Source organism: Strongyloides ratti, assembly GCF_001040885.1.
Source record: "Strongyloides ratti genome assembly S_ratti_ED321, chromosome : X".
Classification (NCBI taxonomy): domain Eukaryota; kingdom Metazoa; phylum Nematoda; class Chromadorea; order Rhabditida; family Strongyloididae; genus Strongyloides; species Strongyloides ratti.
In genome coordinates, this window is record NC_037309.1 from 2,730,035 (window position 1) to 2,789,746 (window position 59,712).

General features: G+C 18.4%; 6 protein-coding genes across 6 annotated transcripts; 1 reads left to right on the forward strand and 5 right to left on the reverse strand.

The window, feature by feature from the left end:
• Nucleotides 1–17,041: 17,041 nt before the first annotated feature.
• Nucleotides 17,042–33,292, reverse strand: SRAE_X000058500 (Glutamate receptor-interacting protein 1; the record flags this gene model as incomplete). The annotated part of the gene is made up of 9 exons (XM_024644947.1): nucleotides 17,042–19,389; nucleotides 19,527–19,550; nucleotides 21,184–21,668; nucleotides 21,779–21,946; nucleotides 22,692–22,986; nucleotides 23,066–23,587; nucleotides 27,154–27,405; nucleotides 27,649–27,939; nucleotides 32,467–33,292. The coding sequence occupies 9 exons, from the start codon at nucleotides 33,290–33,292 to the stop codon at nucleotides 17,042–17,044; spliced, it is 5,211 nt and encodes a 1,736-aa protein (XP_024510454.1).
• A 2,857-nt stretch (nucleotides 33,293–36,149) lies between these two features.
• On the reverse strand, nucleotides 36,150–37,653 carry SRAE_X000058600 (Hypothetical protein; the record flags this gene model as incomplete). Its single annotated transcript, XM_024644948.1, has 2 exons — nucleotides 36,150–36,289; nucleotides 37,554–37,653. 2 exons carry the CDS (start codon nucleotides 37,651–37,653, stop codon nucleotides 36,150–36,152), a joined length of 240 nt encoding a protein of 79 aa, XP_024510455.1.
• A 4,605-nt stretch (nucleotides 37,654–42,258) lies between these two features.
• On the forward strand, nucleotides 42,259–44,810 carry SRAE_X000058700 (Leucine-rich repeat and Leucine-rich repeat, typical subtype-containing protein; the record flags this gene model as incomplete). The annotated part of the gene is made up of 5 exons (XM_024644949.1): nucleotides 42,259–42,432; nucleotides 42,482–43,206; nucleotides 43,251–43,389; nucleotides 43,510–44,654; nucleotides 44,708–44,810. 5 exons carry the CDS (start codon nucleotides 42,259–42,261, stop codon nucleotides 44,808–44,810), a joined length of 2,286 nt encoding a protein of 761 aa, XP_024510456.1.
• Nucleotides 44,811–45,986: 1,176 nt separating this feature from the next.
• On the reverse strand, nucleotides 45,987–46,298 carry SRAE_X000058800 (Hypothetical protein; the record flags this gene model as incomplete). Its single annotated transcript, XM_024644950.1, has 1 exon — nucleotides 45,987–46,298. The coding sequence occupies one exon, from the start codon at nucleotides 46,296–46,298 to the stop codon at nucleotides 45,987–45,989; it is 312 nt and encodes a 103-aa protein (XP_024510457.1).
• A 3,774-nt stretch (nucleotides 46,299–50,072) lies between these two features.
• SRAE_X000058900 (Protein of unknown function DUF858, methyltransferase-like family-containing protein) lies at nucleotides 50,073–52,586 on the reverse strand (the record flags this gene model as incomplete). The annotated part of the gene is made up of 3 exons (XM_024644951.1): nucleotides 50,073–51,294; nucleotides 51,342–51,530; nucleotides 52,558–52,586. The coding sequence occupies 3 exons, from the start codon at nucleotides 52,584–52,586 to the stop codon at nucleotides 50,073–50,075; spliced, it is 1,440 nt and encodes a 479-aa protein (XP_024510458.1).
• A 1,439-nt stretch (nucleotides 52,587–54,025) lies between these two features.
• SRAE_X000059000 (Chloride channel protein 2) lies at nucleotides 54,026–59,239 on the reverse strand (the record flags this gene model as incomplete). Its single annotated transcript, XM_024644953.1, has 6 exons — nucleotides 54,026–54,140; nucleotides 54,181–56,201; nucleotides 56,269–56,599; nucleotides 56,642–57,392; nucleotides 57,447–57,699; nucleotides 58,937–59,239. 6 exons carry the CDS (start codon nucleotides 59,237–59,239, stop codon nucleotides 54,026–54,028), a joined length of 3,774 nt encoding a protein of 1,257 aa, XP_024510459.1.
• Between the last annotated feature and the right edge of the window lie 473 nt (nucleotides 59,240–59,712).

Consider the following 59,712-nt stretch of genomic DNA (forward strand, 5'->3'; position numbering starts at 1 on the left):
TTCTTTATAAGAAAGAAAAAGGAAGTTTCAAGGAAATGAAATGCATGAATTTAAAGACTTATTTTGAAAATATGACAAAAAAAAAATACATCATAACATACAACACTATATATATATGTTTGTGGCAGTTGGTTGCCAATAAAAGGGTAAGAAAGTGTGTTAGAAGATTTAGTAAATATCTTTCTTAATTTTAAAAAGTAAAGTTTACACTAAAATAAGTACTACTTTAATAAATAAATGTTTGGTAAAAATGTTTCATTCATTTTAATCAAATACTAATACTATGTTTGTGTACAATTATTATTAAGAATATCACAACTTCACCATATATATGTTGCGTAAATAACTATAAAAAAAATTTTTTTTTTTTAAATTGTATAATATATTCTTATAACTATTCATTTTGACTAGAAAAATTTATTATTATTATTATTATTATTAAATATTTTAAAAATAGTAAATATTAATAATTTTTATTGGTAACTTAGTTAATAACACTTTATTCTTTGCAAAAATATATTTTTGAAAGGGTAAAAGATAAAGTTTAATGTATTGTGAAATAAAGAATAGAGAGTAACACTCTTTGAATCTCTATTTTTGGTTATGTTAAAAAATGTGTTAAAATTATTTTTCTTCTTTAAATAGATAATATTTTAACTGTATTCAATAATTTTTGTTATCCTATCTATAGTATTTAAAATTTTCAAATTTAAAGAAAAAGTACAATAATTTATTATTATAAAATTATATAATAAAAGAAGAAATATGAAAAAAAAAAATTGAAAATAAATAATAAAAAAGAAATATTAAAATATAAATATAAAATTAAGTTGAGTAATAGGTAATTTTAAAATATGATGTAAAAAAAATTACAAACATTATATAATTGTTTTTATAATAACTAGTGAATATAAATAAAAATGTTATTAAATTTAAAATGATTGAAGATAAAATATTATATTAAAAAGATATAATTTATTTAAGATACTAAGAAAAATTAAATGTATGCAAAAGTTTTTGTTAATTTCAAAAAGAAATATATGTATACCTATTTACTCTATGGTTTAGTATTATTAAAAAGCTTTAAAGAAAAACAAAAAGTTATCAAATAGTATTAGTTAAGGGAATTAAGCTTATTCACACAACAATTTGATTTTCTTAATATTAACCTTAACGTATACATTTCTTTCCATCTGATAATAATTTATATATATATATATAGATATACTCTATCAAAGGAGAACCAACATTATGTATATTACTATTAAGATGACTTGATAAAGTAAAATTTAATTTTACAAAATCTTTGGCATTTTTATAAGAAACAAATTTTAAGATGTCTAAATTTTTTATTCAACAACTGATAATATTTATCTTTTAGAAATTGTATAAATAAATATATTATATTTATACATATATCTACATTTAAAGTCAATTACAAATTTTTTTAATAACAAACATTAGAAAAATAGAAAATGATATTATTATTATATAATCATTCTTAAAGTAATACAATTTAAAATAATAATAAATATACATATACATATATATATAGATATACATTAAACAACAAAAAAAAAAGAATACATATAAAAATTATCAATTTTTTGATATAATCATGTTATAAAAAAAAATAAATAAATAAGTAGATAAATAAGTTAAGTAAATAATGAAGGAACTTAATATATTAAAAGTTATTGACAAGGAAAAAAAATCGAGTTTTGTATAAAAAAAAGTTTGTTTTTAGTATTATTAAAAGTATTATATAATATACATCAATGAAAAGAATCAAATTAACTCAATTATTTATAAATATGTACAATTCTAAAATTATAAGAAAAAAAAAATTTTTTTTTTCAATATATTTAGAAGAAAAAACAAAATAATATATATTGTACAAAAATTGGTATATTGTGTTTATCTTTGAAAAAATTATTTCTTAATATATTTTGTTTGCTTTCTCAGCTGTTTAAAAAGTTGGTGGTATGTTATGAAAGATTAACAAAAAGAAACCATCAGCTGGGTAAACTGTTATATTATTTAACTCGTTGCAAAAATAAAATTTATACTTCAAATAAAATATGTCTAAGTAAAAGGTAGTTTTGTGAAATGATAAATTATAATAGTTATATATATAAATATACAAAATATCTATTTTAAACCAAATATTTTTTAACAAATTAAACTTGTCAATTTTTTTTTATCCCTTTTTGTTATTATGTCTTTATATATATGCATATATATCATTAACATGTAATCTTTTATAATATATAAAAACAAAAATATAGAAATATATATTTATGATGTATTAGAAAAACTCATAAAGAAAAGAAAAAAAAAATTTTTTTTAATAGTTTTAAATAAATTTATCTTAGAAAAAAAAAATATTTTAAACGAAATATTGTTTTTATTTATATTATATAATGCCTAGTGATATATACTAATTCCATGTATATTTATATATGTATATTATATAAATATGTTTATTTTATTTTTCTTTAAAACATTGTCATTTTTCATTTATCAAATTGAGAAATGTAAAAAAAAAAAGAATATATATATACATTCTATTACAATTAATTGTCCCAACTTCCCAATTACAATTGTTAAAAATAATAACAGTAATAGGATAATAAAAGTTAAAATCTTTTAGGAAGAATAAAATAGAAAATGAAGAAATGTTTGGTAAAGCTAATATTATACATGTGTATATGTTTGAAAAGTAAAATATAATAGCCAAAAAACAAAAAATTTTGAATTAAATTTTTAACTGATCAAAAATCGTCGTTGCGGAAATGTGGTCTAGCTAGTTTTTAAAAAATTATATTATCAATTGCGATGTCGCAACGCAAATTTTTATCGCAGAGGTTAATTATTTATATAGTTTTCCAATGAAGTTGTTTTGAAAATAGTTATTAAATGTTATATGTAAAAATTACATTGATAAATGTATAACTTCATTGTTTTAAAATTACATCTATCATAATCATTCTTCTTTTAATACAAAATGTTATAAAAAAATTTTTGTAAAAAAGATTAAACGTTTAATATTAAATATTTAATATTTAACTATTTTTATATGTATATTCTCTTCATAGAGACTCTTATCATCTTTTTCTTTTTTCTCTTTAACTTAACTTTTTTTTTATATGAATTTCAAATTTACGAAAAGCAATTAAATATTAAATGATACATGAGTTATTTTTATAAATGAAAAAAAAATGAAAAATCATTATTAAAAAATATTTGAAGAAAATAAATCAAAAATTAAAATATATAATCAAAAAAAAAAAGTGGTATTAGGGTGTAGAAGGTATGTATAAATAAATTCAAATTACAAGATATTGCAAATATATAAAATTTCGCAAATAGTTATATTTTTCTTTAAAAGGAGAAATTTTTATGTTTAGTTTGCACTATTTTGATGGATATGGTAATATAAAATGAAATACTTGTTCTTTTTGTAACATATAAAATTAAAGAACACTTAAATTTATCATTGTTTTGAGAATTAAAAAAAAATCATTCACCAGAGAAGTGTCTTTTATGATAAAGAAATATTGGAGAAATAAAATTATTAAAAAGATTTAGTGAAAAGAATTGATTCCGATTAAAATAAACAATAATTTTAAAAACATCGCGACATTTTAAATAATTTTGGATTAACATTTCACAGACATCCTCCTATCCCTCATATTTGATCTCAAAATATGTGCTTCATATCAATTTATTAAAACTAGGAACATCTTTTCTTTAATATGACATGATAAGACAAACTTAAAAATTTAATAGATGCAGAATAGAGAGGAAAATAAAAAGACAAAAAGTTTCTTAATTCACTAAATAATTGTCTGGTTTATAAAGATAGGAGCATACTTTGAAAGGAGGAACTTCCTAATATTATTTTATTTTTTTTACTATCAATAAATTGACAAGAGAGGAAGAGAAAAGTTGTTATAAAAATTTTTTAAAAATTGTAATAAAAATATATAATTTTTAAATTACCATAATTTCAAAAATCATTTTAGGCAATTAAATTTTAACTATTTTCGTAAAAAGTTTTACATAGATAAAATATAAAACTATTAAAAAGTTCCCTTTTCAAAAATAAATTACCTAAAAACTAGTTTGATAATTAAGTTAAATGGAGGAGTAAATAGTATTAAGAAAGACGATGAGGTTTACCAATTTAAAAATAATACAATGAAATAAATTAAAAAATATATATTATTATTGATAAACAATAAATAAATTAAATTTATTTCAAGGGTTTTTTTTTTTTTAATTTAAATGTTTTATTTAAAAAGATATATTGAAAAAAAATTAACTATTTATATGGATAAGTATATATTTTTTTTTTTTATTTTTAGACAAAAAAAAAATTTTTATAAAAAGATCAATGATTGTTTTTACATATTAAAATTATATATATATATATATTTATCTATAATATATTCACATATATAATATAAATATATTTTATATGTTTACATATATATAAAAAACACCTTAGTTAAGTTAATGTTTATAATATAATAGTAGAAATATTTTGTTGATCATTTTCTTTTGTATAACAATGTAAATTTAATGACAAATAAAATTTAAAAAAAAAAATAAAAATGTGCAAATAATTAAAGAAGAAAATTAATAAATAAAAGAATGAATATATTTTTTAGTATTCTTAAAATGTAATTTTACATTCATTTTTAATATAAAATTTTTAATATTAAAATATTAATAAATAATATAATAATAGAATGTTTGGTACATCAATTTTTGTAAATGCTAAAATCATAATATGTCTTTATTTTTGATAATGTATGTTTGCTTCAATGGTAGTGTTTCATGAATTGGTAGACTTTTTAAAATGACAACCAGTTTTATGTTAATGATATTTCTAATTAAAATATATTTTTATATCATTTTTGTTACATAGATAGATTAAATTTAAAAGTTAATATATAAAGATAAATGAAAAGAGATAAGAAATATAATTCGTTAATTCTTACTCTTTTATCTATCGTTAATGAAACTTTTTTACTATTTATATCTAAGATTATCTTAATGTATGTACATAATATACATTATAATAATAATATTATAATTATTTTACAACTAATTATCTACCTCAAATAATTACTATTTTATTTAATGGGTACGGCATTATATAAAAGATAGTGTAATTTATCAATAGGTCCTATCAAATTTAAAATTATAAGCAAATATTATTACAATAATTATACTATTATTTAATTTATATATTTTTATATATATATATACAAATATATAAAACTAATAGACTAATAAGATAATTAATAAGAATATTAAATTATAATATTTAACTTCCTTAAAATTTATCATTATTTCTTTTTCATCAAAAAAAAAAGATTTTTTTTTCTCTTTAAAAGGTGTTATCATTGTTTTTAGATAAGATAAAATATTAAGATAAAATAGTTATATATCTTTTTTTTTTTTTATTACTAAGGAACAAAGATCTTTTTTATAAGTAATAAATAAAGAAAATAAATGAAAAAATAAAATAAAATAAAAAATTTAAGTTATATTATAAAATAACATTTTAAGTTACACGTTAAGACTCATTTAATTTTTATCTTTTAACAACGCCAATAAACAAGTATAAATAGTTTTTCTTTTAAAACCTCCATCAATAATATTTGAATAATAGCTCTTTCTTTGGGTACAATAAGACACAACTGAGAATTTTCTCCTTAAATCTAATCACTCAACTATAAATTTTAAATAATCTATAATAATGTCATTTGTTGGAAAAATCCAGATAACATTAAATAGTGTTAGGGAAAACAAACTTTTATAGTAAAATTATATCTGGAGTTTTTATTATACTAAACAAAAAGAAATATTATTTGGTTACTGTTTATATATATATATATATATATGTATAAAATATATAAATAAAATTAAATATAGCATTTCCACTTAATGCTTTCATCTACAATAAAACAATTTTAATATTATACCCAAAAAATATTAAAAGTGCGAGAACGATGATCTATATCAATTAAATAGAATAATATGTTTACGACAAAATGAATAAAGTGATAAAAGATAATACACATAATCTTTGGATCTTAAAAAATTTTATTTTCTTATTGTATTAATATGATGTATTATTAACATTTTTATAAATTACAATACTTTAAAACTATTTCTTTAATATAGAAAGAAAAATTTTTATAGAAATTTATATAAAGATAATACTAAAAATAGTATTCATACAATTATATTGTTATAAACAAAAAAGAAAATATATAATATATTTTTAAAATTTTTGTCATTATAGTATATGTATATATACATATATTTAATAATAATATAAAAAATTTATATTAGGATAAATTTATCATTATATTTAAAAGCCAGTTTAACAGTAAAAATTTTTATAAAATATAAATAAATGTTATCAACATCACAGTTGATGTGTTTAAATCTTTTTTTTGTTGAGTAATTTTTTTTTAAACATCAACAATATTGTTAGATAATTTTTGAAAGGATAATTTGTTTTAAAATAATTATACTTTGATTGTAAAATAATATAATTATTACTTTGAACTTTATTTTTACTTTTATTATTAATAAACTTACATAGCGTTTAGAATCCTCATAATAATGATGAAAATTTGATCCACCATATGTATGTGCATGAAAATTATTAGAATGAGGCATCCTGGAAGATAAAAATGTTCTATTATCAGAAATATCCATACATTCACTTGGCCCAAAATTTTGCGGCGTAAAATGTTCGGACATGATGATGATGATGAAATAAAAATGATGACAACAACTTCTCCTATCTTTTTGATTTTCTCTTCCACAGTACAATTTTTTAGATCTCAAAGATCGAAATTTTTTTTTAACCAAATTTGTTTGAAGCTAGTTTTGATAAATGTTAATGTAAAAGAATGATTATGATAAATAATTGAATTATATTGTTATCAAATTTTAATGGTCCTTCTTGCTAAAGTATTGTAAGAATTATTTTCTATTTTTTTTTTGTTAGTTACCAAATATTTTAATTAATAATTTTCTACCTTCTGATTATTTGAGGAAAAAAATTATTAAAATTTTGATGAAATTGGAGTAATGCAATTAGTCAGTCAGCTGATTTGATGAAACGATAAAGCCAATAAACTACAGTTAATTTTCTTTATCTTAAAAAAAAAACAGTAAAAACTTGAAATTGAACTTTCTTTTTTCTTTATAAAGACGAATATGTATGATGTTAGTCTTATTTTTAATTGTAAAAATACTAAAATATTATTATAATTATTCTTAATATGTAATTTTAAATCTATAATAAAAAAGTTAATAAAAAATAGACTATTGTAAAAATATGATAAAATAATATGCGTTTAAAATATAAACATTAAATCGAATGATACACATTTAAGCATATATATTTATATTAATGTTTTTATAAAGTAAAAAAATAAATTATTGTAATATATATAATATATTTGCTAAATATTATTTAAAAAAAAATGCTAAACATAAAAATACAGTTTTTATATATATTTATAATATGTATAAATAAACGTATTTCGGAGAGTAAGAACATTTACCTAAGAATAGTAGGTAGAAATCGACGTGATAATATTTGTTAATGGAGGTTAACGAAACGTATCGACCTTTTATCAGTAATATAATATATGAACCTAACAGACATAATATCATTTTAAATCTTTTGTCTTTTTAAAAATAAAAGAAGCAGAAATGATAATTTTTAATTTGATTATAAAATTAAATTTAAAGTGGTAAGATATTGAAAAAAAAAAAATATTTTAAAAGAATATAAAAAAATAAATAAATAAATAAATATTGAAAGGTGAATGTTTGTCTAATAAAAATATTTTAAATTATTTTAAAATAAACTAACTTTTATTATCATTAAAATATTTATCAATTTTTAGGAGGTAGACAAAATGTTAAAATAAAAATTAAAGGCAATCTAATCATTTTACAAAAAGTAAGCAATAAAATATCTAATAGATTAGTATGAATGTATGTATGTATGTATGTGTAATAATATTTTTTCAAAAAATCTGATAACATATATTTATAATTTTCTTAGGTCCTCTTCATCAAGAGATGATCATATATGTATTTTCCATATTTATATTAGGTAAAGATTGATATTTTTAAATGACAAGATAATGATAATACTATCTAATAAATGTTCTGATAATCATATATTGAATATGCTGCTTTATTACTCTTAATACTATTATGTTTGGTAACGTTACTTGTTTATCACAACAATTCCTCAACACCAATAAGCATTGAAATAAATTAAAAAGACAAATGTAATTTAAATACAACGTTTCTTTTCCTCCCGTTAAAATGACATAACCCGATGATAGAGTGTGAAGAAAAAGGGTATATTCTTTTAGTAATATTAAAGAAAGTTGGCTTATCACTTATTTCTCTTTTAAGAAATATTTTATTACAGAAAATTAGGTTAAATTTTTTTTTATAGTTGCTTCAAAAATATTTGATGTTCAGTTAATTAAATAAAAAATTTTTTAAATAATATATAATTTATTTAATGAATAATAATTATTCAATTTTTGTTAAAATATCCATTAAAATGTACTTTTTTTTATTAATTTAATAAATTAAATAATAAAGTGAAAGTAAAAGTAAAAGAATTATACATTATAAATGTATATAAAATGTTAAAAAGTAAACAAAAAAAAACGAAAAAGATATATTTTATACTTTTACATCATCAAGTATTTAAATCAAAAAATATATTATATATAGAATATATAAAAATATAAAAATGTTAAATAAAAATATCTTGTAAAATATTTGAATAGGTAACAATAAAAAAAATAGAGACTTTTTAAAGCTGTTGATAATAAGTTATCAAAAGATCGAAGCTCATCATTTTAAGATATACTAATCATTATCTTTGGCTATACTCCTAAGAAGGTGACGTAACGATTGGCATGCATATATAATAAAATATTTTTTGAAACGTGCTTTAGCTTTAATCTATGAACAGTCAATGTTATTGGTTATTGGTATTTTTAAGGTTATTTTAATAAGTCATGATAGCCAGTTCTATTTATTTTTAATATTTAGTTGTTTACAAATTATGAAACTTATAACATTATATATACAAAAAAGAAAAAAAAAATTAATATAATAGAAAAAAAATATATATATATATTAATGTAAAAAAAATATATTTTTTGTAATCAGAAAAAAAAAATTTTAATGTTAGATTAGTATATAAATTTTCATATATTAATAACTTTTTTTTCTTACTGGTAAATAATTAAATAAATGTTTATATGTCAAAATTATGTATATAGCATTGAATGATATTAAAAGTTAATATTATCTTCAATTTAAAATTAGTAATTAGTTTAATATAATAAATAATAAATAATTTCAAATTTAAAAAGAGTTTTTATAAAATAAAAATCCATTTAATATGATTAATAAGAAAGTCATTAATGTCGTCACATAGATTTATACTTATGATCTCGATATTAATTGTATAATAGTAATAATCTTCAAAAAGAGAGAAATAATCAAGTTTACCGATAAATATCTATAAAAATTTTAAAATAATATATCATTTTATCAATCTTGGTATACACTTCCTTCTACCTATTTAGTAGTTTAAAGTTTAATTTATAAGGAAATAATTTATCGATAGTATATTAAATCTAAAATAGGTAAAAATTTTAAAATAAATTATTATCAAATTATTTATTTATCATATTTTTTGTTTAAATTATAAGAAATCCAATACTATTTATCAGTGATTAAATATCAAAATAACATTGTGATGTTATATAATGTTGATTATTTAATCTTTAAATAATAACAAATAATTTTATATATATTTTTTTTTAATTGAAGATATTTAAGATGGAACACGGGCATAAAGAGATCGTAGATTAAAAAACACGGACACAAATAAATATTAAATTAAATTTTAAAGGTGACAACAACATAAAAAAAAAATATTAAAACAAGATGTTTTTTTTTTATTTGTCTAGATACATTTTTTTTTTCTTTATAAGGTTATAACATTAAAAAGTTTTTTTTATTTTTACCTAAAAATATTAACATTTATTTAATACATCTATTACCACAATTTAAAGTGCAATTTATTAAAAATTTCTTAACATTTTTGATCAAATTAAAGAAATAATTATATACTCTTATGGCTACTTTTTAAGATGGATTGTACTTTAAAGATATTTATAGTGAAAAATAATATAGTGATCAAAATTCAAAAATCATTAACCTAAACAATTTTATCAATAGACAGGATGATGAAAAATATATGTACGATAGTTAAGACAAACATCAAGAATTATCTTTTTTTTTTTGTTAATATGTTTATTTGTAAATTATATAGTTATCTCAAAATATATTTTAGAAGTATTATATTAATATACATTTTAATCATTTGATCTATTTTTATTAATAAATAAAGAACTTTTAACAAAAGAATTTAAATATGATAAAAAAATTTTTAAATATGTTAAATGATTTATATTTTAATTTAAAAAAAAAAATGTACTAAGTAAAAAAAAAGAAAAGTTACATCATCTTGTTAACCTATTAGTCATAATGAATATTTAAATATTTTATAATCATCTTCATCTAAATTTATTTATAATAATCAGAAAATGGTAATGAAAAATAATATTTTATATATAAAGATACTTTTACAATCCACATATATCACATTTAGGAGGACTATATATAATATAATATATTATATTATATGTATTAAAAGTATATATTATTAGAAACGACCTTGCAATAGATAAGCGTTGAAAACAACAAAATAGTAAAAACTGTTTGTGATCATTGTAAGTAAAAATTAATATACGCATTTTCTTATGCTTTATATCATATTTAATTTTCTTTATGCATCCACCTATAGAGGTTAAGGGTTAAAGCGCCAAGGTACAAATGAAAAAATAAAGAAAAAAAAATCAAAATTTAAATTTTTTACAAAGAATTTTAGCTCCAAAAATAGTTACCATATATAGATTTTTGTTATTGTAAGAATTTAGATAATGAAAGTGAGTGAATAAGAGAAATGACTTTGTTTACACCTTAAATATTAGCCATTTGATATATGTTATTTTATAGTGTATAGTATTTAAAATCTATTTTAAATATAAATATTAAATTAAGAAATATATTTTTCCCATTAAAGAAAAAAAAATATAATCGAAAGTACAATAAATTATTATAAAATATTAGTTTTCATTAAAAAGATCAATTTATTAATAAAAAAAAAGAAAGTTAATTGTTTTCAATGATTTGGACATACAAATATTGTTATTTTTTAAAATATAATTATATGTAAAAATAAAAAAAATTAATTTATAAATTTTTTATCATTATTAAATAATCATTAATAGGTTAAAAGAAAGAAAATAAAAATTTTAAACTATTTATTTCATGGAAATATTAATATAATAATGTGACACATTACAATATTTCTATAAAAATTGATTTTTTGACAGGCATTCAATAAATATAAAAATTGAATAAATTTTTTTTTTATTATATTAGCTAAATGATTTACTATACGTAAAATGAAAGTGCATGTAACATATTTGCGAGTACATTGATAATACAAATAATAAAAGCGTAAATATAAATCTAAAGTTTAATAGGAAAAAAATAATTTTTTATTTCTATTAAAATTTTTTTATTTTTTAAAAATTTTTAAGAAAGATAAGATTTTTTATATAAGATACTAGAAAAAAAGATTTTCTTTTATTATAAATTTTTTTTTATGTTTATCAAACTTCCTTAGGAAACAATTTTCTCATATTTTAAAATGTTTTTAATAATTAATAATTAACGAAAAATGTATCATTTTACATGAAATATCAAATTTATTCACAATGCATTTTTCTTATTATATATATATATATGATAAATTTTATAATTGTCCTTATTGTTAAATATTTAATTATACTTTTTATGGGAAAAAAAAAGTTTTATCACTATCTAATACTAATAATAGTAATATATATATAAACTATACCAGTAAAGATACTTAAATAAAGATGATATTTACCTTTTGAATGAAATGCAACTGCAAAAATAATTCAAATGTTTTAATATAAAAGAAAAAATGAAATTTATTTAAAGATATTTTGATGGATCATTTTTATTTATTTACACAAAACAAAAATACATTTTAAATATAAAAATAATAGTTATTTTTTAAGTTAGGACCTAAAAAAAAATATATATATATATATATATAAACAATTCTTTTTTTTACTCATTTTATTTTTATAATGTTTTTTTTTACAAAAAAATGGTAACAAATATACTTTGTAATAAATATACTTAATAAATATATTAAAAACTATAAAACATAAATATTTTGTTTCTTTTATTAAACCAAACAGATGTTAATGATGTAAAAAAAATTTTTTTAAACTTTTTAACTGTCTTTTAAAAACAGTAAAATTATTTTAATAATAAACAAAAAAACTGACATAAAAAAAAGAAAAAAATTAATAAGCTTTAATATTTACAAAAAAATATATGTATATTATCATTGTTGGTGAAGCATAAAAAAATTATTTTATGTATCAATTATTGGTATAGTATATGATTTAAATGATACATTTAAAATATATATAATTATTATATAACCAAAACTATATTGACACATAAAAATTATTTCTGTAATATTTATATAAAATTTAACCAATATTCACCTTTTCTTATTTTATTTTGATATAAACTTTATTTATGAATACATCATATAATATTAGAATACCTTATATCATTTAACTAAAAAAAATCAAATGAAATTCAATTTATAAGAAAAAATTAAATATTTGTATATTACTAAAATTGTAAAATTAACATAATTTTAATAAAAAAAATCACAAGAAATAATATCAAATTTTTTACATATTTAGTAAAAATTCCCAAGCTCCAATCTTTAATATAAAAAAGTAAGAAATATGTATGTATATTATTGTAATATTAATAATATGAATAAAAAAAAAATAGAAGCACTTTTTAAAGATTCTTAACTGGAACTTGAAAGCAATAAAAAAAGAGAAAAATAACAGGAAAAGATTAACATTAAAAGATAAAAAATGCAGTAAATATTTCATGAAGTGATAAAGTAAAAAAAAAAGAAGAAAGAAATCGTTACATGAAAGAAATTTAAATGAATTGGAGAAAGTTTAATCTTTTAAAAGAATGAATGTTAAAATTTACAAATCAAAGACTCTATCTTATTTGTTTAAATATTTATCAGTCTATATTTTTTTATATTTTAGAATCTTTGTAGAAATTTTTGAAAGCGAAAAATGATATAATGTTAATTAAGAATAGACAAATAAACGAAATAAATATTAAAAGATTAATAAATAATAACGAAATTTTGAAATTTTAAAGTAATAATTAATGCATAAAATTTAATTATTAATTACGTTCATCTAATTCTAGAATATGGTTATTTTATATATTTTAAGATAAACAATATCTAAGAAAAGTAAAATAATATAAAAAAGAGTGCTTTAAAAATTTTTTTTTGATTTTAATTATATTAATGATATAAGAATTCAAAGATTAAATGATAGCATTATTTAATTATGATGCAAGAGAAATAAATCATAAAAATTACGGAAAGATGTAACTATAATATTATATTTACGTAGGAGTTTATTATACAAAACAAATAAAAAAAGTTAATATTGTGTAAAAGTTTAATAATTTGTAATTTGATTTTTGTGAAAATTAAAGATAATAAATATATATTTATATGTTTTAATTACCACACATTTTTATAAAAAAGAGAACATTGTAACATAACAATGTATAATTATATTTGTTTTAAACTCTTTTTCCCTCATAATTTTTAAAAATTACTTATACTATTAGAATATGATTATTTTAAAGATGTAAATAGTCGATTATTATTTTATAAATATATTTATTTAAAAAAGGTTTAATGATATTTTCACTGGTAAATATTACCTATCTATTAATTTAAAAAATAAAAAAAAAAATTTTTTTAATTACTCAAATATCTAATATTTAAAGTATATTTTTAGATAACATAATCACGAATTAATATTTTATATGATAATAATGAAAAATAAGAAGGAAATAAAATTTTCTATTACATATCTTAATATCCTTTATTTTCTATCTTCTCATTTTGGTAAACAAAACTAAATTTCATAGAATAATTCAAGGTCTTTTATCTTTTTTAAATTGTCTTTTGACCTTTTAAGTATATTTGCAATATTTTTGTAGTTTGAATGTTAAACTTTAAAAATAAAACTTTTTTGTTACAAAATCTTAAGATTTATAAAATAATAAGTACCAAATATTAAAAAAATAAATTAAAATAAAATCACTAAGTAATATTACATAATTGAATAATAATTTTTGAACAATAAAAATAAAGAGATTAAAAAATTCAAACGTCATTTAAAAATATATATTTTTAACTAACATATATAGTTAAATTAAAAACATATTTCAAGAAATACCCTAAGATGGTCATTTAACTTTAAAGTAGTCAAGAAAATAACTATATTAAAAAAAATATATAAAAGACAGTTATTAATAAATTTTTAAATTGTTTCGCATAAACAGATCCTTAAATTTTAAAACTCACATATAATATAATAAAAAATTTTTATTTTAACAAGAATGCATAAGATTTCTGTTATCTAATAAAACGTTTTCTCAAGCATTTAAAATTAATATATGATTATTTAAAACAGCTCATCTTGTTAGATGAAAAGTTTACATTTATTTAATATTAATGATTTTTTTTCAAAAATTATATTATACATACAAATAAAATTTTTTTTTATATTGTTTCTATAAAATATGTTTGATTAAAAAAAAAAAAACAAACTCAAAACAATATTTTTTAAGATATTTTTTTTTTGTCAAAAATAAAATCATTGAATTATTTAAATATATTCATTTTATCAACAAAATCTATAAAAATATAATAATTATGGAAAACAAAGTTAAATACTAGGTATATTTTCTTACTTAAATTTGACTTCTTTTTTTTAAAATGTTGTAATATTATTTAATAAGTGGTATTGGTAATGAAATACTTTAAACTATACCACTTTTACCAAGAAAAAATTGAAATATTTATTAAATTAAAATAAATTACTTTTTAAATGTACATATAGAAAAATAAATATTAAATATATATGTAATTAAAATAAAGGTGAATTTTTTATTAAAATAAATATATAATATTAAAAGAGAAGATTTTAATAAACTTTATAAATAAAATGTTAAAGATTAATTTATATGCAATTTTTATATTGTTAAAATAAAATAACATAAAATATTGGCTACAATTTTTCCTATTATAAAATAGATTAATATTTAATCATTTACATATTTGTTGATAACTTTTTTAGTTTATAAACTTATTTAAAAATTTTTGAGATAGAGAGAATATGATATTGGTATAAAATTAAAATTATGATTAAATATTTACTTTAGATCAAGATTTTAAAATAATTACTATTTATTTTTTAAAATATCAGTAAATAGAACAAAATTTGTTTTGTACAAAATAAAATTTTGTTATAAATAAACTTTTTTATTTAATGGCATTTAAAAATAGTAAAATACAAAAATAAATTTTAATGATGTGATAAAAAGTATATATTTTTTAAGTTTAAACTTTTACGTAATAAAATCTTTTTTTTTATCAGGAAAAAAAAATAGACTTTAAAGTATTCTTTTTTTAGTAAATTATATAAAATAATAATATAAAGTAAATTTTTCAAGATAAACTTTCTTTTATAATAAAACGATGTTTTTTTTGTCATATTTTAGTGTCTAAAAATATTTAAAACATTAAATTTATGTGTTTATATGTCCATGAAATAATTTTTATTTAAAGAAAATAAAGTACATTTCAAAATCTGCTGTATTTTTTTTTGGTAATATTTGTTTCTTATAATTAATTATAAACATGTATATATTCTACTTCATTCCTAATAATTTCAAAAGAATTATATATGAATACTTTTATCTTTATAACTACATATTAGCTTCATTTTTAGATAACTATTTTGATAATAAAAAAAATTACATATTTCTTTTCTTTAACATTAAATGTAGAAAAGTTTTACTTTTAAAATTTATTCTTTTCTTTTAGACACCCCATTGATAGATTTTTATTCCCTCCTAATACCTTTAATCTTTGTTCTCCATTTTAATTAATAATATTATTTAAAAAGAATACAGAAATATATATATATGATTTTTATGGAATAAAAAAAATTTTATTTTATGATATATATGAATGGAATAATAATAAATAATAATGATGTATATATATAAATATATATATTGTATCAAGACATGTATTTGTAATTTATATAATTACACTTAGATGAATTTCCAAACATCATCAATCAAGAAAAAAAATGTAATCTTCTTATATTTTTTTTCATCATCTAGTTAAAATTGTTATCATTCATATTTCAAATACACGTCCAATATGGCGAAGGTAATTTAATAAAAATTGTAGAAAAAAAAAATGAATTATACAGTTGTATATTTTTTACGACAATCCAACCGATATATTGAATAAAAATCACTACAAATGTATATTTCAAATATTTTGTACTTTTTTTTCCAAGAAACATTTTTTATATATATACATACAATCTTAACAACATTTCAAAAAATTTTCTTTTTTTTTTTTTCTTAATTCTTTCACCATAACCACAAAAATATCAAAAATATATCTTTTCTTGTTTAGTAGAAAATATTATAATAATATATAGTTTTGACATTTCTTTTGTTGTCTTAATCTTGTCTATGTTGAAAAAACAATTATTTATAAAACAACAATGTGAGAGAAATGTTGATCAATCTTTTTTCCATCTTCCTCTTCATATTTATCATTAATTCACAATAAAAATTGTCAACAATGATTAAATAAAAAATAATAATACAAACTTAAGTTTTTTAAAATATTTTAGACAGATGAATCTTTGATACAACTAATAGGTGATTTACATGATTCATCATCACAATGTTCAACAGGTGTATCTCTTTGAATAACTAACTCCAAAACTTCCATGGCTAAGAGTGGTAATGCTAAATCACAGTCAAGATACCCAACATGTGAATTATTAATTTTAATTATTTTGTCAAATGGTTTTAAAGCACCTGGAGCATCAGCAGGAGATCCTTTTTTTATTTGACTAACAAAAATACCAGGATTTTCACCAACACCATCACTAACAGAAAATCCAAAACTATTTGATATTGGATCTCTTTCTAAACGTATATTGTGAATAGTTGTTTGAACAAGTTCTGAACTTTTAAAAACTAAATTTTTTGAGGTATCTTGTTGTTTGCTATAACATGAAATTTCATCACATAAATTAACTAATCCTAAATTAGGTATTGGTGTTTTTTCATGTGAATTATTAGAAGAAGAAGATGGAGAATGTTGTGATGAATAAGTTGTAGTTATCCCATAATTACTAGTATTATTATCACGTTTAATATGAGGTTTTTTTAATATTCCTATGGGTTGATTTATTGAAGTAATAGAATTATTTGTAGTTATACAATTTGTATTTTGCTTTGCCACATATATATTATTTTGATAATTTTTATCAGGTTCATCAATATTTCCTGATAATATTGTTTCTTCTAATTTTTTTAACATTTCTTCTTCACCAGATGTCTCAAGAGCTTCTAATATATCCATCCAATAAGGATTATTTTTATCTGCCTTTTGTGTATTCTTTTTTTTCTCACTACAATTACAACATTCTTTTTTTGGTGTATTATCGGGTAATGATATTGGTGTTTTTATTATTATATCCTCATTTGTATTGTATAATTTTCTCATATATGAACTTTGCCTTTTAGCATCTAAATTTAACATTGGTGGAATTTGACTACCATCATATTCAATTGTATCTTTTTTATTATTAACAACTGTTGAATTATTAAGAACAGATGACAAAGATTGAAGTTGTAGTTTATTTGATGTATAACCATTATCATTATGATGCTGTGAAGAATAATTAGTATTATTAACTCTTTTTCCATTACTATCTGGACTGTCATCAAGACTTTCAACTGCTGAATCTATACTTTGTATTGGTGTACCAACTTTATCACTTCTTTCACTACCAGTATCATTATGAGATGTCCCTCCTTGTGAATTACTTAAATAATTAGTATAGTTAGATAATGATGTTGGTGGTAATGATGTATACATAAGTGAAGTAGGATCTTCTCCTCCAGATAATGAAGATATAACACAATTATTATTATTATTATTATTATTATTAGAATAATTAAAATTCTGTTTATCAACAAGTTGAACGTTAACAGCATGTTTTGGATGCTTACTAACAATTCTTAAGTGAACTGTTTCTTTTGATAATTGTAATATTCTCATTGCATTACGTACATTCATACCTTCAACAGATTCTCCATTTATAGCTATTATTTGATCACCAGGATGTAATGTATTTGTAACTTCAGCAACACCACCTCTTGCAATTTGTGTTATAACAATTGGTTCACCAGTTTCTCCATTACTAGCAATTGTTATACCAAGTGGATTACCTCTTCTATTTAATGCAATATCATAAATATATCTACAATTATTTTCTTGCTTTTGTTTATCATTAATATGATGATTTTTTTGTATTAATAAATGTATAACATCACCACATCTATGTAAAAGACGTATACCTTCAGAAACAGTACATGTACTTAATGGTATATCATCAATTGATACAATTCTATCACCAATATGTATAGAACCACATCTATATGCTGGAGATCCTTGAACTATATCATCAACAATGAGTGGTTCACCTTTTTTTCCATCATATTCATCTCTTGTTTTACATATAATACCAACACCATTACCTCTTTTAGTTAATTTAACTGATAACATTCCTGATAATGATAATGGAGATTCAATAACATCAAATTCAACTAATAATGTAATTGAACCTTTAGTATTTTTAATAATATGATTTGCTTCTTCAATTGTTCCATTCATAGTATACCAATCATTTATTGCTAAAACTCTATCACCTATTTGTAGACGTTCACATTTATCAGCAGGTGAATTTTTTTCAATATTTGATATATATATAGCACCTAAATGTTCACCAATTCCTGTTTGATCATCAGTAAAAGATGTCTCCATATCATATTTATGTAATGATATACCATAACCTTTATATAAAGCTGTTGAAGCAAGTGGTGCTATTAATGTTACTTTTTGTGTTTCTACGTGACATACTTTTGTTGTTGGTATACCAGAAAAACATCCATTTATTGAACCTAAATAATAAAGAAAAAAAAATTATTTATATTATTAAGTATTTTTTTTTATTAAAATAAAAATATAATAAATTTTTTGTTTTAATATATATGTATATATATTATTTGTGATTTTCTTTTTTTTTTTTAATACTTACTAACTGTTGCTATACCAGCTATTCCTGAATAATGAAAACAAAGACTAAACATGATAACAATACCAATAATAAATTAGTTTTTTAATATAAACATAAATTTATATCTTCTGAATTTATACATATAACCAAAAAAAAAGAATATTTTTTTTATAAATAACTAAAAAAAAATTACCCAAAATAGAAATGATAAGAAGTTGTGAAAAGAATAAATCTATTTAAAAAAAAATCAATTAATCAATCACGAAAATAGTATCATAATAATTAAGAAAAAAAAATAAAATATTGTTTAAGAAATATCTTTTTCATTCTTATTGGTATTGTTTTTAGAAAAATAATAATGACGGCACGATTAAATATATTACATTTTGTAATATAAGATAGAATAAAGAAGTATTAGGAAAAAAGAAAAATAGAAGAAGGTAACTTCCATCAGGGATAAAAGTATTTATAAAATTTAATAGGGCTATTTGTAGTAAAATAAACCAATAAAAAATATAAAAATTTATTGGTAGTTAAATGGAAGAAATATTTTAGTGTATTTTTAAATTTAAAAAATCACAATGTCTTTTGTTAATATTAGAAGAAAGAAAAAAGAATAAAATAAAGAAATAGTTAAAATGTTTCATTTTAATTGTCAATAAGAAAACTTTGATAAATTTCTTTACTTTCCATTTAACCAATATGTTATGGAAGGGATAAAAAAGATGGGGTAAATTAAAATATATATGTTATAATGACAGAAGTATCTAATTTATGGCAATTGATCATTGGTACAATTAATAAAAAAAAAAAATCATGATATGTTGATTGATTTGAGGATAATTATGTGTAAAAATAAATCAAATAATATATCAATAAATCAAAAGAAAAAAAATATTTACTTTGGCATATTAAAATATTGTAAAAAAGATTTAACTTTCTAATTATAAATAATCTTAAAGATAACAAAGAAAAAAAAAAAAGAAAAGGTAAAACTAATTAATGAAAAATAAAAATAACATTGTAAAAGAAATAATATTCTTATTATTTTTAAAAACGATCTTAAATGTCATATAGCCTCATCTTAATTTAGTACATAAAAAAGATCCATCTACCTATTTAATTCCTATTCACTACTCTGACAACTTATTATAATAAATATGATATGTTAATAGCCTTTGTCCATAGATATTAAGGATATATTGTGATAACAAAAGACAGATAAAAAGAATTTTCTATCAAATTATAATTTAAAAATATATAATATAACATCATTTGGTTAAAAGTTTTTAAGAATAAACAATAAAAATGATTATAACAGTTATTATTAGAAGAGAATATAAATTTTAAATAATAATCAAAAAGTATCATTTCTTATTGTTAACGGAAGTCATTATTGTTATGAGGATATTATTAATAATTGTTATATATATATATAAATGATACTAATTTATTAATTTAATATATTTCTCTTTTCTCTTTTTAAAAGTATCTTTATATATTATTTTAACAAAATGTCCAAATTGTAGGCATTTTTATATAATAAGTATATATCTTAAAATGCCATCCTACTTTTTGTAAAAAGTATTAAAACAAAATTTTAATATTATATCTTCTAAGGTGACAATATCACACAAATATTTATACATATATATTTATATTTTTTAAAATAACTTACTATTATTTATTGATAATTTTGTTGCTTTAAAATTATTATTATTATTATTATATGATTGATCATATAATGATGGATTAGTTATTAAATATGATCTATCGAATGATTTAGCTCTACTAGTACTATTATTTATTTGTGCTTGAGAATCTCTTAATGAAATTCTACCATTTCCATGATACATTTTATTATTTTCCATCAAATCACTTGATGAAACAAATTTTAATTGTGGTTTAATATTTGTTTCATTATAAATATCTTTTGATGAATATGATAAATTACCAAAATTATTTATTGGAACAATTCTTGCTTCACCAATAATAGAAGAATTAGATGGAATAGATGTTGTTAGAGTATTTTTTTGAAATTCATTAATATTATTATTCATTTTCTTTTTTGATTTAGCAGAACGTTGATAAAATGAATGTCTACTTTTTAATAGAAAACTATTATTATCAGAATAGTCATTTTCTTTTTTTTTAGTAAACATCCTAAAAATGGATTAATAAATTAAAAACTCTTTTGTTTAATAAACAGAAAAAAAAAATGATATTTAAATGTAAACAATGTAAATGTATACAAATGTATCTCTAAAACAAACCTTTTAGTATCTTTTTTATTTTTAAGTAACAAATGGTTAGGAATAAAAGTTATCCTTATTGTTTCTCCTTGCCCTTTTAATAATTGTTCTGCTTCAGCTAATGTTGTATGTTCTAACTGAATATCATCTATAGCCAAAATTCGATCTCCAACCTCCAATGCACCAGACCTATAAGTAAGAAAATATATTAAAATAGAAATAGGGGGGGGGGGATATATAAAATTATTACTATTATTATAATTATTATTATTGTAAATAACAAAATAAATACATAATCATTGAGAGTGATAATTTTAATGTTAAAGTAACAATTTAACTGTTGTTAAGTTAATGGATTATTATATTTACAAAGAGTAAAACATTATTATAGTTGTTGTTGCCTAAAATATATAAATTGCCATTCATAAAATTCAATAGAAGATAGGTAAAATACTCTTCAGTATATACAATACTATTGTCCACATAATGCTCCTAGGGTAATATTTTAAAATATTTATATTATAAATATATTTCTATGTCTGGTTGATTTTATGTCTAATCAAGTGATAAAAGCTTATATGGACCATACATTATAAATAACAATAAGAATGATAATAAGTGCAAAAAGAAATTTTGTACCATAACATGATGCATGAAATTAATGTATCTCTTTTAAATGGTAAATTTTTAATATTTAAGTAAATATTGAGATTACTTTTTAAATAAAAATAAAAATGTAAATAAATTAATAATCATTAAAAATTCTTAAAACTAACATTATTATAATAAAATTGATATATATATATTGTTAATTTAACATTAAAATGCACTTATAAAATAATATTATACACTCCTAATAATTAAAAATTTTTTTTTTGTTATTAAATTTTAAATAAATAATGAAAAAATAAGATAAGAATAATATAATACTTACCTATCTGCAATAGAAGCAGGAATTATTTCTTTTATAAAAATTAATTTTCGTTTCATTGAATTTAAACTAGTTGATGATGAATTGTTGTTATTTTCAGTTTTCGTACCTTTTTTTTTTACTGTAGGAGATAATGGGGAATTTTTATCACTTGCCATAAGAATACTATAAGTATTTCCATAAATATGCCGTTCATATTCTTCTTCTGTACAAATTGCAAGTTTAATTCCAAGGTCGGCACAACAGGAATTTTTATTTAAATCTACAAACATTGGTCCAGTAGCATATTTACGTGATTCTAAAACAAAAAAAAATGAATAAAATAAAGAATAACAATTAAAATTTATTGGGTAGAAAATAATGTAATTGTAACTTACCACATATAGTAACATCATACTCAATAGTCAATGTCACATTATCTCCAGATTCCTGTAATATTTTGTAGGCAGTATGTAAATTACAACTAAATACATCAATACCATTAACACTTAATATTCTATCACGAACAAATAATCTTCCATGAATATGAGCTGATGATCCAGGTCTAACAGCAACAATTGTAATTGGTCTAGCTTTCTTAGGATCAGGTCCATATGAACCACCACGTAATGTTAAACCAAAACTATTACTTTCTTTAGTTAATGATATTTCAGTACATTTATTTAATGCATTAGGATTTCTTTCAAAAATAGGATCATTTAAATCATATGATATTTCTAACATAATTGTATCACCACAAGTTCTTATAAGTGTTAATATTTCACCATGTGTTAAATCATTAACTTCTTTTCCATCAACAGCTAAAAGTTTTTCACCAACTCTTAATTGGTCAGAACGATGTGCCACAAAACCAGGTCTTATATAACTAATAATTGGTGATAATGCACGATCAGCACCACCTAAAAAAAAATATTATTTTTAATATTTAAGATAAACAAAGTGTAAAAAAATTTTAATGATTAAAATGAAGAAGTAGAATAAATGTAATGAAACAAACATTTGAAAACTATTTTTATAAAAATAAGATATTAAAATAAGAAAATAACAATCTAAGTTGACAACCATTAAAATAATTATTTTATTCAATATAATAAAAAAAAGTCTTTATAATAAATTTATATGAATACCAATAAATATGATTCAAACATAATGTTTATTGTAAGATCAAGAACAAAAAAAAAAGAAAACTGTGTTATATATTTTTATTATATAGTTGAAATCTGAATTATACATTATATATTATTATAAGAAACAAAAATAGTATTATATATTAAATATATAAAAATTTGCTAAAATAATATAATAAGATGACTGGAAAATGAGGGAGAAGAAACAAAGAATTAATGTTTTAGTGAATTCTTTTTTTTTTGTCTCTTTAAAATTTTGTAAAAAGAAAGTTTAGTTCTTACACGGGTCCAGAATATATTTATATGTATTTGTTTGTAGATAATTGTAAATTTATGATTAAAAATTGCTTAACACATAAAAGTAAGGTGTCATTAGTGAGGGGAGACGTTTAAAAGATATTGTTTAATCAAGTAATATATGTGGTATTAAAATTATAACTTTTTCTAGTTTTATATTCTATTTTCAGGTAAGTAAATACAATTTCTTTTTAGTTTTGGGGTGTAGGTTGAAAGATAAGAGTGATAAGAAGATAAATTTTCTTATTTACACATCTAATCAAGGAACAAATTACAACATGTAATATAAATTTATATATATACTTAAAGCTACTACTTTTTAACTTAATTTGCCAATTTATTATCTTATTGGGTAAAATGTTTTGTTTTATTATATCTTAATAAATTTATTAATGTTAATTTAAATATTTGATAAATGTAAAGACAATGATTTATTTATGATAAAAATGATTATACATATAAATATAAAATAAAATTGTTGAAAAGATATAATCTTCATCAAAAAATTTATCATTTTACTTATCAGAAAGGACAGAGAAAAATCAACTACTTGAGATGATATAATTTATCTAGATAATGTAAATAATGAAAACTACAAGAAGCAACGATTTTTGTTATCTCAAAAAGTAATTAGGCCAATAAATTCTATACAATTTTGTGGTTAGCAAAAAAAAAAAGAAAATATAAATATTTTATATTAAAACAATCATCAACAATTTCTTTCTCCAACTTAAAAAAAAATACAAATATACATTTTTTTTTATCTAGTTTTAAATAAGAACAAATTTTATCAAAAAAAAATACTAATCTAACCGTTTATAAAAATATAAAATTATACATAATAATATTTAGATTAAACAGTAAAAAAAAATATCAGCAACAAAAAGTACTTCACAAATATTTTTCTTTTTATTTATTATGATAATTGTGAGAAAAAAAAAAATTATAATAATCATTATATACATTTTTCATCTATTCCATTGAAATAGCGTATTGTACACAAATAGATATATAAAAGAGTCCCCTTTTTATCATGAATTATAATAATCACATTAATCCTTCAATTTTTTTGTTTCTTTATAAATTTTAAAAAAATAGAATAAAATAAAAAGATTTCTTTTAAATATAAAATAATAATCTCTTTTATGCTTTAAAATTAACCCTTAAAGTTTTAATTTATCATTTTGTAATATCTTCACAATATTAAATTCTTTATTTTAAAGAATATTATAAAAAAAAAGAGATGAACAAGACTTTTAAAAAAAAATATAATAATTGAATGTAAAAATATTATATTTAAGTTTAAAGTACTAAGTTATCAAAAATAAATTATCAATATATTATATGACTAATAATATTAAAATTTTTGTATAAAATATAAATTGTCTTTTTAAAATATAATAAATAATATTTTGTTAAAACGTGGATTATCAAATATATATTAGTAAACTTTTGACATATTTTCTTTATTAAACAAAAAGTTAAAATATAGTTAGCTATATATATTTAATATATATTATTTATAAAGTTTCTCATTAAAAATATTCTTCCTCCATTATTGTAAGAATCATCCATGACAAAAGTTAGATATATATTTATATAAATGTATTATTATAATAATTTATATTCATTCATACATTATAAAGATTAAAATTAAAAATATTAATATATAATTCAAACTTTTTATTGAAGCATCTTTTTTAACACCCATATTTTAATTTTTTTTTCTTTTTCTTATTGTTGAATAAATTTTTAACTCCCTCTGAGGAAGTTCATCTATATATATATATATAAATCTAATAGTTAATTGAAGAGTTGGGAATGAAAAATATAATATATAGTATATTTTGATAGTTAAAACAATTAAAAAGAAGTAACAAGATACAAAAATTATGTAAACTATATATTTTTACTTAATTTATTATTCTTGACACTTTATTAATGAGATGACAATCATCTATATAATACTTAGAAACATATATATAAAAATATATATACATACATACACAAATATTAATATCAAAAGAGTCTTTTTTATTGTCTCTAACTAAAATTTTTTTTCTTTTCATATCTTTTTTACAAATAAAAAATTTTTTTACTTACTTTATATACTATAATATAATATTTAAAGAATAATTTTTATTCAATAAAATAATTAAAAAATTTTTGTTTTATAACATATCTAAACATATAGAAAAATAAAAAAAAATGAATAAACTGATTGTGATAACTCTAATAATTGATTATTAAAAATGAAAAAAAAAAATTTTTTATAATATCTATATAAAGTAATATTTGGTTATATGACAAAAAAAAGTAGAACAAAATAAATAAATATAGATATCACACCTTTATCATTAGTATATATCAATAAATGAATGATAAAAGTTAATCATTTCAAATAAAAGAATATCATTTTAATGTCATATTTTTTATCAACAAAAAAATTCAAAATTAATAAATAAAAAAAAAAATTTTTTTTCTTCTATTAAAAATAAAATATATAATAAGTTATGTTATATCAATAGATATTGTATTTAAGTATAATAAAGAAATATTAATGATTATATTATTGAAAATCTTATATATATACAAATTTAAGAATTGTCAATGTTTTGTTTTGGGATATAAAAGTTCAATAGTTATTAGAAAATATACATATTTTCAAAAGTTTGTTTAATATTTTAACTGATACATCTCTCTCTTTTCTCTTTTTTTTTTTGTTAACCACGTACTTATTAATAATGGAGATAGGTTAAGATATATAAAAAGTAAGTATAAATTTTTATAACAAAAATGTTTGCCTTTAACTATATATATATATATATCTTATTTTTTTGTACACATTAAATATTTCAAGATGAATTCAATCATATAGAAAAAAGAAATGAGATTAATTTTTATTTTAAAAAGAAAAAGTAAAGCTCTTTTTAATAAAAATTTTATCAAAGAGATAAAATATATTTCTATTATGAAAGTTTTGTAAAAAAAAAAAATGTAAGAGAGAAAGAAAAAAAAAAAAAATTTATTTTAAACCATACCTGTAATTCCTAATCCTAAATGTAAATCACTAGTTCTTGTTAGTTTGGCAATATAACTTCCTGATAAAGAATTTCCAAGATTTCTTTTATTTAAATTTCCTCTCTCACCATCATAATGATTATTGTTACTATTATTCTTATAAAATTCAAGATTTGTTAAAGAAGAATAAAATTTTGTTCCATCTCTATGATAGGATGTTGGTCCTGGCATCTCCTGTGTTCCGGAAGTAGGTGGGAAAAATGATAAGTCATCTGGAATGTAAAATATTATTAGATTTAACATTATCAAAATGACAAATATATTTAAATATAATTTTTGTCTCTATTTTTATTTTTTATATTTTATTTGATAAAAAGATTTTAAAGAATATAGTTAATTTTAAAAATTTTTTATCTTCTTATCTATTGCTTTTTAACAATCTTTTATATCATAAAGTTGTAAGAAAAAAAAGTTTTTAAAATAAAATTTTTATAAAAATAGTATAAATATCTAACCATTTGAATTATTAAAAGTTTCAACACATCCATTAAATGAATTATTTTCCAATATTTTTATTTGTTTTTCCAATTCAATTAAAGGTGATAATGTATAGGTATCATCTTGTGTTGATGTAAATACAAATGGAGAATATATTGGATTATACTTCTCCTGACATAATGTTAAACCTGCCCTTTCAAGATTACCAAGATATCTACTATTTTTTAAAAAATATTCCCCTTTTTTACAATTAATATGTATATTATTTTGATTTTTTATATAATCTTTATTTGGTAATAAATTTTTTTCTAAATGAAATGGTTTAGGAGGTTTTCCCGGTTTTGTGGTAAAATTTATTGGTTTAACAGTTTTTTTTTTGAAATTTATCCCACAACAAGTTACTGTTGAATCGTTTTGTTTAATAGACATTTATAAAAATTTTCACTTTTTTTTATAAATATTTTTTTTTAATGTTATCAACTTATAATTAAAATATTATTATTTTTGTAGAAATAATAATAATAATAAGATGATACAAGGCATTCGTTCGACTAACAAATATATGAATGAATGACAAAAAGATAAATATTGCTAAAATAAAAAGATATATATAAAAAAATAATAAAAAAGAAAATAAATAAATAAAATAAAATTTAAGAAAGTTAATCTAATTTGAGTGATATATATATGATAAAGTTATAAAAATATATATATATACAATATAACAGATTTTTGGAAAGAAGAATGATATTAAATATCAAAAACTTAAAAAGCTTAAAAAGCAGTTAAAAATTAATGTGTCATCAGAAGTGTGTGCTTTGAAGACAAAAAGTATTGTCTCAGTTTAACTGTGTCATTTTCCATCAACATTATGTAAAACTAAAAAGATCTTTTTAATTTAAAATTTACTGAAGTATCAAGATATATCAATTAAAGATAGTTCTTATGTAGATGATACCCAAAAATATAAGAATATTATGATAAAATAGAATCTTATCTTTAAGATATATTAAAAGAGAATAAGAAAAACTTTTAAAGTTAATATAATATGTATATATATTATCATAACTTTAAGGAAGTTAAATTTTTGTATTTCTTTATATAATATATATTAATATATAATTATTCATTTAATAATTATTTTGAAAAATATTTAAAGTAAGTCATTATGTTAAGAAGATTCATTATACAATATTTTAAAGAATTATTATAATTAACAGTAGAAGTACCCTAAACATTCTAGAAAATAGAGGGGGAAGAAATTTGTTTTGTAGTGTGAAAGTTATATAAATAATAAATGAAACAAAGTATATGCTTGGGAAAAATAATTAATCAAGCAAGTTTTATGATTGCTATATATCAAAATACATCTTTTAATAAATCCTGTTATCTTAAGGTGACAAAAATTTAATATAACTATAACATCATACTTTAAATATTAGTCTAGTAATTTTATAATAAAAAAAATTTATTTTATCATATCTCATATCAAATAATAAAATATAAATAAATTTTTCTAACAGTAAAATAATTTACATTAATAGTATTTTTATATAAAGAATAATAAAAATATTTTATAATTAAAATTAATAAAAGAATTTTAACCTTTTCCTAGGTGACTCCAAACAATAGTTAATACAAAAATAATTTGTTTTTTTTTGTTATATTAAAAACCATTATTATTTGAATGGAACAAAAAAGGCAAATAAAATATAAATATATATAATAAAAGCTATTATTTTAAAAAAAAGGTATAAATTAAACTTGATCTTTTGATTTTAAATATATATTTATGTATGTAATTTAAGATGAAAAAAAAAATAAGAAGAATTATATAAAAAAAAATTTACTTGTCAAATATGACACTCTAATTTATTTTGGCATTGACTTTTTGACAAAATGAATATATATTTTAAAATTTTTTTTTAAATAATCTTATATATTAAAGGTTACTAAATAAGAAAAATAATGTTTTGAGATTATTTAAATATAAAAGAATATTATATTTATATAACTGTATACTTATTCTTAATCATTATCACTATTATTTATATTCATATTATTTATTATAAGAATAGGTTAGATGATTAAACATTAATATCACTAAAGGTATGCTTATATAAATCTTGATCAAAATAATTTAAACAATTCATGTTTTATAAATGAAGTGAGGTACAATTATATATAAATATACCTAGATAAATATAATAACAATATTAATAATAATAAAATAAATATATTACAATATAATAAAATAATAAAAATGAACAATATAATATATAATATATTTAAAATATAATAAAAATGTTCCAATAATAAAATAACAAGATAATTTTTAAGATTAAGATTAATTAGGTACAAATATTAAATGATATTTTATCTAGAGAGATTTGACATCATCTTCTTATGATCAAATGATATTATATCAAAAAAATATTACCTATAAAATTGTAAATATATATAAAAAATGATTATATATATTAAGAATGTTAAAGTTAATTTATTTTTCAAGCATACATATTTTTTAACAAACATAATATATTTGTAATAATAAATCAAGAAATATAAAAGATAAATATAAAAAAATAAATCAAATTTTATTTATTAGATTTACTATAAGTAAAATAAAATGTATTTTATATTGTAATTATTTTTAAAAAAAATAAAAGTTAACATTTAATTATAAAGTAATAAATAATAAGTTTAATGTTTATAATTAAAAAAAAACATTAACATAATTTACAATTCTAATAAAAATAAAAAAATGTGTTAAAAATAATTAATCTCACACCTAATATATTTTTTTTTTGTCATATAATTTTTTATATCCAAAAAAACAATTTTTTAAAAACATTATATTAAAAAAAAAAGAATATAAAAGTATTAAGGCATAAATAAATAATATATCAAATTTTGTTAAGATAAATTTTACAATTAAAAAAAAAAAGAAAGAATAAAAATTATGATAAGAGAATATAAAAATACATTCAATTTGACAGTTACCTTCACAAACATATTCTAACTTTTTATTTCACACTTAAAATATATATATTTAAGTAAAATATTTAAAATTATATTAACTAATACTTTTTAAAACTAGAAAATGTGGTCAATAATATATTTAAGAATCTGTTATCATGTCAAAATATTTCAATAACTTATTTTGATTTTTTTTTAATATTCTTTTACATAATATCAATAAAAAGAGTGAAATATATTTTATAATGATTGAAGGTGTAATGGCAACTTTTACACCTTTTGTCAAACTTTTCAAATAGTACTTATTATTTTTTTTTAATACCTATTAAAACAAACTTCTGTTTTTAAAGTATTAATCTTTAACTATTCTACATTTTAGTAAATTTATATAAATAAAAAAAAAGATTTATTTGATTAATGATTTGTCCAAAAATATATCATAATTCATCATTCATTCAAAAAACGATGATAAAAAAAATAACCTTTCTGTTATCTTTTTCTTATATTAATCTTGTTTTAACTTTTTAACAAGAACTTTTTTATTTTGTATAAGAAAACTATATTAATAATTCTGTCAGGTATAAATTTATTATTGTCTATATTATATATGAGGTTAATTGAAACATTTTAAATTAATAGAAAATATTAATAAATAGTAAAAAGAAAAAATGCGCAATAATGAACTTTGATTAGATATATAAATATGTTTATACAATAAATATATATTATAATAAAGAACTGAAGATAAGTTAATTATAAATAAAATCAACAAAACATCATTAAATTAAAAAGTATAGTGTTTGTTGATTATAATATATAAATGATGTATAATGACAGAAAGACACAATATAATTAGGAAGTAGAAAAAAAAATAATAAGGAATTATCTTTATTAAATATGGTTGATAAAATAATAGATATAAAAGATTTAACACAAAATAATATAGAAATGTTTAATCAAAGTTAAAAAGAATATAGAAGGTTAATGAGTCCATAAAGAAAATATGAAAAATGACAATATAATTATATATATACATACCATCTTTTTTGCTTATTATAGTATATAAAATCTTCTTTAAAAGTTATAAGAAATTTAAATAAAAATATTTTGAAGTTATTGTATATAATTTAATGAAATAATAAATATTTTTACTTAAATAGTAAGGTGATTGTAATAATACAATTATTTATGCAAAAATATTTGTATTATCTTTTTAATTAAATTAATTTCTTGTCATAAAAATTTTTAATTAATAACAAATATATATTACATTTAATATAAATATATTATCAAAACTTCTAGATTTTTAAATATATTCATTGTATTTTTAGTATTATAAATGAATACATCCTACCGACGTTTTATCATACCGTTATCCATACAAATGTAATTAGCCTTTTACCATAATATTAAACAATAATTAATGATTGTAATAAAATAATAAAAAAATATATATATATAAAATTATACAATTTAATTGATATATAATAATAATTGTAAAATGATTCAAAAAGAATTAATATTTCTTCCACACATTAAAATTATAGTAGAATAAAAAAAGTTTACTTTATGATAAGAAATAGTATGCCGATAAAATAAAATAATTTTTTTACTTTTTACCTTTTTTTTCCTTTAATTGATTTTTATAAAAAAAAAATTAAAAAAAATTATTGACAAATAAATGGATGAACTAGATATGATGGTTATAATTAATAATTTTTTCTATCATAAAATTTTATTTTATTTAAAACTTAATTAAACTTTAATTATCTTTTAATTATAGTTAATTAATTTAAAAATATTTTTAGTGACATAGTTTTAAAAATGATTATTGATATTAAAAAAAAAAAACATACCTGTTAGATCATTTAAACTAAAACCATCTTTAGAAGTAGGGAGAAATAATGATTGTGTTAGCATTTTATTCATATTGAAACCACTTATAATATTGTCTAATTTTGAATAAATATTCTTATTTTCATTCTTTTTACATTCTTTAACTTCTTCAGCTTTAATTTTATTACTTCCTATTGGAAGATGGAAACCATTCTTTTTATTATAATCATTTAAATTCATGGCACTAGCAATTTCATAACAATTATAAATTTGTAATCTTCTACTATTAGAATGACATTCTTTTTCAATTATAGAGTCCTCAATAAATGATTCACCATTACTTCCAGGAAGAAGAGGAATAGACAAATTTTTCTTATTATTTTTTATTATATCATTATTTGATAAAACCATCTTTTCTATATCATCAGGTTGTGATAATATTGAAAGTACATTTGTAGATTTTGATTTACCTTCATATGTTGATATTATTGTATTCTTATTATTATTAATAGAAGAAGTTGTCGTTGTGGTAGTTGTTGTAGTAGTAATATTAGGCATTTCAATAAAATATTTTAATAGCTGATTATTAAATTTTTCCTCAATAAAATTTTTCTTAAACATATTTGTTTTTACTATTTTATTATCAATTTGTGGTATTTCATGAATTGAAGAATTTTTACTAAGGTTATCATTATTGTCTATAGAAGTATTTTCTTTTTCCTGTCCTCCATTTATTGGTAAATTATTTATTGAATCTTCTCTAGAAATATTAACCTTGAGTGAAGTGACAGTTTCATCTTCAGATGAGGATGATTCAAAATCAAAAAAGGATGTTGATGAAGACATAATTTTTGTAATATTAATTACTTTTTATATCTTTTCAATTAAATATTAAAAATATATAAGTATAATATTCTAGTGGCATATAAAAATAATTATTCTTTATAGCGGGTTTTATAATATTATATAACAGATTTGAATTAAGAAATCTTGCTAATAATATTATTTTATTTTTTTTTAATATCATCAATAATATTAAAAGACATTCAATTAATCAGTTTTCCAGCTATCTGATAATAAAATATAGTAATATAGTTGATCAAATAATTATATGTTTCAAATAAAATAAATTTGATAAATTAAATAAAAAAAAATATATCCAATATTTTGTTATTCCTTATTTAATTAAATAATTATAGATAATTTTGTATATATTAAATATATAACAAAATAATAATAGTATTCTTTTAAAGGTTAAATGATAACTACAGTTAAAAATATTAGTAGAGAAAATGATTTGTTGAAACAAAAATTTCATTTACTTTGGTATTTGTCTTTTCTTTCCAATACAATATACTAGCTTTTAATTCTTCTCTTTGAATCTTCCTTAACATTTATTATTATACACCTCAATTACCTTTACATTGGTAGTTTGTGTATTTTTCTCCTAAATTATGATAAGGTACATATGGTAAATCTATTTAACTCATTCTATTTTCTTATCTAGATATATATATACTATATTTATTTGTAAAATTATTCATATTACTATTTTCTTCTTTTAAGATTTATTCTATGTTCAAAAATATTCTTCTAACATGATTATAATGCTTTAATAATTTAAGGTACTCCTTTTATCATTACTTTACAATACTACATCTTCAAATATACAATAAGAGGTTTTATATTTGTTAGATAATTTTGAAGTGATTACTAGATGTTTAATATACATATATCAATTCTTTTCTAACTTATTAACTTTTATATTTTTGTTGTTTTTCATAATATATAATACTGTCAAGTACAATTGACAAGAAGTAATTGTTAACATTTTCCTTTCAAAACAATTCTTTTTTTTTTCTCTATCATACTTTATACAATCATCAATCAACTTGTTATTTGATTCTTCAAGATTAATTTACAAATTTTGGTTTCCTTTATAATAAGCATTTAGACCATTTGACAATTTAATCTTTTTCTAATCACTTTTTATATTCTTCAATATGTTTTTCTTGTATTATAAGATTATTAGATTTCCTTTTATCCTTTTATATTATTTTTCTCCCTCACTTAATAAGATAGTTTTTTGTATAATAGAATAAATAATCTAAATGTATATTTTTTTTCTTTAACATTAATTATTAAATTAACCAATTAGAATATCTTATTTTTAAATAGACATACATCATAATAATTTACCTGTCTTTTCATTTTAATATTAACATACATAATATATATATGGAAATAGAAAGAAAGATACAGTACTTAAATTACCATGTTACACAATTTAATTACACATACAACAACTGTTGTCTATATAAAATTAATTTTATTAATAATAATAATTAAAAAAAAATTAAAAAAGGAATCAAATCTATTATGCAACTAAAAACATTTACATTAACTATAATAACCTTTAATGAGGTGATGTAACTTTTTTGATTATAAAAGAAAAAAATAAAAGAGTCAAAGAAAGACTATAAACAATAATTTACAATACATCTAACAATTATATCAAAGTATCATAGAAATTATGAGTAATAATAATATTATATTAAATCATTCATTAACTAATAACTATACCATATTTCTTTTTTAAAATATTTATTTCTTATTATCTATATTTGCCGATAAATTGTATATAAAAAAAAAGGAAGAATCTTTTTGATGTCAATTTTTTTTAGGTTAACATATGTTTAGATTATCAATTCTTTATTCTTTCTCCCTCCATTTTTATATTCATATTTCTTATTGTTTAAGAAGAAACATATATTTATTTAATATATTAAAGAATCAATGTTATAATATCATATAATTTTAAGAATGTAATAAATATATTTAATCGGCACCTTTAAAATATTTTGATATCAAAATTTATATAAAATATATTTTAAAAAAGAAAAATGTGTGTATGTGTGTGTGTATGCCTAGTGTCACAATATAATTAATTGATATATCTTTACTTAATAATATTATAAAGACAATGTTCTTTGTTTTTGAAAAGTCTAAAAGTTTTATGAAAGTAAAATTTAAATATATACAAATAAAATTATTTAACAATTTTATATTATATTATATTTATATATGTATATATGATAATGAGATACATCCAACAAGTACATGATTATAATTAATAATTTCTCTTAAATAATCAAATATCAATGTATAATATCAATTATAATTTATTTTGATTAATTAATAAAAAGTAAAATAAAGATGTTCATGATGTGTAAATGAGATGATGATATGGGGAAAAATTATCCTAAATTGGAACACTTCTTATAAATAAAAATTTTTCATAAACAGTTATATTTACTTAATGTCAAGTGGGATTTCATGAAGGCACTTGACAATGTTTATCTTTGTTTAATAATAAATTAGTTATTTTCTTATCAAATGAAGTGAAAATGTTATAAAATATATATTTAAATGGTAATTTATAAAGTAATAAAAACAACTATAAGCCATCATATATTAATAAAGAAAAAAGCATGTGTTAATTTATTTACACTACCTCTTTATTTATTTTTTTTTAATAGCTTCTTGTAAAGTATCAATTTTTATTTGGATAAATAAATATTTGATATTAAACAATAATTTTATTTTTTGTTTAAATTTATCATATATTTTTTATATAAAAAAAAAGATATTAAATTAACTTTGATAATAAAATTTTATAATAAACAAAAAAGTTTTTTTTTTATTATTTTTTTATTTTAAGCTTACCGTAATGTCTTTTAAAATTTCCTGGATCAATAGATGTTAAAGGATAGTATTTCCATCTAACCAATGATGGTGTCAATACCTGATTACTATTATTATCTTTTTGATCTATACTTTTTTCTAAACCAGTTACAGCATAATAATATAATTTTTTATAAATAAATTTTTGTAGTCTACATAAATAGGAACTATTTTCATTTTTTTTACTTTTACAATGTTCTTTTTTATTTTTTTGTTTAAATTTAAACATTATTATGATATACCATAAAAAAAATAATAGATATAAAATAATGATAAAATAAACTATAAGTTAATATATCTTATAAATAAAAATATAAATATATCAAAAAGGATGTAATATAAAATAACAGTTTTACTAATCTTTTTCCTTACTAGGAGTTGTTATATTATATATATATATAAGATCTATTACTCAAAATCTTCTCATTAGCATACCCATTAATCTTTTTTCTCCTCCTATCATATATATTTTATATATCTATTTTTGTAAATTTATGGATATATATATATATTATTTTTGTCACAATATAATTTGTACTTATGGAAATAATTCAAAGATTACAAATTATATCATATATCTTAATTATTTTTCATACATATTACATTTACTATTATAAAATATTATATATAACAAAATTTTATAAAATAGGAGAATTAAAAATCCTTAATTTAATATAAAAATGATAAAGAAAGAAGAGAATTTAGATATAAAAAGAAATAGTTTAAATTATACATTATTTGTCCTATTATAAAAATAGTAAAAATGAACATTTTCATTTGAAAGTTTAATAAAATAATGTATAAAAATTAATTTATATATTTTAAAATAATTTTTTACTATTGTTATAGAAAATTGAATGTAAAAATAAATATGGCACAGAAATAAATAAATAAATATTTCTATCTATATATATAAACACTGTTTAATTTTTAGTCCATTTTATAAAATAAAAAGGTTTCATGTAAAAATTACATTATAACAATTACAAGAAAGAATATTTTTAAAAATAATAAAATTACTTGGTAAATAAAAAGTAAATACTTTTATTATTCTAAATAAGAGAAAATAGAAATTTTCATTATAATCATGATTAGGGAAAACAATAAAATCCTATATTCTAATAAGGATATTAAGAAGAGCTCTTAAAATTACTTAACTATATATATAATTAATAATCTCAAAATGTCCTAAAAGTCGTTATGAAATTTGTTAAAGCTTTAAATATATTTTGTGGTATTAATTTTATATATATATAATTTTAATATTATTATTTATTTCAAATAATAGTTTATCAAATTTTAAAATAAAAATAGAGATTTTTATTATTATTATAATTTTAATTTTTATAAAATAAAAACATACCTCCATAAATTTTTCCTCCATAAATTGAATCACGATTACATAATTTATTAGGATTAGTATAATAAATTCCTTCAGATGGACAACAGCATGTAATAGTCATCTTTTAAAAAAAAATATAAATAATTTTTTAAAATAAAAAAAAAATAATATTCATGTATTTTGTTATATACTTTAATAATTTTTTCTCTTAAAAATAAATTAAACCTTAAAAATGAATATTTTATAAGATGGTAAAAAGAAAAATTTAAAGAAACGTATAAAATATAACAAATAAAAAAAAAAAGTTAAAGAAAATAATTATTATTTGAATATTTATAAAAAAGGTGTACAATAATTTTCATGAAAAAGAGAAGTAATGACAAATACTTTGAATTATAGAAATAAGGAGACAGTTTAATGCTACGACAATAAAAGTAAATAAAAATGTGTCGTTATTATAGTTAATATATAACAAGGTAACATTTAATTTTTTTTAAGGTACTCTTAACATGTATATATATATATAAATATATATATTATAATAATATATTTCTATTTATAGTACAGAAAAAAAAAGAGATGATCTTTGTAGATTTAGACAAATATGGTGTAAGAAAACTTTTTGAATAATTTAATGGATTATCCTAAGCTTAATACCTTATCTGGTCATCTTTCTTTAACTAATCATGTAACAATGATTTTATAATATAAATGAATTTATGTATATAGTAAAATGTTTTAATAACTTAATCATAAATAAACTATTAAATTATCCTCCTATGTTTCATGAGAATTAATTCATCCTGTTCAACCTCAAAATCATTGAAATCAACCTTTTAATTATAGCTGTTTATTATTATTATGGTCACAAAGCTTAAACTATATATTTTCTCAACCATATGGTTTTTAGAGGAGGCAACAATAATATGTATATGGTTATATTAGAAAAGAAAACAATACAAGCTTCAAAGCCTTATGCTTTATTCTTAACAAATATACATAATATAAAGAATCTATATTTGAATAAAAAAGAAATTATAATGACATGAATGTTAAAAAATTCTAACAATATAAAAAGATTTAAACTCAAATTTATAGATGATAAAAAAAAATAAAAGGAAAAAGAATCTTAAAAATATAAAGGAATGTAAACTTGAACACATACTAATAATTTTTCACTCCACTTAACTCTTTATTTCTTTTTCTCTCCCTCTTCACTACCCAATTAATCTCCTTTTTTTTTTGACAAAATTTATTTTACCAAACATTCCTTTTTAAATCAAAAACAGAGCATATTATTTTTCTCTCTTTTAAAATCTTTCTATCATTTTTTAATTCTCCCCTTAAACTTAATCATTAAAGGATAATTAAATATAGTACAAAATTTTATCATACATTTTATTTTTTTAACATTTAAGAAAGGCCGTGAGAAATTTAATTAATTATAAACATATTTATATAATTAAAAAAAAAAGACGGAAGTCAGGAACAATTATTTTATAATTAATCATATAAAATAAATCATTTCATAATTATGTAGATTTAAAATAACCTAATAAACTTTGGTTGTTGAAGCTTATAATCTTTCGATTAAAAAATCATTTCATTAACTGGTAGTTTTTGTATTTATTAAAATAAGAGATTAAGAGGAAAATATTTTTTTTGTTTATTAAGTATTATTTAAATGTATGATAATATAGTATTTGCAAGAAAAAAATCATAAAAATATTATTCAATTACACTTCATAAAGTATTATAAAATAAAAATTATTTATCAAAAATTAAATATACCATAACATTTTACAATATTTTTAACTTTTTTTTTATTTATTTATTGTTGACACTCCTTTCTAACTTTTATTTTTCCTCCTTTTCTGGGTAATAAAAAATAAAGAATGAGTGATCAATAAAAAAAAAAGATGTATTGTGTCATCATTTTATTGCTTCACACAAAATAAAAATTATATTACCTTTTTATAATTCAATTACTATCTCATTAAAATATTGTTTGTTATTTAGAATTTAAATTTGTTTTAACTTTTAAAGGTGACAAAATACAATGCAAATTTTTTTTTTCTTTCCCTCTTATTTTTATATTTAATTTTTTTAATACAAAAAATAAATAAGATAAAATAATTATTTTGGTTAAAAAAAAATCTATTTTATAAGAATATATAATATAACTAGGATATATTTATTTTAAATAATCATTATAAAAAAGATTAAATAAATATTTTATAGTTATAATATGTTTACCTTGATAAAATATTAATTATAATTATATAGTGAACAGTTCATTGATTATGTTATTGGCTTATATTGCATAATTAAGTATCTTTATTTTATTGTTATGTATTAACACTTTAAATAGTATAATAAAGTAACTTACAAGCATTTTTATTATTATTTCCATAGTTGATGGATCTTAAGAGTTAATTTAAACAATCATGAATTGTTCATCCATCTCAAAAAAGAAAGGAATAATAAGAGTGATAGAATATATCATAGTTAATTTTAAAAATTGAACACATCTATTGTTTAAAAATTAATGAAAACTCTTGAAGGAAGACAATATGTCTTGTCATTTATCATAAATACACATATGTACTGATTTAAATATGTTTTATATATTTTAAATAAAGTTATTAAAATATATATATACAATTTATCTTATAAAAATAATATCTAACTTTTTATTAAAGAAAAAAAATAAAATATAAATTTTTAATTGTTTTTTTTATTTATATTTAAAGTTAACTTATAATTTTTTTTTATAAAATATATAGTGTTAAAAATGAATAACTTTTTTTTTTTTAAACATAAATAACAAATTTATGATAATTAATATATTTTAGATTATTTTATAAATCTATTTACTTTGTTCTATCTAAAGATAGTCAAATATTTTAATGAGTTTGAATTATTACATTCAATATGTTTTATTATCCTAAATAATAAATTATCATCTTCCTCAAGGTAATTGACATATGGTTTTTACTTAATATTTTTAATGTTTATTTAAATAAGAAAAAGAAATAAAAATGTGATTAATGTTCCAAATATATATATATATTTTACCTTGATTTAATTATTTTAAATATTTAACCAAAAAAAAAGGAAAGGAAATATAAGAATATTAATAAAATAGAACTTGAAAATTTTATGTAAATTTTTTCTTTTTTGTTTTGGTGTCATTTTAAATATTATATGTTTATAATATAGTAGTACTATAAATTAACATCATAATATCAATTGCCATGAAACTTTAAAATAGATTTAAAGTCAAATATAAAATTTGAAAATTTTAAATTGACCAATTTATTGGTCCACATCCTTTTGGGAATTATAAAAGATTTAAGGAGAACGATGGTGGGATGATATCAGAATGTCACAAAGATTTATTCTAAATATCAATAGTTTAAAAAGAATTTACTATATATATTATATACATTTACATGTGATTCATAAATTTTTCAAATTCAATATTCTTTAAATATACAAATATATATCTTTTCTAATACATATAAATATTACAATAATTATATTTTTTTTTTGTTATCATTTAAAAATATAAATAAATATAATAAATTTTTTTTTTACATATATACTTATTTAAATAAAACTAATTTAAAGTTCATTTTTTTTTAAACTAACATTTTTATAAATGTATCATTAATCTTATACAAATTTGATATATTTTATCATCTATTATTCTCTACATAGAGATAAATATCTTAAATTATTTTTGATTTCTATTGTCAAAATACATATAAAAGGGATATAAAATTAATGTTTAAAGTTATGTTGTCACTCATTAACTAAATCTTTTTAACTGAAATCTTTTTATTCTTCAATTTTTTTAAAGATTCTATTTTAGGTTGACGATATAATTATAAATATTTAATAGAAAATATTTTATTAAAAAATTTTTATGAGTATTGTTAATAAAATTTTTAATAATGAAAATGTTTTAAATATTAAATATTTCTCAAAATTTCTTTTAATTTTATTAATTTTTAAGTGTTTAATTTAACTTATATATATGTTTGATAAAAAAAAACTATATAATGTTGTCATTTAATAATATAAAAGAAAAAAAATTTTCATATCAATGTTCAATTTTAATTCATTTGATGTTTTTAAACTTCTAAATTTATTATAATTTTCTCAGTAAGATTTTATTTTCATAATACTTAATATTAAATTATTGTTTTTTTTTTTCATACAAAAATTCAATGAGATACATTTGTAGGAAAGTAGTATCATATTTCTTGTATGTATCTTATTATCACAACAAATAGAGATAATGTTTTACAATATGACATCAACTAACCAATGATATCATAATTTTTAAATAGAATTAAAAATTTAAAAAACATTTTATTTTAAATTTAACATTACCTATTTTAATATATATTAAATTTTTTGATACTTAATAAATATAATCTAATGCTAACAATTAATAGTGGTAAATTTTTAAGTGACTCATCATGTGAATGAAGTCTTTTGAAATTATGAATAAAATTTTTAATGTATATAACTTTTTATTTAGTTATAATTTTAGTAATATTATAGTGAGTATTTTTATGTACTCTTCTAAATAATACTTCAAAATTGATGAAGGTGATTTAATTAACAAAAGATTTGATTTTATATTAAAAATTTTAAATCTTTTTAAATTGTATTTATAAAGTAATGTAAAAATATTTTCTTCTATATATTTCAGATGAAATTTTATAGTTTAATTGTAGTAGTACAAGTATTGTACCTATTTTTTTCTACTTCACTAACATATAATGTAAAATTTTCTGGATGGTTTGAGTGTGGTATTGGTTGCCGTTGTTCTGATAGAGGTGCTAATGGATTAACTACTCATCATGTTATTTGTAGCTGGAGAAAGGTATTTTAAAAAAAATTTTATATATGTTTTATCTTTTTTATTTTATTAGATTGAAACACATTTTTTAACATCATTTCCTAATAAACATAATGTAAGTACAATGGAAATAACATGTCGAAGTCATAAATCAACGGGTCAATCATATGGTAAAAATGAAGGAATGTTTGAAGGATTTAGAATGTTAAATTTTTTATCTATATCTAATTGTTGGTTAGGAAATTTACCATTAAACTATTTTTCATATCTTCCTTTACTTACAACTTTAAGATTAGAACATGCTAAAATAGATACTATTCATCCATCTTTATTTAATACAATGCCAAATCTTATGGTACTTAGTTTGGCATATAATGAACTTAATAGTGTTCCTATTGCAATAAATTTTACCAAATCATTAATTAATCTTACATTATCAAATAATACTATCAATTTAATACCAGATTTTTTTATAAATTTAAAAAATCTTGAATTTCTTTATATAGAAAATAATAATATTGTTGAAGTAAGAACATCAAATTTACCTAATTCAATCATAACATTATTTTTAAGAGGAAATAAAATAAGAATATTTGATCATCATCCTAAAAATCTACCAAAATTAGATACATTAGATTTAGGAAAAAATGAAATTGAATATATTAGTTCAAGATGGAAAACAACAAATTATTTTCCAACAACTCTTAGAAAACTTTATTTAGATCATAATAAGATTTTTAAAATCGAAGATGATAATCCATTTAGAGTTATGCGTAAACTTAACTATATTAAATTAAAGTAAGTTATCATCAATAAGTATATAATTATAATATTTGTTTTAGTAATAACTTACTTGAGATAATTATTAATAAAAAGTTGGCCTTTCATAATGAGGCTATAGTTTGGATGACTTTAGCTGGTAATCCATTGAAATGTCATTGTGAAAATGAATGGATTGTTACTCAACATTATAATAATACGGTAAGTAGATTATAGTATTTAATACTATTATAACAAATAATAATAGTAAAATAAAAATATATTAATTTTTCATAAATATTATAATATAAATCTTTTTTTTTTTAATTATTATTTCTTTAGAGTAAAATAAAAATAGGAGATTTGGATGATGTAACATGTTCTGATATGTTAGTTCCTCAAATAAGATATAGTATTAAAAATGCATCAAATGATAATAATATTTTATGTTCATATGATCATATCTGTATTGAAGGTTGCCAATGTTGCATGTCACAAAAGCATTGTAATTGTTCATTAAATTGTCTACCTGATTGTGAATGTTATTATAGTAAAAATATAACAAAATATGGACCAGCATCAAATAAAATAAAATGTAAAGAATTACGATTAGATAAAGTATCATTTTTACCTAATGGAGTTACAGAATTACATTTATTAATGGATAAACATAGATCTAATGGTTTTAAAAATATACCAAAAATGGAATATTTAAAAGTTTTAAATATGTCTGGTGGTAATATACTTACACTTGAAAGTATAGATTTAAGAAAATTTCCAAAATTAGAAACATTGGATTTATCAAATAATGTTATAGATTCATTAATTGAGACTAATTATGATAATCTGGGAAATATTAAAAATCTTAATTTAGCAAATAATTTCCTCAAACAGATTAATGATACTTTTTTAAAATATGTTACAAATAATCTAGAGAAAGTATGGTTATCAGGAAATGGAACACGTTACAGATGTGATTGTAATGATATTAATAAAATGAATTATCAAATATGGTTAGAAAGTTATTCTAATAGTAGAAAAGTTATGGATTTAGAAAATATATTATGTAGTAATACTATAAGTAGCTATAATTTAAATATGACACAGTTTTTACCTTCATACCCTAATAATAATATATGTTTAAATGAAAAAACAACAACAAATAGAGTGGCAATTACAACACATGAAAGTAGTATAAGTACATTAAAAATAAATGATACCGGAAACATCAAAAGAGAAGAAGATCATAAAATTGAAAAATGGAATAATGATAAAAAAGATGGTAATAATTTCTCAAGATATGATGTACCGTTAGTTACTGATTACCCTTCTACTAAAAAGGTATTTGGTCCTGACATATCAGATAAAAAAATAGAAGATATAACAAATTGGGTTGGTATGAAACAGTTATTGAGTCTTTTAATTATAGCTGGTATATTTTTTTTATTAAATGTAATTTTTTACATTATTGTATGCTATACTGCCAGGTAATTTTAATAATATTTTTTTTTGAATAAATTATTTCTTTTTTTAATAAAAGAAATAGTATTTTTAGAGATATACCTTTTAGAACACGTAATCATGAAGAAAATGGTACTAGAGGCCCAAATCCTGAATCAGTTCCTTTAAGAAGTATGATATAAAGATACTACACATAATCGGGTTTTTTTTAATATATATTTTTTTTTAAAAAAAATTTTTAATAAAATTAATTAAATATTTTTTATGCTTTATAAAATTACATTTTTTTTTAAAATATATATTTTAATTGAAATGATAAAAAAAAATTATTAAAATTTATTAAAATGAAAAAAAGATAAAAAAATTTTTACAATATACTTTATTATATATTATATATTTTATTTTATTAAAAACTAATATTTGATTAATTTTTCAAGGTTTACTTTATGAGACGTAAAATATTTTAATAAGGTATTAGCATTTATTTTGTCTACAAATATGTACTATAAAATAATACATCATCTTTATTCTTTTGACACAAAAATAGTCGATCATAAAACTAGATACATATTAAATTATAAAGATGCAGTTTTTTTATTTACCTTTTTCTTATCATATACAAATAAAGTTAAAAGTAAAACAAAAAATTTTTTTTTCTATTTATTTAATTAATTTTATAGTCATACATATGTCTATTAAATATATATTTTTTTAATCATTTTAATTTGTTTTAAATAAAATGTTTTAATGAAATATACTATATCATATTTATTACATTTAAATTATCAGAAGTGTAACATTTTAATGGTTTTTTTATTATTTTACTTTAAAATATATGTTTGCTAGAATATATTTAATTTATACATATGGTCTTCTTAGTATTTTTAATTTAAAATTTTTCTACATAAATTATGTAACCAGAAATATTTCTCTAATTTTGAAATAGATATATAATTTTTTAAATTATTTTTTAAATTAAAATTAACTTCTTTACATCATTATAAAAATATAAAAAATAATTTTAAAAAAATCTAATTATATATTATATTAGCAATAAAATTAAAAGTGTTAATTAATTTTTACTTTTATTAATAAAAAATTTGAACAACATAAAATAAAAAAAAAAATTAAATGATATACTAATTTACATTAGTTTAATTATTTTTACAATTATATAAAATATATTATAATAATTCAATTTATTGAAAACAACAGTTTACTATAATATTAATTTTAATAATATATTCTTATTTTTTTTTTCTGTTCATAGATCATTTTATATTAAAATACACATTCATAGTTGCATGAGAATCCTCAAAAATCTAATTGATACTTCTGGAATATTTTTATAATACCTACTAATATGTGGAGTTCTTGGCATATTTCCATAATTTTAAAGATTTTTGAGGAGAATACAAGTTTAAAGGATTCATAGAAATAATTGGAAGTGGATTACAAGTATTAATAGGTTTTAATAATAAACTTATTTCTCCATCATCAAATGTTCTTGGGCATTCATAAGGAATGTCATTTTCTGGTATTTCAATTGTTAATGGTACATTAATTGGTAATGGTGGTGTCCAAAATAATTTTTGATTTTGCACTGCTATAGTAATAATTAGAATAATTACACAAATAAGTGTACTAGCAAAAGGTTGATTAGAATTCATATTTTCATAAAAAAATGAACAGTGCTAAAAATTTAAAAGTGAATGAAACATGCAAATGAAAAGTTTATTTATACTATGCACCTTTCTTCATAATTTACTTACAACTAGTTATCAAGCCGTGTGTATATTTATATTAAAAAATTGAAGACTAGCTAGAAGCATTTACTCTCGTTTTTCCTGTGTTTGTCTAATCATCAACAAGTCTTATTCTTCAGTTAGAAAGGAAATCAAAAAAAAAAAGATGTTATAAAAAATAGAATGCTTATGTTAAAAGTTAAATAGTAAAAAAGATAATTTTATTCTTTCTTTTATGCGTAAACTTTCAACTATATCATTCTCTTTTTCATTTTCACACATATTCACTTTTTTTTTATCCTCAAAAGAAACTCAAAAGACATTAAATATATATGTTCATTTTATGATATTTTATATTATACTCTTTTATATTTACTTTGTCTTTAAATTAACTAAAAGTTTCATAGCCTCATTTTTTTTTAATTATTATATATAATTAAATCCTTACAAATTCATATACCTTATTTATTTTAACTAAACAATTATTTGAATAAAATAAAATTTAAAATATTTTAAAATGATTAATGATAAAAGTTAATGTCTAATGAATAATTAATAGAAAAAATAAAATTCACTACATATTACAAAATTATTTTTATAATATTTATTAATTTAAAAAATATGTACATATATTAATATTAAGAAAAATTATTAAAATGTATTTTTTCAAAAAAGTGTACTTTTTACAAAAAAAAAAAAACTGATTAATTTTATTATAAAAATATATTTATATTTTTATATAAAAAAATTATTTTTTTTTAATATCTAATAACGGATATTAAAAGCGACAATAATACAGTAAAAAAATAATTAAATATTTTTTAATCTTAATCTTAAAATTAAATGCAGCCTTAAAAATATACTTTTATATTATGTGAAAAAAACTATTTGTATATATGTTGTTTATATATAAAAGACTTTCTAAAAAGTGTAAAATAAGTGATAAGAAATGCTTTAAATTTTAAAATAAAAAATAATTTTTTTTCTAGATAAAAATTTATTTATTTGTTGTTTAAAATAACTAAAAATTTAGAAATTAAATCCGATGGTATAATTAGAAAAATTACTAAAAGAACGATTAAAGAACATATATATATATCCTTTTTTTTTTGATAAAACAATGTTATATTATGGAATATTATATTATTATTAAGAAACGTTAAGGATATATTTTTAAAAATTAAAAAATAAATTGTTTAGCTATCAGAGAACAACTTTTTTCTTACTATATTTAGTGTAAAAATTTCAATTTAGGTTACGTACATTTTTAAAAATATATATAAACTTTATCCTATTATAAGTAAACATCATTAAACTAAAACATTTTAGCCTTTTAAATGATATATTTTAAAATTTTTGGTAATCTACTAAAGAACATTTATCATAAAAAAAAAAAATTTTTATTCATCCTAAAATATACTTATTTTTTTTTATACCTAAAAAAAATTTTATTTTTTAAAGTACAATTTCTTAAAAAAATTATTAAAATTTTGTTATTCTGGAAAAATAAAAGAATGTAATAGTAAAAATATTATAACAATAGATTCTTTTTTTTTTTAAAAAAAAAGATATTTGAGTAGTAGTAAAATGTATAATTTTATTTATTTATTTATTAAGTTTAAGTTATATTTTCTAACTTACTAATTAAATGTTAATGAATTTAAAAAATTTATTATAAAAGAGTATAAAAAATAGAAGAGTGGATAATTAATATGGAGAAGATGGCATATAAGTGAGGTCATGTGTGATAAAACTATTTTGAATTTTAAATAAAAGCTTAGATAAAGTAATTTTATTTTAAATTATTTTAATCTTTAATATAATTTTAAAATAATAGTTAATGATTAAAGTGCTTTTGTATATCTTTAAATTTCTAAAAATAATTAATGAAGTAAATTACATATTTATAAGTTAAAAAATGATTGTGTTTGAATTTATGAAAAGTAAAAGAAAATATAAGTTACAATATACTTTATAGTTTATATATTATAAATAAATATAATAATGATAAAAAGTTTTTATAAAATATGGTAAATGAAAAAAATATTAAAAAAAACATAATTTTTTTATTTAAAAACTATGTAAACTTATATAAAAAATTAACAAAAAAATATGTTTTAATAACTTATCTTAAAACATTATTATTATTTAATAATAACTTTTCATATTTTTCCCTTAACACTACTTTAAAACATTCTTATATTTATTAATTTTCTTAATTTTTCATAACTCTAAAACCATATTATATACTTATATTAAAAATTACTAAAAATTGTTGTATAACTTTTTTAAAATAATAAATTTTATGAAAAATATTTTTTTGAGAAAAAGTATATTGAAGTACCTGTTTGGTATTTATAATTAAAGTTATGTTATTTTCTTTTATATATTATATATGTATATAAATATGCTCTAAATAATTATTAGAATAAATTGCTAAGCATAAATTTTCTAAAATAATGAAAAATTATTAATTAGTAAAATTTATTAAATTTATTAAAAATTATTATTCTCATTTAATTTAATTTATAGCATATAAATAAATAATGAAAAATTTATTATTATGTATTAATTTATAAGAAACAAATTAAAATATTTAATTTACAATTAATATAATATTCTATATAAGATAAACATATTTTACAAAATTATTTTAACATATTTTATTTAAAAGTTAACATAATTTAATAAGAAATAATATTTTTAAAAGTATTTTTTCTTTTTAATTTTATTTTATAAATCTTTTTTATAACTATTATAAAATAAATAACAAAAGTGTTAATATTTTATAGACAGAAAATAAAAATCATTTTATATTGAACTTTTATTTTTATGAATAAACAATTATAGTCTTAAGGAGATAATGTTTTTAAAATACATTTAGAAAAAAATAGATACTAATTTATATTGTACAGTATCATATAAAATATTTTTATATCATAAATTTATCCTAGAAATTTTTTAAGTTATTATGCATTAAATTATTATTTTGTAATAAATAACATTAATAATTATTTGTTTAAATTAATCACCTTTCATTTTAAAAATGACCAAAAGATAAAAAATGTATATCATTATAATTTAACTTTATATTTATATGTTATTAGGGAAGAATATTAAAAGCGTCAATTTTTACCTACTTTAATATTTTGCCATTATTTATTTTAATTTATTTTAAAGTGCATTTTTTTTTATTTATTTAAATTATTAAATTTTATTACACAAAGATATGATTAACTTTTAAATTGAAAAAAAGTAATATAATATTTTTTTATAAATTATATAATAACAAAAATTATTCATTTTTTTATAAATCATTTTTAAAAAAAATAATAATAAATTTTTTATATTATATATTTGCTAAAATCATTATATATTATAGAAAATTGTATAATTTATAGAAAATTAGAATTTTTATGTCATCGTTGAAAACTTTCTTTTATAAGTAATATTTATCACTAAAAAGAATTATTAAATTAATTAATAGTATTATTTATTAAAAGTTACATAACGCTACATTTTATTAAAAAAAATTATTAAAAAAAAATTATTAAAAAAAAATTATTAAAAAAAAACTACTAAAAAAAAAGTTATAAAAGATGTCATTGAAAAAAAAGTTACAAAAAAAACTGCTAAGAAAATATTTAAGGATAAATTGTAAAAGTAACATAATTAAATAATATTTAATAAGTGACAAGATTAATGGTTTATATTAATAAACATCCATTTTTTTGATGTAATGTCATGAATAATTTCTTCATCTTGATGTATATTTTTGATTTCATTATGAATATCTTCTGTTACGCACTTCATTGTGTATTGCTGATTAATTTTGCTTAATTTTTCATTTTTCTCATCCTCATTAGAATATGATTCAAGAAGAAGAATTTTAGCATTTTCAATAGCAATTTTTTTAAAAGACTGAATAAAATTAATTTCATGATTACTTAAATAATCAATTGCCAAGAAACCTTTTAATGTAAAGTTTCTTTTTTCAACATATTTTAAAGCATTAAAAACATTATCTTTTGTGTACGTAAAAAATATTCCAGTATTTTTTTCTTCATTAGCTGAAGTTAATGAACATCTAAAAAGTTCACGATCACCTTCATTTGTCCAAATATGACAATGTTTATTTGATGGTAATGAAAATGGGTAAATTCTTTTATACCATGAATTAAATGATGATTGGAAGACAAAAAATGCTGAAATTGATTCTTCATTAGTCATATCAATATTTGATAATTCTTTAGCAAATATTTTATCAGCAAAATATTTTTTTACACCATCAACAATAGAATCTTTTTTTACTTGTGCTACTATCCAATCTTTAACCATTAAATCTCTTAATTCGTTTTGTGATAAAACAACATCATCATCATTAGCTTTTACTTTTTTAGCAATTAATTGAACTTGTCTCCAATTATTACCATGAAAAATGTATGTTGGAACAGAACCACATACTTCAATTTCAAATTTCCATTTTTGATTATTTGAATCAATATATCTTGCTGTTTCAATTAATTTAAGATAAACAGATGAAAACCTGTATACAGTTGGATTTGATTCAACAGTAGCATGAAGAGAAGTTTCTTGTTTATTTTCAACTCTTCCTGTTGATGGTTCAGAACATGATTCTCTAATTTTAAAATATCCCCCTTCTTCTAACCATTTTAAAGCATTTACGGTAAAACGGGCACATTCAGTATTATTGAAATACATAAATAACCAATTAGTAAAAACAAGGAAAAAACTATTTTCTGGATAAGAGAGACGTGTAGCATCAGCCACAGTAACATCAATAATTTTACCATCTCTAAATGCTTCAGCACTAAGTTCTTGTAATTTAGTAACATATTCTGGAATAAAATCCGATGCAGAAACTTTATCAGCTTTAGAAGCAAGTTCAGCAGTAAAACGTCTAAAAATATATATATATATATATACTTTTAAAATAATAAAACATACCCAATTCCAGCACCTGCATCTAAAGCATTTTTACCTTTTAAATCAGGAAGTAAAAGACATACATCATGTCTATCACTTTCTTCAAATATAGAAGCATTGGCATTTAACATCATACCATTAATATTGGCATTATTGCCAAATTGTCTCCAATATTCAAGATAATCTTGTCTATCGTTTTCTGACACCATTCTAAAATAAAATTAAAAATGTTATAAAAGATTTCTAAAAACTTTCACTTTGTATAGTGTAACTATATTTATAAAATAGCAAAAATAATGCAAAAGAAAATTGATAACATATAAAAAATACAATAGTAATTAAAAAATGAATATTAAATATTTACCAATTTATCAAATAATATAATAAAATGTAAAATTTTTAAAATAGTTTATTATAATATGAACATTTCAAATTAAGAAAGAATATTTTTTAATAAAATATTAATTAATTTATAATGTAAAATAGATAATAATATTTTTCATCTACAAGAGATAAATCATTTTGTTCAAAAAAAGAAAAATAATTCAAGTTATTATAAAACGTTTGTTTAATATAAAAAGGAAACAGTAATTAAAAATAATTATTTTACATAAATTATTTTACTATTTTGTTATAAAGGATATTAAGATTTAAATAAAAGTATCTATTAAATTAAATATGAATATTATATTTAATACAAAAAATCTTTATTTTAATTTTATGAAATAAAAAAATATCTTAAAAATATTTAATTATAATTTCAATTCAATATTAAACTTTTTACAACGAAAATAAATAATATTATTATAAAATTAAATAAAAAAATTTTATTTGAATAAATATACAAAAAAAGTTATATATAATTCTATGATCATAAAAATTATATATTAAAATAAAATATATATTAATAATTTTATATTATTAAAAAAATTAGTAACGCAAAGAAATATTAAGTGTTATATGGAATTTTCCATGTGGAGACATTATACTACATATAAGATGAATAGATAAAAGATGCATTTTTCAGAAATCATCATTAATAATTTTATTATATATTATATGATGATAATTGAGATATCATAGTAAGAAATATATATATTTTTGTATACCAAATATATGTATATATATATAGCGACAATAAGAATTTGAATATATTTAGATGATAAGAGGTAAATAAAACTTTATATTTTGTATAATTTAAAGATAATAAAAGATACTTTATCAAACTAAAATTTACCCGAATATATTTTTATAATAACTTGTCATCCTATTTGATAAAATGAAAAATTTTCTTTAAAAAAACACGCTACACATACACTATATTCATTTTATTTGTTTAATCATTTTTTTTTTTATACATTTATTTTATGACTTATCTTTATATTTAATAATAGTAGTTGCTAATACACTAATATGTAATTCTTTTCAGAACCATAAAAAAATTTTACTTTTAGTTTCTTCATATAATCAACTTTATCAAAATTTATATAAATTTAAAATATTGATAAAAATATATACTTTTTTTTAAATATTTCTTTATTATTTATAATTTAAATAACATGTGGTTAAGTAACATTATTAATGGAATTTAAAGCTGATGTAACATGTGACATACATTTGAAATAAAAAATTTTAATAAATATAAAATCAAAATAAAAAAAATATGCTAACAAAAGATATGGAACATGTATGGTGTCTAGTAATTTAAAGATCGATTAAATAGATTTAAATAATAAAATGTGATTAGTAAATACTTTAAAAAAATATATAAAAATTTTGTTAGTAAAAAAATAAAAAAAAAATCATTTTTTATTAAAGAATTTTTTTTCAACTAATATAAATCAATTTTAAAGTAAAAGTATTATTAAATTGATATATTTATAAATATTAAAAAATAAATTTTTAAAGATAGTCTACAAATAAAAATATTTTGTTTTATTTGAAAAAAAAAACATTTTGTCGATAAAGTTGTATCTATTAATCTATAATAGTCTATTGATACTAAAACATATGGCATTATTGTTAGTAATAATTATAGTATGATAAGATAGCTTGATATATTGTTTTAATTATATTTTTACTTTTATATATTTCATAAATAAATATTTTTCTTTGTTTTTTTTATCAAATACTAAATATTTTTCGTAATATTAATATATATGTTAAGATATTATTTGTGTTATAAAAGGCAATTTAATATTTTTTTTCATTATATTAAACTATTTATTTTAAACTTTAAACAGTAGATTTATTAAAACTTTAAAAAATGATCTTATTAGTTAGAAATATATAATTATTATATTGTACTGCTTATCCCTATTTTTTTTCTTTAAAAATTATATATAAAGTGGATTATGGGAGAAAAAATTGATTCACAAAACATTAATTTAGTTATATTTTATCTTTTAACAACAACAAATTATAGTTTAAAATCTTTATAGTTTATTTATGAAATATAAATATTAATAAAAAAAATATCTTATTTTATTTAAAATTTTTAATTCATGTTAATATATTAAAATCTTCCAATTGAAAAATATTTTTTTTATAATATATATTTTATAAACACGCTTTTTTGAAAATTTAATATTCAACAAAAACAAAATTATTACACAATTTAAGTAGTTTTTTATTTTTCAGATATACAATAATCTTTTACAAGCATACTTTGTCAAGGCAAGGATAATATTGTTTATTACCTTTATTTAAAATCTAAATAAAGTTTTTCCAGGTAGCGTGTTATATCCATCACGAGGTTCTTCATCATCATCATTATTATCATCTGAATCTATTACAATAGCGATATCATTATTTTTACCCCTGAAAATAATAATCTTCAATTTTTATATTTATAACTTACGATTGTTTATTCGACATTAAACTATCTTTTGATTCGTATTGAATAATTGATGGATAATTTATTTTTTCAAAACTTTTATCAATATCATTATTTCTTTTGTCACAAGGTGTTGAATTTAATCTTACTAAACGTGGTTTAGATGGTGCTTTTAATTTAGATACAATATCATGTAGACAGGGATCTGAATTTGTTCTTATTAATGTTGTTTTTCTTCTAAAAAGTTTTGAAGATTTTTCTTCTGGTGCATTAGTAACAAGAATTTCAGGAACAATTGGTGTATTTAAATAATTATTACTATCATTATTATTATCTTTATTATTATTATTATTATCATTTATAAATGTATCACCATTATACTCTTCAACATTATTTCCTTCAACATATATTCCCGGTGATGATGGAAATAATATTCCTTGTTGTATTCTTTCTATAGCAATTCTAATATCACGTGAAGAAACAACACCAACTAATTTACCACAATTTGTGACATATGCTTTATTTAATCCTAAAAGATTAAATAACGAATGAACTTTAAAAAGTGATGTTGCTTCAACTAGTTGAAATGGTGCTGGATCTATACCAACATTATTCATATCAATTGTCTTTGCTAATTGTGATTCTTCCCACTCTTTTTTTTCATCACCAAATAAATCATAATCTTTTTCATCAAAATCATCTCTTGAAAATGCTATTAGACCTTTCTTTTGTAAACTTCTTAATGCTCCAGATATTGTATTATAAACATCTTTTGCTGAATTAATTGTAAAAATATTATAACTATTTTTTCTTGATGTATCAGATGAATGAGTATGATCAACTGAAAGATATGATTTACTATCACCTTCTGTTGATCCAATACCACCAAAGCTTTCTTCTTCAACAAAATTTTCATTTTTTTGTAAGAAAGGATTTTCTAATTTATTTGTATAAAAAAATGGTCTAGATTGTGTTGTTGATTGTTCATCATTTTCAATATTTAATTTTTCATCACTATTTAAATTTAATGAAGCAACATCACTATCACTTTTTTTAGAATCAATATTTTGTAAGTTTATATTTGTAACAACAGGTGTAACTGTAAACCGACTTTTAGATTCATTTAAAGTAGCATTAGAAATTTTTTTTAAATTCTTTTTTTTCCCTTTAGGTAAATCATCAAGGGCATTATCTGATATTGAATTTCCTTTATTTATTCCATTATATTTATCAACATCTTTTTGTTTTTTAAATAAACGCTTTTGTGTACCACTTACTGATATTGATGTTTTTGATTTTTTTTTAAATGGTAAAGTGGGATCAAAAGTTATATCTAATATTGATCTTCTTATATCTTTAGCTTTTTCTTTTGTACTTTTCATTCTTCTTGCTGCTTCAATTTTTTCTTGTTCAATTCTATGATTTGCTTCTGTTTTCCTAGCTTTATCACCAACAGCATTTTCAAGACAATTAAAAAGAATTTGTCGACTACATGATCCTAATAAAATTAATGAATCTTTTCCATCAACAATTGGAAATGATTTTAATTTTCTAAAACGATATAATATATCTTGAATTTCTTTATATGTACATGTTTGTGTTAAATAAGCAACATTTTTAACCATAAATTGTTGAACCATAATACCATGAAAATAAGATGATGTTGAAGGAATATCTGGAAGATATGGTAAATTTTTAGCTTGTATAATACTATCATAAATAGATGGTTGTAAATATGCACATGTTGCATTAGCTATTAATACAGCAATCATAACAGGTAATATATAAATTAATTGACCAGTTAATTCAAATACAATAACAGCAACTGAAACAGTATGTGTAACACCACCACAAAATGCTGCAGCACCAACAACAGCATAAACACCAGGATAAATAAGAATATCACCATGACCATCAATACCTGAAGGAAAATATAAGGCCATTATTTCACCAATAGTTCTACCAAATGAAGCACCAATAACAAAAACAGGCATAAATATACCAGATGGAACAGGAATTGTTGAAGCCAAAGCAGAAAGAAAAAACTAAATATTATTAAAAAAAATATAAATATATATTTACATAACAATATTTAAAAAATAATAAACTTACAAAAGTTACTTGATAAAATACTAATACTAAAAATATATTATTTTCTAAATTTTTACCTTGCCATGATTGTAAAAATTCATAACCACAATAATTAGTATCATTATAATCTGATATATAAGTACAGTTACTAAAAAAATCTTTTAATGTTGCTGAAAATCTTTTTTCACCAGCAATAAATTGTCCATATCCTTTTGGAAATGTTAATGTTGATATAAAAAATGATATTATTATAGGATAAATCCAATAATGTTTTGCCAAAAAACCACTTGATATACTATTTAATTTTCTTACAACTTTAACTAAATATCTTTGTAGCATTATAAATAATGCACTGAAAAGTCCTGCTATAAGGCCAACTAAAGCAAATACTAACATTTCAATTGGTACAAAAGCATCTCTTGGAAAACTTGTTTGATAAAATGCAACAACAGTTAACATTGTATCTGATAAGATAACCCTTAATATACGAAATAATGTTGCAGCACATGCAGCAGCAAAAAAACCTCTCCAATAATTACGAACAGCAAAATAGACTGATGTTACTTCTATTGAAAATAAAACACCACCAACAGGTGCAGAAAAAGTACATGCAACTCCAACAGCACAACCAGCAGCTAACATTTCTGTACGCCTTGCTTCATTAGAATATATGGAATGTTTATTATGAACAATTTTACTCATTTGATTTGCTAATATTGATGCAATATGTACAAAAGGACCTTCTTTACCTATTGGTAAACCAGAACCTAATGATAATGTAAGGCCAATTATTTTTGATAATAATGTTTTTCTACTAAGATATTCTTTTAAAAATATACCACGTAATATTGTTTTCATTTCTGGTATACCACTACCTATAGCCTGAGGACCAAGAAAATGAACAATAATAGCACATGTTGTTGTTAAAAGCACACAATAACCAGTCCAAACAACATATGTTATAGTTTGTTTCTGTAATTCTGATAAAAGAAATGAATTCTCAACTTGATTTAACATTAAAATATGTCCATGTTGAAGGAGTTCAATTAAATTATCAACACAAAATGAACATGATGCCATTGCAAAACCTAACATTGCCAAAAATAACCAATCATCAAGAAAATAACGTATTAAATTTCTTCTAACTATAAAAAAAATACATATTAAAAATTATTTAATTAATAAGCAATTAATCTTACATTTAGTATAGTTACTTGTAACATCTTGTCGCTGAACAACTCCTGATTTTCTTTTTCTTCCCTCACGAGACAAATTATCTTGATCCTTATTATCATTATCCAAAATGTTAACTGTTGAGTCAGATCTTGACTTTCCTACCATTTCATTTTTATTAGCCCATTCAATAGACTTAGCAGACAATCCAGGTAATTGTAATATAGCATTTTTGCGAATTCCTAAAGGCATTTCCTCAGAATGATACCTGCCAAATACCTAAAAAAAATTATATTTTTATAATTTTTAAAAATTATTTTAAGTTTTTATTAACTTGTTTTATTATTTTTGATTTTTATTTTATTCATTAAAGTATTGTTTTCTAATAAAAAATATGTATGGATATTTTTGTTATTGGAATTAATAAAAGTACGTCTAGTATTTTTAATTATTATTATTTTAATTATAGCCTATTATAAAATATCTTTGATCTTTGGTAATAAAAAATTTAATAATAACAACTACCAAACTATATAATATAACATTAATGTATGACAATAAATTTATAAATATTTTTTTTAGAGGCAAATGAATAAAACAATAAAAATTTAATGAATGAATAAATTGGTTAAAATATTTCTTTTTTATATTCAAGAAGAATATACTTAATTAAATATTTTGTCTATTTCCTAACTCTTTTCCGGATCAGTTTAATAAAAAAAAAAATGAGACGACAATGAGGTAATAGTGTAATCTACATTAAGATGAGGATACTATGAAGTTAAAGGATGACATTATGTCCATTAATGTTAACAAAATATCTTTTATAACAAATATTATAAAAAGTAGTAATCCTTAATTAATCAGCTTTTGTTTTTTAAAACTTTAATGTTAGTATTGTATATAATTATGTACAAAAATAATTTATATTTATAATATATACATATATATATTATTCTTTAATAAAAATAATAAGAATTATATTATATAATAGCATTTTATTTGAAATATTTCATTTTTTTTATTGTATCATACAAACTCTAGAAAAGTTTCTTTTATAGTTTTAGAAAAATAATTGTATTTACTTAACGCAATATTATAGAAATATTATTTTTTGTAAAAGTTTCATTGATAAAATTTAATAAAGAATATAAATTTTTTTCGTAAAATAATTGTATAAAACGATTTTTTTGTTATCTTTAACTTTTTGACATTACAAATATATTTTTTTCATCTATTAAATATAAAATATCAATTTAAAGTATTATTTAGAAAAAGGGATATTAAATAAAATAAGGAAAAGATTTTTATAATCAGTTTTATTAATGTTACTTGGATAATGACTATGTAAACTTTTAAAGGTTCAAACAGCTTTTTTTTATATTTTATTTATACTAAGAAAAAAAAAATGTTTCTTTATATAGCTAATATAATAAATATATATTAATGATTCAATTTTTTTCAAAAGAAATTTATATAAAAACTTTATATATCATATTAAATAAAAAAAACTTACCACTGTCTTTTCATAGTGATAATCAGAACCAAGTTTTGGTGATTTCTGATTAGCTTTTGTAGTAGATAGAGAATCAGTTGAAGGAACTTTCTTCATATCTGATGATGATGAAATATCTTGATTATCAAAAGGAAGAAATGATATTGGTATATTTGGAACTCTCTTTAATAGTGCGGCAACAGGTGAGTCCTCATTTTCATTAACCTCCACCTCATAATCACTATCTTCATCACCTTCCAGATTGGGTGTGTTCACTAATAATCTTTTTCTTAACTCGTTTTCAAAAGTTAATTTTTTAGACATTTTATTTTTACTTTATGTATAAAAAATTCTCTATGAGGTAAATGCCTTGTTAATCAGTTTATATATCTTCTCTACAAACATTTATATATCAATATCATTTACAAAACATTATGTTAAAAGTTGAAAAAAAATTTTAAAAGTAAATATTAAAATATATATTGTTAATAGTTATATTGCATACAATAATAAAAAAAAAAACTTTTATTATTTTTAAAAGTTCTTGATTTACTTTATTATTTTTTATTGCACTTTATTTAATATGTAATTTTCTCTTTTATTATTATACACGTTAACATTTTTTTTTTCTTTTTCTCTAATTTTAAGATTATTATTATTAAAAAGGGAATGTTAAAAAATGATTAAATAAAATATTTAAATTAGTAATAAGAAAAATTTAATGTTTTATAAATTTTATATAATTTATAAAACAGATTTTTTTTTATTTAACAAATGTTAAAAGTTTAACAAAATAT